This window comes from Homarus americanus, unplaced genomic scaffold (genome assembly GCF_018991925.1).
Source record: "Homarus americanus isolate GMGI-L3 unplaced genomic scaffold, GMGI_Hamer_2.0 scaffold51476, whole genome shotgun sequence".
NCBI lineage: Eukaryota > Metazoa > Arthropoda > Malacostraca > Decapoda > Nephropidae > Homarus > Homarus americanus.
The window spans coordinates 1,740,187-1,812,275 of NW_024736148.1; the positions used below are offsets into that span (position 1 = coordinate 1,740,187).

The window sequence follows — 72,089 nt, forward strand, 5'->3', positions numbered from 1 at the left end:
GCCAGGATTACGCGGCTGACGTAAGCCTGGCATATGCATTAGGCTTAGGAGTTTCAGAAGGAAGTCTTCCTTGTCTAACATTTCGGTGTCCTTGGTATTAGTGATAAAATTGCACATAAAATTAACAAAAATTAAAATTAAAAAGCCAGACACCTAAAATGAACCCTTATTTATGAATGAACTCGCTAAAGATCCTAACCCAACAGTTCAACAATATTTCTGTACATACTAACAGAATAAGCAAATGGATAAATACACACAGCTAAGAACCTTCCCTGGGACGGACACAAACAAGGAGAAAGGAGCACCCTGACCTTAGCGTGACCCTCTTTCACCAACATACTTCAATCTGTCCAGACATCTTAACTTTGTTCTGCCTCTCGTTCCCTCACCCGCCTAGATTTCGAAAGTTCGCGCTCGATCCTTCTTCCTTGGAGCAATATAATTTCTATTTTTTTCTGGTCTGTACTCTATTACTGTTTTATCCTAAAGAGCTAAATAACGCACTAAATATCACCGAATAAATACTATAACACTTGATAGAGAGAATAAAATCCCTTAAGGCCAATCAATGTTTACCATTTATCACAAAAAACATAAAAATCGGGAAATAAACAAAGACAAGGTAAAAAAAAAATACTAAAAATCAAGTCATACTGAGCAGCATGTTTCAACACACCCACACATGCATCCAAACACCCCTGGCGTCCTCTCCGTGCCTCCTCCCAACACGCGCGCTAGCCAGTCTCACGTGATTGTCTGATGCCGGAGAGAGGAACTGACATATGTAACTTTGCCTTCGATAACTGATGCCTCATCGTTTAGTAATCAATTTCTGCATCATGGATTATGACATTGATCTTACGGGTAACAATTGGATATAGATGATGTCGATCAAACCAGAACAATGCCACGACGTCAAGTGTATAAACAATGGGAACTTTCAATGAAGAAATCCGTGCGTCACTTCCAATCTTCGGTAAGTGTAACCTTGCCGCCTCACGATCACCTCACCTGTCTACAGTGTCATCCCCCTTGACATATATTTTATATAAAGTTATTGCGATAAACCGGGTGCAGATGTGACTATATGTTACACTCTAATTCATCATGTCAATATATAATTCCTACTGGATGGATATAACTCTTATACATTATATTCCTGATTGGAGGACTGGATTCCCTTCTTGCACACTGGCCCTTAAGCACTGTGCGATAAATGAGTAGGCCCACTGTGCATTATCAAGTGTACTTACTGATGGTGAAACAACCATTATGAAAAATTTTAACCGTAATTGTTCTAAAAGCCAACATAATTATTGATAGTTCAAACCCTTATCATTTTAGCTATCAACTGTCTTCCTTTTTCTATTGTCCTTCAATAATTTTCGCTTATTCCCGGTGTTACTTAAACGTATGCAATAAATGCTGTTCCGGAATAAACAGTAATTAGGTTATTTTATGGTCAACAGAATGCTTCACAATATTTCGCGATAATACCTTCAACATGAATAATGGACTGAAATCTGTTCTAGTAAATCTGGCTTCATCCTACTATAGTTTGATATACAGTAAGAGAAAGATCCAATAAAATATACACGTGTTTTGCTTGAAATTTGTTATTATCATCTACTACGTCAAGTAGGCCTATGTGCAATATTCATGTGCAAACGTAAGTACAATATCTCTATATTCAATGATGTCACTTTTCTCCTCCGAGTAGTCACATTTGAGTCAAGGTCCTGATGCTGCAGGTTGCTGGACTGCAGAAGATTACAGCATTAAAATTACTCATAAGGAAATGAAGCAACTGAGAGAGGTTGTGCAGGAGGGCGGTGTTAAGGAGCAAAGAGTAAGGTTGAGAAATGTGAAGGGTGGGGGTGAGGACCTGAGTGACAGGAACGAGCGAGGAGAGCGATAAGTCTTTGGACATGGGTGTTGAAAGATATGTGTACAGTACTTGTGGAAGGCGGGGTGTGCAGCGACATATTTTTTTTATTCTATTTTGAAGAAGTTATTGGGGAGAGAACAGAGTAGAAATGGCAGGAAGTGTGTTTGGGACAAGACAGAGAGAATGCGTTCATGTGTGTGTGTAACGATGTGTGAGACTATCAAACATCATTTTGACTGTTTATTACCGACAAAGAATGATACATAATTATTGTCTGGATGCCATTATTCGTTATTATAAGTTATCTTATGTCTCAGGAATATACCTACAAATATTCTTTCCATTTTTTCCTGGCACAAACTCTCCCACTTACGATATCCCACGCTTACACAGTCACTAAGTTAATACTGTATCAGTGTCACCATTCTAGTTTTTTTTTTTAAATAATACAATATGCTATTAGTGACAGCTGCAAAACATAAAAGTCAAAGCGAAATTCTCAAGATGCAAGTAAACTGCCGAAGTTGAAGTTAGAAGGAGCTTACGAAAGCCGTGGACTTCACAGTTCCCTCCAGACTGGTGTTACTGGTGTACTGTACAGTTCTGTGGGGTCTCTATAGATTAATTACCTTTCTTCGTCCTGTTGCATTAATGGACCTAAATATGTATTTTACTAATAAATCTATTAACCTAAGTTGTTTAATACTTGTCATAATTTCAAACAAATCTTCTAAATTACTTTGGCAAACATAAACAATCAGTAAATAGTATTTAAGAATGACCAGGAAAATTTGGATCAATAGTCTTCTTGTGCATTTTATATATTGATTCCCATTTCTTTCAAAATAAATAAGGTATTAGGAATACCCCATACATGTGACGTTTATGCCCGCGAGCTTCATACATGATTGTAAATAAAGTTTTAAACTACGTCCTGTTTGGTTTGTATTCTTCTAAGGGTTGAACGAAGAACTATCGTACGTAAGGCACAATAAAAATTAACAGCTGTTATCCATGAATATTTCTCCGTAGTCCATGCCTGTAGCCTGTCCAGGGTGCCTTGAAGCGATGAGTAGTCTGGTGCGGTGTTGTCCACTGAAACCCCCACAGTGCAGTCATCCACGTACTTCCACCTGTGAGGAGTGTCCGATAGAGCGTCGTTGATCAGGATGAGGAAGCACAGTGGTCCCATCTTGGTCCCCTGGGGAACACCGCAGGTGAGGTGTTGGAATGTAGAGACCAAGCCCTGATACCTCACTGCTTGGCGACGTCCACTCAAGAAATCAGTGAGCCATGAGACCAGGTTGGTGGGCAGCCCTAGTGCAATAGCCTTGTTGATAACAGTGCAGTGATCAACAAGGTCAAAGGCCTTCCTGAAGTCCACAAGGGCAACGGTCAGTGATGTCTTACGTTTCTGCAAGTTTTTGTGCAGAAAATGTGTGTGTGTGTGTGTATTCACTTACTATGCAATGATTTTTCTCTCAAGTAGTAGTAGCAGTTTTGGGGGATTACTGGCCACTTCGCCGTTAGGCTATGGCCGAAGCTGTTTTTTCCCCGAGTCGTTTTCTTTGGACTTCTTCCTTTTGTTCTTTTTGCTTTTTCAATTTCCTTTCTTCTTCTTGGTCTTGTTTTAGTATATTTTCGTTAAAGTCTAATAACGGTGATGATTTTAATGTTACTAAATCCTTTTCTTCGGTCTTGTTTAATTCTGGCTTCTTTTCTGTGGTCTCCTTGGGGTCTTGATTTTTCTTTTCTGTGGTCTTGTTGGGGGCTTGATTTTTCTTTTCTTTGGTCTTCACTACAGGGAGAGCTTCCTTGTAGCTCAGTTTTTTCTTGCTTCGCAGCTTTGCCACCCTACACTCCTCCCTCCACTTGGGACACTCCCGGTCGGAGGAGGAGTGAGGGCCACCACAAGCTGCGCATTTCTAGGCGGCCGCCGAGCAGTTGGTGTGCTGGTGCCCGGGTGTCCCGCAACTACAACAGACCTCCCGAGCTCGACACTTCCCTGCCAGATGGCCGTACCTCTGGCATTTGTAACACCTTGTTGGTCTTCTTTCATACGGTCTTACTGGGATGATCTCCCATCCCTGCAATACGGTGCTTGGTAGACTCTTGGGGTAGCCAACCAGTGCAGTTGCACTGGTCAGCTTCCGTACTATTGAGAGCTGGTCTCCGATCAGCTCGGCCAGTTCTTTTTTTTTCAAGGTGTTCTATCTCAGTGTGGGAGATGACTCCCAACACCAAGTGCGAGCGTCCACTAGTACCTGGATCCCGTTAATTTCTGTTATGTTGGCTATTTGCTGGACCTGTCCCTATTCCGCGAAGGTGACGATAAGGCCACCACCGCTCACTAGTCTGCGGACGACCCTTGTCACCCCCCTGATTCCTAAGGCGTCAAAAAAACTTCCTTAGGACAAGGAAGTTTAGTTGCTTGCGCGAAGGGCATGTGACTGGATACAGTAACAAAAGGGGGCGTGTTTTCTTATTCTGATAAGTAAACCTTGTACTTATAATTGGTTGAAATCCTCTAATAAAGTAACAAACGATATATCTGACTATATATTTCCAGGGCGCATCACGTAGACTCATGGCGAACATCAATTTATCGTCCACTAGGCGGGCACTTGAGGATAAACAGCGTGAGTGAGATCGACAGAAAGACAGCAGAATTTTCGTCACCATTATCTATAATCAAGTTTTCTTATGCACAGGAAAGAGTTAGGAGGAAACGGGGCTACTTTAAATGCGTGACTGATAATATTTCGGAGTCAAATATGTGCTCGTATATCTGACAAGAGTCACCATGAATTTCCAACACTTCCGCAAGGTGACTTACAAATGGCAGTGGAGCCTCCTGAAGGGCACCACCACTCTTCTCGGGGAGAGTTTCAAAGACGCCATCATCCAGCGTCTGGAGTGTCCTGAGGTGTGCATGACGCTCTTGTTGTTGGACGAGGCGAGCGTAAGAAGGGTATTGTTCTCTTGGCTTTCATCTCGGACGACCAGATTTCCATTTCCTTGTTTCTGTCAGCAGAGAAGTTTGCTTTTTTTTTGTTCCTTCAATGTCATATCCATTACTCGCTAATTATCGGGAGCATTAAATACAGATCGGAACACTGGTGTTTCAACACTGTTGGGACATTAATGAGCAAAGATGATCTTTGTTGATAATGCTGAACAACTGTTACAGTTTTGTTCTCTGCTGTTCCGAGAATCTTTTGTGATCACTTATCAATGATTAATTTAATCTTGATGTTAGTAATCATTCCTCTCACATGGTTTAGACAGGTGTCCTTGGTCACAAGGTGGACTACAGGAAGCAAATGAATCGATTTAAAAATATATATTCTCTGTTACTTACACAAGCATTTGAAATAACATTTCTTAATATATGACAACACCACAAGATTACTAATTATCATTACTTTCATAATTGAGCCTTCTAGAATGTAGTATAAATTATTATAAGTTTACTTCATTGTAAAGGAGTGGAGACACGAAACGTGGTAGTAATGGAGTCTGTATAAATATGAGTGCATATTATATATGAGACCCTTTTCAGGACAATGGAAGTTTTCGCAATGGATTTTCTCGATTCCACGACGGATAGTGTCTTTTGAGTCATATTGTGGGAATTGTATATCGTCAATTGTGCTCGATCTTCACTCCTAGACAGTGTGAGGTTTGTTAAATGATGGTACTGTAGTTTAATGTACTTATTATACAGTGGGATGGTCCTATGGGCCATCTTTCTCCCTCTAAGAAAAAGCCTGATACGATGATACCCAAATATAATTACTTGTTTATGTTCATTTAAGCATTTTGACTACTCCACGTGACATTGCACAAGAATTCTGACTGTTCTCATCTCTCAGCGTAACAGACACTAACTTGTTAAAGACCTTCGTAATGTTGAAGCGTAGTAATAACATAACAGGAAAGAGAAGTGGGGGAGAATGATTATTTCATTAAAATTTATTTTCTTCAAATTGTTTTATGGTACTTTACTTGGCACACCATTACGTAAGAACCTGTAGCAAAGGCTACAAATGAAGTGTAGTCGCTTCGGCTATAGCCTATAATTGCTTGCATTCTAATAAATAGAATACTTCTGGAATGAAGCGGATAATAACCAACGGTGGAAATAATTTAAGTGTAGGATTCTCATTGAAACGATTATCAAAACGCCCACAACCCAATTCCGGATTTGTACTGTGCATTATTAATTTTCTAACCTGGCGCTCACCATGGTAATACACAAGATTCTCAAAATGGTCCCGATTAGCATAATGCAAACAACGCAATTCAAGAGTTGGCTAGATTCCATTATCGCGCGAATATGCATTAAAATAAACATATTTGTGAAGAGAATATATTATTTACTCCCTACATAAGACAACTATGGTATCTTACCCTCACCTGCCCCGAGATAATAGGAAATTCTCTAGGGTACATAACTAAAAATATGGAATTGGAATAGTATTCGGCTTACCTCATTTGCGGAAAAATGCGGCGGCCGAGTGTTTTATTGCACTTGTCTCATCATAAAGGTTGCTGGTTCACGCCTGGGGCACCCCAAGTCCACCCATCTGTCAATGGACCCCTTAACTTTAAGGTAAGCCACACTGTAGTTTCCGCACTGCACCAATGGCCAATGGGACCCATTTTTCGCCTTGTTTACTTCGACAATCACATGACTTAACACTTTCCTTATTGCCATATCGGTAACTTGGTTGTTTTATGTTAATACTTCAACTGCAAAGATAAAACCACTGTTCTGTAGGTTTATTGTCTACAAAATATAACTTCTAAAAATTAGCGTATCTCGGGTTTGGTGATTAAATTGAGCAAGTGCTTCCCTAACCTCTAAATATTTTTAATTTCATTTATATTTCTTAGTTAAAACACCGAAAATATATATACTTGTGGTCAAAATTTCCATATAAAGATTCACTCTTAACTTGCACGAAAACAAAGAGTGAATCAAATAAAATAAAGAAAATTGAACACGACCACCACTTACCATGGGCTCCACAACGCTACTGACAGACGCTCACGAGTTACTATGAGTTGAAACGGGCGGGAAAATAATGTATTGTTCTAATTAATTTTTTGAGTACATTTTAAGATTACGTACACGATAATAACATATAAGTCTATTCTATTTTTAGATTTGTTCTCTTTATTTCTAAATATTCAATAAAATATTACAACCTGATAGTCTTTTGCTTATATATTGTACGGTATTGGGAAATGTTATGTTGACGAACTGTTCCAATAATTGTACTTTTAAAATCTAAGTTAATGAAAGTTTCGAAAGATTGTATTTAAGACCCCGCAAAGAATAAGAATGTTGGCACCTAAATTGATTCTAGTGTGCTTAACCAAACAACCAAGGAATATTTAATATTAGATTTTCCTTGTTACGCATCACAGAAAACGGCACCTCGTAGCTCGTCACGTCACGATCGTAGGCCGTAGCTCCTGCACAAGTTAACTAACAAAAAGAACAAGTAATGCCGAGTACTTGCTCTTGTTCAATTTTATATCAAATGAAAAAGAAGTGATATAACTTTCCATAGCTTTCCGAATGATAAAGAACTGAAAAGAAGATGGATTCACTTGTGCATGAAGAAAGAAAGACTTTATAATTGCTGAAAAAAGGCCAAGTATGCAGTTTGCATTTTGAGGCCAGTGCGTTTGGGGAGAATTTGAACTACCAGTGCCAAGAATACTAGTAAGGATTAAGAGTGAAGCAATACCAACATTACAAATGCCATGTTCAAAGGGTAAGCCTATATTATTTCAGTTACAACATAAAAATAGGAATCAACTGTATATCAGAAATTGGTAATTATCCGGGGAATGACCGTCCGCTGCTTTAGGTTGAAAATGGGTTTAAAAATACCCAGTTTTCACTTAATTTATCAGGGGATAACGTATTATGTTGTAGAAAAATATAAAAATGGCAGAAATCATGTGCTAACCTAACCTAACCTAACCTATATCTTAACTCGCTTATATTGGCCCAGAAATTAAATGTAAACTGAAACAATTTAGAATGGCTGTTATACATTTAAAAAAAAACAGCAAAATACTATACACAGCTTTTGAAGGAGTGTCAGTTTAACTTTCTTCATTCACAAGTTTTTAAATGACCGTTATCATTATATAAGAACACTGTAGTCAGTCAGTCATAATTCTTACGCGCTTATTTTAGCATCAATTGGTTATCAATGAGCGTGTACTGTAGGTAGCAAAACCTCTCGTTCTCTAATGTAAACTCTCACATTGTGTTTGCCGTCAAAACCCTATTGCAGACTGTAAACATTAAATTATATAATTAATTAGACTGCTAGTATTTAGGTCTATAGAGAATACATGTTTTCTCTGGATTCTTGACTTTGGCTACTACGTTATATGTAGGGTATTAAAGTATAGGATGGAATTGATCGTTTATTCGTTATTTATTTATTGATAAATTAGTTAGGTATGAGTATGAGGTTAAGAAGGGAGAAAATATTGAGCGAAAAAAAAACGTTCACTTGTTTTGCCGCGTTAGTTGTAGAAGAATACGACGTAAAGAGAAGCCCTCAGAAAGGTGAAGTAAAATATAATGAACGTTATTTAAGAACAATTAAGCGTAAGCGTTCGATAGCGACCTCATTCATCTTTTATACCCATATCTGTCTACCACTGCTGCGTAACCTAACCACGATCACCATTACGTAGGCCACTGGAGTTAGATCAACAATCACCATTCAAGTGACATGAGACAGAAAGGACTTACGGACATTTTTATTTTAAGTTTTTTTAATTTTTAGTTGTTAAGGTAAAATGGATAATGTTTCTCGGTAGGACCATAAAACAGCTTTGTCATTAACAATATGTCTGTATTAAATTCCTAAAAAAAGATGAGACCTAAATTGATATATTTTACGGACAAAAGTGCTATTTTTCCCTGTGTAAGTTGAAAAATACCCTGGGTACCTGAGTCCACACTATATATAAGCTAAACTTACGACTTCACATGATCTAAGAATACAACAAACATAATTTGAATGTCCAAAACAGCTACTCTACCCACACCTTAAAAAAGGATTAAGCACCCAAAATCTACCTGACAATAACATAGCCACTTTAACCATATAAATTCGTAGTTTAAACCTAACCAGATAACCACATCGCGTGACCTAGCCATCCCGTCAGGCTAGAGAGACTGGGGGAGCTGTGGCCGAGGTGATCAGGCCATTTGCTGAGCCAAAGTGGTACGCCATAATATAATCATAGTCTTTCCTGCTAGTACCAAGGCTGCGCCCACATCCTGGGTGGCCTGGTGGTTGCAGGTTGTTGAATCCTCTGCTGTGTGTAAGTAGATGTTCTGTAGGTAGGCGTCAGGAGGAAAATTCTGGCCAAATTGTCAAAAACCGATCTTCTGGGTTTATCCGACCAGAATGGCCTAAATGATTTCCATCAGTAAATTATGTGCAATGGTGAACAAATGTTACTTGTGATCTGGTCTAACGAATGTACACCCGTAGACTTTGATATACAATATTAAATACCTTATCAAGCAGTACCATTATGTGTACATAGTTAGGTACAGCATCTTGTATTTCTGTTCACCTCGATATTTTGATGCGTTGACAGTTAATTCCCCCCCCCCACAGAAAAAAAATAAAATGTAGGAAAATAATTGAATAAGAAGTTAATTTTATAATTAAATCAAGCTCAAATCATTGTGTACTTGACGATCAGAACAAACCGTACTAAGCCTGATGAAGTGTTTTGTCATAAGTTACGTACCAGATATTTAAAGCCGATCTGTAAGATTATGCAGAACTAGACACGTTTCCAGCGCTATGTTAGTCACCAAGGATAAGGAAGTTTTAATAATGCGCTCCACCATCCCTCGCTACCCACACCACTCCCACCTTTGTCTCCTCATTATGGTAGAATTACAGATGATTCAGTAAAATGACGATTTTAATCAACGACGATTTTCTCTCACTTAAATTAAATAGAAAGGCAAAATAAGACCGCAGAAGCTCTCTTTTGACATCATCAGTCGAGGACCGCCCAAGATCCTCCGACCTCTGAATCAATAGCTCTCTCTCTCTCTCTCAAAAATATATTACTGTATTCCATTACTCATTTATATATTAATTCCTTCCCTTTATAAATTTTTCTTAAGTCCTCTCACAGAACCCTACTGCGACTTTAGCTAAAGCTGTTTACTTGATCAGTTGTCCTGTTTTCCTGAGAGTTCTATCTTATAATTTTTAATGTTGTTGGAATATTGATTTATTAACCTATACGCACTTAAAGACCGCCATTGTCGAAGCACAGTTATAACATAACAACACCTGTCCTGCTCTCAACTCCAACCCGTTCATATTGGTCATCGGTAACTTTATTTATCTGCCCCTAGAGTTACATTAATAGACAACATCTTGGAGACACTTACACCATCCGCCCATAACTCTCAGACTCTGATACTTTCTTCACTACGCCAGTGTTTGTCATCATTAAACTCTAAACACAAAACAGACGAACATTTTTCATTATTCTTTATATCACACAAAGAAGAAACTCCCACCTAGGGCAAAATTCTCCTTCATATAACCTGGAACTCTTCACATGAACTTACAAATACCTGAAAGTGAGTCCCACAGGCATGGCGGGGCCGCTATAGGGACTATCTATACAGGTGGATACAACTCACAATCTACCAAACCTTCGGTACGGAAGGAGTCAGCGTGGTCAGCACTGTCTCGACCACCTTCACTTCCTCAGTTGGGTGGACTGGGAGTGCCCAAGAATCGAGGCAACGGCCCTGAAGGCAAGGGTGAGAGCTGTATCCACTCTGCGGCCGCCCCCTATACAAACCCCCAAACATCAACAGATTAATGTCCTTCTCTTTTGGAAAGTGCGGCCATATAAGACACGTTGCCGGTTGTGTCAAATTGTGGTACGGTTGTTGTGCATTTCCTCTTGCTGCCTGAAAAAGAAAGGGTTACACGAATGAGTAGAGTTAAGAGAATGCAAGGTGGTAGTTGCAGCCATGGCAGGAAGCTCCCAGACGCTGTATCTAGGGTGAAGACTTCGGGGTCTACTTCTGAGATTTCAGGGAAGCCTTGTTCGTTTTTCTCCGTATCAATTACCATAATTTTTTATTCAAATTCCACACGTGTGTGTTTGTGTGTGTAAATGTGAACTAGTTTGTTTGTGTGTGTATGTATGTTTATGTGTGTGTGTGTGTGTGTGTGTGTGTGTGGATGCCCTTGTGTCTGTGTTTGAAAGAGAGAGAGTAACCTGTACCAAGATAAGCACGATAATATCACCCAGACAACCCCTGTGATGTACCCAAACTAGGACCTGATCACTCTCCGTGCTGGGATCACATTCTGCATGGGTTGATGATGGCTTTGGAACTGATTCGAGGAATTCCGTAATTCAGAAATGTCTCAGCAAAATTGTTGAAGGTTACCCTCGAGCTTGTACACCCACACTCTGGGTGGGCTAGCTGAATTTCAATAGGAGTGCTGTCATACCTCGCTATAAAGATTATTTATTGAGAGTATTTGGCATAGTTCGCCATTTAATGAGACACTGTTGGCACCATGAATTGCAAAAGTGTAATAGGCTGTTAATTATGAGATGTGCTTTTGGTTACCATGGAGGTGGGTGCCGGGGGTGGTGGTGGGTGTGAGCCGCAACCCCCCTCATGGGACAGGACGAGCTAACGTCCGCTCCGACTTTGAAGGGTCAAACACCAGTATCTTGGCCGCCACAGCCCCCGCTACTGTACAGCAACCCCCACTTACAGTGTGTTAGTTGTTCACTGTACCTCTACACACCCTTACTGAGTGAGACAAAATTAACCCTCTTATTCTCTAAGAGTGTACAACATAGTATCAGAGTCGCTGGACCTCCTAGGTGTGTGTTGAGAGACGAGCAGTTGCTATGGTAGGCCTGTTACAACGGGAAGCAATATGCACCAGCCCCTTCAGCTCTTTGTTCACCCCCTTCCACTGTCTGTATGTAGGAAAAGTCAAACGTTTCAAGATAAAGAAAATATATTCACATCCCTCCTCTTTAGGTTCTCGCTGTTGCTCATAAATACTCGCTGAATATACTTAGAGCACCTGAAGCTTACGTCACTTGATGATTAAATACAATAACGTTGCTTAGGTCAGGTTAGGTTAGGTTAGGTTAGGTTGATTAAGCTTATGGTGAAACAAACTGGAGGACTGATCTTCAGGTGCTCCTCATATGACCAGCAACAACTCTTCAACATATGACACAACACATTTCTCGGGTATTCTTCCATTGATTCTTACATCTATTTCCTTTACACATCTGACTTGTTACTCCTGCCATCCAGAGTCTAACACACATCCACCTGGTAACACCCAAAGTCTGCTATATTTTATTATAATTAAAGGTATAATTTCTATCCTTCATAAGATTGCCCTTCCCTCTACGGTTTATTGAGATATATGTGAGATCTTTAGTGTTGATCTTTGCCATTGATTGATATGTGGTAAGACTTTGATCTCACATATGTACTTTTAGCTTCTCTTTCTCCAGACTGAGGGGGGGGGGGAATCCTCTGAACTAAAATGCTAAATAGACAAACTAGGAAAAGTTAGCAATATGTGACAATAGTTATAACTCTTCTTCATAGCCTTGTTATCAGTAGTATTCTTTACCCCATGTTTCTTTCTTTTCTCTCCATATTCTCGTTCTCTTCATTCGCATTTCCTTTATACGTCTTCATTCTACACATTGTTCAGGTGACTCCGCGACACTTTACCACTCCTATCTTCTCACAGAACGCTTCAGTCTTGTCTTCCATATATGCTCACTTAATTTCTCAACTTTCAAACTCTTGTTATATTTATTCCTCGTCTATAACCATCTTGAGTTTAATAGTAACTAGTGTGATTATGTTTGGGAATCGTAAGGTCAGGGAAGGTTGGTGGTGTGTGTTTCATAAAGATCCTAGTCTTATTCTTGCTGTACTATCAGGGTTTAACTGCTTCACGCCCTATATCCAAATTACTGGGTGTACCACGATGAATAAGCTGTGGTTTATATCAGTGTGTGGTACTAATGACTGTTTTGTTTGATCGCATGGCAGTAATACAGGATGTCAATAGGGAATGTTATAAACTTCATATCTTAATAACTGAAAGTGTTTAGTACGTTGAAACATGAAATCTGCCGCGTGCAAAAACAAAAAAATCCCTATTTTTTTCTAGGTTAGTAAACTTCATATTGTAAACAAATTGTAGTTTTGTGAGTATGTAAACAATATTCTGTCTCGCTCCAAATGGTAACTAAAGTAGGAATTGTGTTTCTTATTCGGTCTTTCAGGTCAGCGATGTTTGTCACCGCGGATGAATACACGTAATTTTAAACCTCCCGGCAATTATATAAGTTTTTCGGCCCGAGAAAATGCGATGGAATATTTTTTCTTCTAGCAATTAACGCTGAAAAGTCAGTGAATATTTAGACGACAGAAAATAAACTGTTAACGTCAAAGAGCGAGACAGTGAGAGAGATGGACAAATTGGTTAGGGGCAGCAAGAGCATATTGATTAACTGCAGTGACTGAGTATAGAAAAACAACAACAATGACGATAAGAGAAAGTTGCCATGAGACACAACACCTGAGGCGAATCACAACAATTCCACGAATCTCAAGACAAACTCACAACACACACTGCAGATCAAGACGACAATAACAACTCCCAACAACCACGGCGGACCACAACACGAGATAATTATTAGCTGTGGCCTCGAGCTCATCCAAACGAACGGCAACGATAATAATCCGTCCCAAAGACTTAATTATTAAATGCCGCTATAATATCGTTACTCTACAAATGACTTCACGAGACAAATACACCAGATGATTAATTATATTTCACCATCACTGATTTCGAAATTCAAAGGATTATGGAGTTGGCCCGAGAAACCCCCCCCCCCCACAAGAATCTTAAGATCACAACACTGTCATGAGTAAGTAAAGTACAACAGCATAAGCATTACAGCACCATCATGACAGCTGTTTTGTTTACCTTACAGCCACTGTGGTCATCCCTCAACACCCAACCCGGAGGTCTCAGTTGTTGGCTTTTCTCTATGTCCGGTTACCTATCCTGATCCTATAGGCCGTAGCTTAGACGCAACACCACATCAGAGGAGGAGTACTGCGTCATATCCTCACACCAGCTCCGGTACACCCAGCTATTATACCGATTTATGGTCAGGGATTTTCCATTGCGGTGAGTTGGTCTCAGGGCGGTCACAACCACAAGTCTGGGGTGGAAATAGCTGGGAAGTACCAGGATCTGCAGAGACCACCACAAGACGCGGAGTACCAGGATCTGCGTCTTCATTATCACCCCAGTAGCCACAAACACAGAAAGGACACGACACATTCTATAACGAAGATAAGTGATGGTAGGGCCAAAGATAGTTCACTTATAACCACATGCTTCGTAATTAATTAGACTTTCTATTGCGGCCTCGAAAACGTTCAGTCCGTGTACCCGTATGAAAGGGAAGCAACAGCAAATTTTAAAAATGACCTAAGGCGTAAGACAGATGGTATCTCCCAAAAGATGGGTTTACTTTACTAGATAAACCGTATTAACATAATCCACCGCACAGACATGGGAGTGGCGTACCTACATTGTTAAATTTTGTTAATATATGTTATAATACCCAAGGACCTTTTTGGAAACTAATTGGAGCTCTGTGGGACTCAAACCCGTGTCAGGACGTACGGAAATTATCTAGCAACTTACCACTGACCGGCTCTGAAACCCCATCCCCTCTTCACCCTTGTTTAACCCTCGAGAAGTATTGTGTTTTCTTCTAAATTTAGGTCTTCTTGGAGTACATTAAACACAATTTGTTTTATTTACAAAACTATTCAACACTTGGTGAAGATCATACCGCGTTACGTGTAGATTATCACTTGTGGAAAAAGTCAAGTGTCGCTCACCCATAATCAACCATTAAGTATTAAAGCCAACTGCTACCCAGTCCCTGAAGGTCAGCATACAGGGAGTCCATAAATTATCTCACCCACTTTAAAACTTAATAACCTAGAAGATAATTGTTAAAGGTTCTATCTATAATCTTTTTGAAGTTATTAAAGTTTCAAAATAGGTCAGATAGTTTGTGGATATCCTGTATAATCTGGGGATAAAATCTTAATATCATCAGCAAAAGTTCCAAAAGTCTCAAATTATAAAAAAACAAATATTTTTACCTCCATACGAGGTTATGTATGTACCAGGCGCCCTTGCAACACTCGTAGTCATGCATCCCAAATACTTATTTTTTGTCTAAAGATTAGCTACATATTATACCATGGCGTCAGAGTAGGTGTCACCTTGGTGAGATACACTGGAGACTTCGGAAAACCCCCAAAACTGGTCATTGTACTAGATAATACCTTTGATGGAAGGAGTTTTCAACGCTATTTTTAAGGTTTTCCAATAAAAACAAGGAAAAACACTTATCACGACACTTCGAGTCTTCTCAGAACAAGTCATCCCAGTGGCTACAGCAGTAACAGCAGTCACCTGGTGTTGGGGTACCCTGCCCCAGTCCACGCAGCTGTAAATGGCTGCCTATATTTACATTTGGAGAGGTAAGGGAGATCGAGTGCAATGCCAGCCACACTATCGCCTTTATAATGTACTGTATCCCCACTGTCCATAACATGGCGTCAGACCTACGGGAAATCACTTCCAATATCAGAACGCCAAAATTTTTACTTGAAGTATGTCATTTATAACTTAGTAAGATGGTAAATCATATATACATCTGTACATGGGTAAGACACAGGACATGAAAACTTATGTATTTATATCAATGATTAAGTTACGTTCAAGATACCGGATATGTGTTAGGCCAATTTGTCTCTTCCACGCAAAGGATCTAATAATAGGACTTTGTTTAAGGGTGAGTAAAAAAGTGAGGAGGGTGAAAGTGGGGTGTGAGTGAGAGCAAGTTTGTTGTGGTGGTGGTATGTGGAGCCTGGCCACAAGACTTGAGGCACACGTGTCTCCCCCAAGCACCTCCCGCGCCACCACACACGTTTTCCACCCTTCACGTGTACTATGTAACTCATATCGAGGTACCTGCGTATCTAAGAATATTATATATATATAAAAAAGACTACTTTCACTAATGGGTATCGCGACAACAAGACTCATCTTATAGAACATCATCTATATACAAAGGTCCTTGGACAACTAAATAAAAAATCTTCACTTGCCATCTCTTTTATTGATAAGAAAGGCAAAAACCAGATTCTACTATGTAGGGCTAGAAGTAATGTCACTGAGCCATGAACACATTATTTGTTTGTTGTATTCATCCAGTCGAAGATTGTCATGAGAACAAAAACGCAGAGGAACTCGTTATACTAAACTCCGATTTGTTGTTATGTAAGATAACAGGTAAAGAAGCATACAGCAGTGCAGTAAGAACAAACGGGCACACACACACATACACAGACACACAAAAACAAGTACGCTAAAGCACAAACATACACACAAACACATTGACGTAAACACACATACACAAAATTCATCTCCTTTGTGTGCCACTTTTTTGCATTTCCCTCGTACTCCAGTGACACACTTCCACACTTCAACATCTCGGTTACAACTTCGAACCATCTCACCCACCGTCTTCCTCTCTACTTCCTACAGCGTTCGCTAGAGTCTTCACGGGAATCCGTTAAGGGAGACGGAAATGAGTGCACCGTGACATATTCTAAACGTATTTTTTGTAATGAATGATAAAATCTTACCTTAATATCTTAAAGTGACCCTTCTTATGTATATGGTACGCTCAAAAAGCGAATACGCTTACTCGTCGAGAAAAACGATCACAACACGTTGTGGACTCAACAAAACCAGAAAGTGAAATTTCGCTGTTGGTTAGGTTAAAATAAATTTGTTTATGTCAGGTTAAGTTTAGTTTGGTTAAAAGAATTTCGAAATTGTTCAAAACGCGTTGTGGCTGTTGGTAAAAACCCACGTGATGTAGTAATGTCGTGGGATTAATCGGTAGAGATTCTGGATTAATTCTGGACAAAAGTAAGCCAAGTTATCCTGAGCGGCGGGAAAGGGTTGATGTTCCTGATAGAGTGAGCACAACAGGGTGTACGTCATGTACTTCTGAAGCTGATGGTTCCATTGATGAGGACACGATGCAGTGAGCGTATTTACGGTCTTAAAAGCATAAGGTCGATCGGTATATGGTCTTGTTAGTACAGAAAGTTTACAGTGGGGCCACGTTTAGAATCTTAGGAAAAATCACTCAACAAATAGATAGTCCTTTGGGAGGCAGAGAAGCACCAAACAATGAAGAGTTAAACCAGCACTTCCTCCATCTTCGGGAGAGACGTACAGTATACGTTCAAAGTTGCCATGGACAGTATTAGTGGTTATTTGGAGTCTTTATCGCGCTTCAAATTGCAGGTGTTGGCAGTGGTTTTGCGGGTTGACGGAGCTGGGAGTGGACCCTGCAGGACTCTCAGCTCTGAAAGTTTCAACTAATCACTGCGTCTCAGATTCGAACATAATTGCAACTATCAGAAATGTGCTGAGCTCATCCTCCAGAAACCTTGAAAGTGTCTAACACAAGACAGTATAATAAAGGGGGGCCATGACACGAGAAGAGGGGTGATAGGCAGCGTGGCCATGCACCTGCAGGCCTGTGTTGGTCGAGAGGCCATACAGGGGCTGGTAATAGTTACCTGTAAGTATTTTATACTCTAGGAAGGTTTTGGCATTTACGTAAGTGAATTATTGCGACTCGGCGTTCTGCCAAGGTTACCGGTGTATCACTGGCTGCCTACTGTACACTGTTATTATTGCCGTGGCTGTATCTATCTTAGCCACTGTTTACTCGGCTCTTGTTTCCCCGTTGTTCCACCGTTACCGTTTTCTTGCCTTCGTTTTTTTTCCTGGAGATTTGTAAGTGCTTCCGTGATTGCTGCTACAGTAGTTGTTTACCATTATTAGTGTTGCTATTCCAGCCATTTTTTTTATAATACTCCTGGTTCCATTGCCACTATTGTGTCTTTGTGTTTACAGTACTTTACCCTATTCGCCATCCATTGGCGTGTTTACCGCTTGGGCGGTCAGTCACGTGTCTGTTAATCACTGTTGATAAATACTGGGCTTGCTCGGGCTGCAGAATTTATCCATACCTGCGCCAGTGTTGGTCAAGTCTGGTTTTGAGTGAGCTCAAACTCGGTGCCGTCACAACACTGGCAGATTGTTCCAAGAGTTCAAAAATTTCAATCCCAAAAAGTTTGCCCTGGCAATTTTCAGAACTTGTGGCTTGGTGTTTCAACCTTGCTGTTTATTAACGATGCTGCCGATATAGCTGTTGTTGGTGTCTTCCATGTTGCTGGCTCTGCTGCTCTGCCGGACATACCATAGGGAGTGGAGTTCCCGCCCAACAAACGGGTAAAAACAGCATTTCGGCCCAAAAAGTTTAGCGCAAAAAAGTGGTCTCAAGGCCAGCCGGCAGCGCGTCTGAGGAGTGTGTGAGGATACTTTCCTGTGTGGGCAGCTGCTCCCCGCCCCCATAGCCCACAGCTGTCGCCTCTTCTACCCACATTCATCCTCGTCCTCTTTGCTTACACCCACCGTCGCTACTCACCGTCTTCTTGTAATTAAGAAAACATATCTGTTCCATCATGGGGACAGCTGGAGGGTTACTATGTACTTTAACGGGGGCACAGATGCGTCTGCAGTGGAGCGACAAAAAAATGTACTCATGATCCCATCCCGGTGTTTGCCTTCTCTCCCAGACATTCCTATCACCTCTTCCCTTGTCTCGTTTATAAATTAATCCTGGAGTATCATTACTTTTTGTTCACTCCTCGCACCTGAATAATTACACGTTTTCCTCACTATTATCTATTTTCGTATCTTAAACTTAGATTTCACTTAATTTTGACCTTTTTGCATTTCTTCATAAGTTTGTTCATCTTTATCATCCAACTTATCTTCATGCGTTTCTCTTGATGACGGGAGCGGTTAAAGTTGTGTTGGTGGTTGGTATCTTGTTTTGGTTGATAATATTGGTGGTCTCGCTGTTTAGGTTAGGTAGTGGTTGTTTAGTTTCGTTGGTATAGTTTTGTTTTTGGTTGTTAGGTCTGGCTTTGTTTTGGTAATTGTGTTGCATTAGTGTAAACATTACTACTACATAATGTTGGTCTCAGTTTAAACGAAATTGTAGACCTCATTTTGATAAGAATGTGTTAATTTGGTTTTAGTTTTGCTAGTAGTGGTTTAAGTTATACGTATATTTATGGATATTGTTTATCTATTTTGAAGGTGGTTTAAACTTTATTTTATGGGTGTTTGTGTTAACCATGAGTATGTAATGTTATGGTTATGGTTCAGACTGTGATGGATGAATGAAATTAAAGACTGGGTTCTCAGAGAAATACAGTTTCTTAAATGATTGGCAATAACAGACAGCTAACGTTTAGAGTGGAGGCCTGTGGTCGCCAACCCTCCACGAGACAGTATTCTTGGGTTACATTGGTCTTACTGTTGCAGGAGTAAGCAGGAGTAAGTCCGTGTTAGGGAGAGAGAGAGGGATTAAGAATCAGTGTTAGTTTATGAGGTATCGACAGTAAATGAGTTTGTGTGTTTGTGACAGTCTGTGAGTCAGTTTGTGTGTTAGTGACAGTCTGTGAGTTTGAGTGTTTGTGACAGTCTGTGAGTCAGTTTGTGTGTTAGTGACAGTCTGTGAGTCAGTTTGTGTGTTAGTGACAGTCTGTGAGTCAGTTTGTGTGTTAGTGACAGTCTGTGAGTCAGTTTGTGTGTTAGTGACAGTCTGTGAGTCAGTTTGTGTGTTAGTGAGAGTCTGTGAGTCAGTTTCTGTGTTAGTGACAGTCTGTGAGTCAGTTTCTGTGTTAGTGAGAGTCTGTGAGTCAGTTTGTGTGTTAGTGAGAGTCGAGGTTCAGTTGCTCCTCTTGTTGGGCTCTCCGCAGTTTATCCTGAATCAAGACCGTCAGTTCTGAAGCCTAGGTGGTTCTCGTCGTATATGTTGGTCCAGATATACTGCTTAGGATTATTTTCCAGCAGTTTATGTAGTGTAGTAACGACAAGGTTCACTCAGCTGACTGATTTACTGCACCATCCAGGTAACAACAGATCATATATGGGTAAAAATAATTCTTGGATTCACATCTGGATATCTGCCGAACAGTCCCTGCTTTATGTCGTGAAGGTCGCAAAGAGGGTAGTTTTATTCCAGCTTCCGTTCAGTCGTATACTTTTGTGCAGGGACCGACAGCGGTTTCTCCTCGGTATGGGGTAAGTGTAGATGATTTTCGTGTAATGTGGGATTTATACGGACAGGATGAGTCGATTTCCTTTTAAATTTCATTTTTTTATCAGCAAGTGATCTGTATTTAAATTTTACTATCTCAAGATTTCATATGGAATACTGTACAACATATACAGTACTTACAAAATATGACCTCTATTAACATTGTATTAGGTTAGCGCTGAGTGCAGTACTGACATTATAGTCCTACAGGATGCTTCTAATATGTGTTTCAGTTTCGATGTCCCGCCAAGGATATTGATCACTGTATTTCTGAGCTCAGTCAGTATCTCGTAAAGGTTTTTCTGATTTTATGGCTCATGTTAATGGTCTGGGTAGGGGTTGGCGGTCAAGCCTGGACCTGGCCATAACCTTGACACACAGACCTACATTCTCCCCGACCCCGCCCCCCTTTCCTGTAAGTTGCTATGCCAGCAGACAGACAACACCTCCCACCATCTACTTCGACGAACTCTTTGTTTTGAGTTTTTGTGGCGCACAAGGTGAGCTGGTTGGTAATGACCATCACATACTTACAACCTGTTACATGGTTTTCGGCGTACGGAGATAATTACCTCCCCCCTCTTGCTGTGATACACGTTACACATAAAAGTATGATGCTACAGAAACCGTAACAAGTGCAGAACCTCCCAGCTCTCAAGTCTAAGCCTCCTTCAATGTTGTTGTTTTATAAGCGACGTCAACACTGTGGATGATAATTGATATACCGTATACTCGTATGCTCTTCAGTGATGACTTTAAGAGCTTCAGTATCTGTTAACATTTCATTTAGTTCCTGATAAGCTCAAATTCAAGTATGTTTCCATATGGTGAATTTCATGTAGTTGGACAGAATTGATCATACTCTACACCTGATCACAGAGAGAGGTTTGCCTGAGGAAGCAACGTCGTGAATAAGATTGTTTTCCGAGTATCCTGAAACCTTGACCTGCGGAAGCCGGTGGGTGACGGAAACATTCAGGAGCCGAGGAATAGGGACGAGTGTACCAAATAACAGGGGAGGGAAATTAGGGAATATCCGCTCGAACAGTAAGAAAAAGTGGAAAACTGCTCAGAGAAGATGGCGGGAATTAGATCTTCATAAAGTAAACCTTTCTCTTTTGTAGTGAAAGAAAGGTTCGTAAATACTTAATAAACAGATACAACGATATATATATTTTTTTTAGAGTTGTTTATCACCAGAGGGAACACGACGTGAAAGAGTGAGGTAAAGGGTGAGAGGAAAACATGACTTCTATTGGTTCATCACGCAGCCTGGTCACTGTGGGCGGAGGGTAGTGCTTGTTGTGCCACCAGCTGACTCACTACCAACATGATGTATGCAAATAGGTTAGGTTAGGTTAGGTTAAATTTGGTTTGGTTAGGTTAGATAAGGTTAGGTTAAATATGGTTTGGTTTGGTTAGGTTAGATTAGGTTAGGTTAAATTTGGTTTGGTTTGGTTAGGTTAGATTAGGTTAGGTTAAATTTGGTTTGGTTTGGTTAGGTTATGTTATAGTGAGAAGAGTGGAAGGACCCAATGACCTAACGTTGGCTACAGAAGTGATGGATGATGTTGGACAGTTAGAGGTTAGGAGGGCAGGGAAGGGGGGGGCGGTGGTAGTGGGCCAATGAGTGGAGATTAACTCTGGCAACTGTGATACTGAGGAGGGGGCGCACACCACATGAACGGTTCTCTCGGTACTGGAGGCCAGACAGAAACCCCCACGTTCCTTGAAATCCGCGTTTTTTTTTGCCAGGAAGTATTGGTTGAATGTTTGTTTTCCACCGGTAGCGAGACACGGCGGAAGGTACCATATACTGTAGAAGCTCCGTCTATCTGTGTATATTTGTGGTATTTATTTATTTACATTCATATATACGTAACTGTGCAGATATTTCGCTCTTTACACGAAAACTTAAATTTCAGATGGATGAACAGAAGCTCCGGTTTGGCGGGAAGGAAGTCTTACTGGAAACATAATCAAGAGTTGTTGGAGGAGCTGCTGTCACCCTTATTTAATGGATGAAAGGTATAACTCTTATGAACTGTATCTGGAGACTCATCTTTTCTCTTTCCTTTTATAACTACAACTCTGATTCTTTTTTTTTAATTTTTTTTTTTATATGTAACATCCTTTCTTGCCTCTCCACAGTTTGGTTCATCTTTACAAGTGTGTCACGTTTTTGATCCGTGAGTTAAGAGTTCACAGGTCAGGGTCATTGGTCTCACACGATAACCCGATTTACCCAAACTCATCTTGAACAAAACACGAGGTGGTGGGGCTGACAAAATACCCCAGAAGAGACGGAATTTAGAAACTACCACAAATCAACTTACAGAAATAATACGACCACAAATGGAATATATATTTATTTGAGTCTCTTAAGGTTAATAAGTTTACCTTGGTCTACCAGCTTTAAGTGGTATTTGTATCCGCGTGGTATCATACCTCGGATACTCAACAGGTTTAAGCAAAATCCCGCCGAGCCTTCTATCAGTGCGGCGAGGAGGCGGAGGATATGTTGTATTTATTTATCGCTCCTGCTGCTGTTGTCAGGATCTTTATTGTATTATCTGTTTATACGCTTTATATAATGTACAAACACACACCGACCACGTGGGGATGTTGTCGACTTGATGTGGTGTCTGTATGTGTTTTGGTGAGGTCATATGTGTCTGTATGTGTTTGGTGAGGTCATGTGTGTGTCTGTATGTGTTTTGGTGAGGTCATATGTGTGTCTGTATGTGTTTTGGTGAGGTCATATGTGTCTGTATGTGTTTGGTGAGGTCATGTGTGTGTCTGTATGTGTTTTGGTGAGGTCATGTGTGTGTCTGTATGTGTTTTGGTGAGGTCATATGTGTCTGTATGTGTTTGGTGAGGTCATGTGTGTGTCTGTATGTGTTTTGGTGAGGTCATGTGTGTGTCTGTATGTGTTTTGGTGAGGTCATGTGTGTGTCTGTATGTGTTTTGGTGAGGTCATATGTGTCTGTATGTGTTTTGGTGAGGTCATGTGTGTGTCTGTATGTGTTTTGGTGAGGTCATGTGTGTGTCTGTATGTGTTTGGTGAGGTCATGTGTGTGTCTGTATGTGTTTGGTGAGGTCATATGTGTGTGTCTGTATGTGTTTTGGTGAGGTCATATGTGTGTCTGTATGTGTTTTGGTGAAGTCATATGTGTGTGTGTATGTGTTTTGGTGAGGTCATATGTGTGGGTATATGTTTTGGTGAAGTCAGGTCATATGTGTGTGTCTGTATGTGTTTTGGTGAGGTCATATGTGTGTCTGTATGTGTTTTGGTGAAGTCATATGTGTGTGTGTATGTGTTTTGGTGAGGTCATATGTGTGGGTATATGTTTTGGTGAAGTCATATGTGTGTGTGTATGTGTTTTGGTTAGGTCATATTTGTGTATATGTGCTTTTGTGAAGTCATATGTATGTGCATGCTAGTATGTGCTGTGTACATAAATAGTGTAATGTGCAGCTTTTGTCAGATTAATGACTGTAACTTCACGTCATAATATCTTAGGAGTAAGGTGTGGGGTCTACTGTGTGAGGGTCTAGTGCCTGGGGTCTATTGTGTGAGGGTCTAGTGTGTGGGGTCTACTGTGTGAGGGTCTAGTGTGTGGGGTCTACTGTGTGAGGGCCTAGTGTGTGGGGTCTACTGTGTGAGGGTCTAGTGTCTGGGGTCTACTGTGTATGGTCTAGTGTGTGGGGTCTACTGTGTGAGGGTCTAGTGTCTGGGGTCTATGTGTGAGGGTCTAGTGTGTGGGGTCTACTACTGTGTGAGGGTCTAGTGTGTGGGGTCTACTGTGTGAGGGCCTAGTGTGTGGGGTCTACTGTGTGAGGGTCTAGTGTCTGGGGTCTACTGTGTATGGTCTAGTGTGTGGGGTCTACTGTGTGAGGGTCTAGTGTCTGGGGTCTAGTGTGACGATGGCGGAGACTCCAGTGTTAAGTGAAGTTTCTGAAATTCGAGGCATCCACTGAGAGGAGGGAGGTGACCAGAAGGTGACTTTGACTTACCGTTTAGGGTGTATTTACTGTATGTATGTAAAGTCCTCAATAATAGTCAAGGAGGCGTCGGTGAGCGGGTTAGATTGATGAAAATATGTAAAATGAGGAATCTGGGTAGTTCCCACATATAAAACATGACTTGGCGAGGCATTCAATGTAGCAATTACCCGGGAAAATCCCCTCACCTTAAAGATTTGTATTTTTAGCTCCTGACGATGTTGTTTTATCACTTGTTTAAGAGTTCTCTCTCTCTCTCTCTCTCTCGTTTTTAATGAAGACATTTCCTGAGTACTTGCATTTTATAACTTTCTTTTGTGTTAGTATACAGTTTTGTTAACGTTGCTCCCCATGTATGGCGTCTTCTGTCCCCTGCCTCTCTCAGTACACCTACACCCGTACTTCACCTCCGTTCATTACACGCGATCCTGCTCTCTCTACTTTTCCTTTACCATTTCAAAGAAAAAACTGTCCTCTCAGAATAACTTGATGAAAAAGCTACACCAAAAACCGAGGCCGGGAGTTCCTGTAAGAGGAATAAGTACCGGTAACATCTGCAGGTGAGGCGATGAGATACTTGGGTGTAGTGCTGTGGCCGCGTCGTGTAAGGGGTAAAACCTTCTTCAGGAAAAAAAAATCATCATTGGTAAAGCCGTGTTCTGTTCTGACCATCCGTTTTAAAACTGCGCCTTAAGAGTATTGTTCTTCACACAGTGCACTCAACTTCCACGCTTGGTGTAATGTTCTCGGCTCTAGTTTTTGGTCAACGTTATCGTTAGCGTTACTCATCTACGGCAGCGTCAATATCCGTGTTCGCTACATTGTTAACCTAAGTTGTCAGTCTGAACAGGGGAATTTATCAACAGTGATATCATATATTTATTAAGATTAAGAACAGTGTTACATATTGTTTGTATAAAACGAGTTCTTCAATGCTTCCAACCACACAAAAGTTAGTACATTCCTAAATATAAAGTATTTCCAGTAGGTGGGATACTGTTAAGAGGGCAAAGTTTATGTCATTGACAAAACTGATAAAATTAATAGTTTGGATCATAATATTTACGAGATTAAGAAAAACGTCGGCCTTAACCTTAACCCTGAGGGGGTCACGGCGGCTTAGTATCCATTACAGTACACAGTATTTGGTAAAGGATCACACTCGTAAGTTTTAACCCAATTATAGGTCAAACTATCTTAATGCTTTGTTATAGTATACTTAAAATTAAATTTTTGACAGGAATACTTGGGATTTTAATATCCTACTTATAAACATCAATACCTCTGAATATAACGTAAATTATTTAAATCAGTAAACATATCAAAGATGAGATTAACACACACACACACACACAGTCGCTCCTCATCAGACTCACACTCTGCCCTGACGACTCTAGAGCTACTACTGTGGAAATTCCCCGGCCGGACACACACACACACACACACACACACACACACACACACACACATTCTCTTCTGTTTTACAAGGACAGAAGCAACACTCGTCGTCACCGTTTATAATAATCTGCAGAGGGATTTCGAAACGTTAATCCAGTTTACTGCGCAACCTGATATAGTGACCTGGCTGAGGGCTAAATTAAACCGGCTGCTGAGAAGAATACTTGTCATTATTTCTCAGTTATTCTTTTTTATTATTATTGTTATTTATTTGTTTATTTATCTATGTAGTTTTGTATTTATTTATTTTATGTTTTTTATTTAGTTATGTATTTATTTGTATTTATTTTATTTATTTATCTTTTATTTTTATTTATTTATTGCTGTTTAATGGACTTACAGGACAAGATATTAATTATTAGAGAAATATTGTATTTTTTTATGATCTCTTAATGTCACCTAAAACACATACTGTATTGTAGATGGTAAATATATAGCAAAATAATAATAAATATATAAATAAATAAATAAATAAATAAATAAATAATGCCAGATTAATATTTTCAGATGTGTGACCTACAAATCTGCCTAAACAAAAATTACTCTTATATGACAATTGTTATTTTCGGTGGTGATGGGTAAGTGCGTGGTAGTGTGTGGTAGTATGTGGTAAATGTGTGGTAGTACTGGACAGGTGTGTGGTAGTGTGTAGTATGTGTGTGAGCGCTGACAAAATTACTGATATGAAGAAAAAAATTAAAATTTACTTTTTCTTCGGTTCTATTTTCCCTTTCAGAAGAAAATAAAGGAATTGTATTGTTTTGAAATCCAGGTAAAGCAACAAAAAATATTTAGGAAATTAATAAGGAAAAAACGGTGGTCATACCATTACTTTCTGAAGATTATTATTACACCAGTGAAATTCATCGAACTTGGAATTAAATTAATATGATGAAAGATTCTGCCGCAGACACAAACAAAAACAATTACTGTTTCTGTATCATTATTTTCTATGTCCGTGAGAAGCTGTGTTGCTCAGGGCACACCCAAGCACTCACGCTGAGGGGTTATACTAGGGGTTCGTACTTGGCCCTTGCTGTTTGTGAAAAGTGTGTGTGTGTGTGTGTGTGTGTGTGTGTGTGTGTGTGTGTGTGTGTGTGTGTGTGTGTGTGTGTGTGTGTGTGTGTGTGTGAAGTGGCAACTACACATCTTCCCAACAAACCTGAATCCTTGTACATAGCATATAGACACACTGTACTGCATACGTTTTCTTCACACACACACACACACACACACACACACACACACACACACACACACACCGTAATCCATATTGCCCCATTACACTTCACTTTAGCTCCTCCAAAATTAAAGTTCACAATAAAAATATATAATTTCCATATACTTGTACCGTAATAATAGCGCTAGTGCAGGCAGAAGGCAAGCGAACCCTCTTCTTGTGTGGCGCAGTTCAGCCTGACTTTTGAAACAGATGAAACTTCCAGGCGTTCTTGACTGCTCTAACTGGCGTTGAGTTTATGGTACAGCCCGAGGTACCCGTCCGATCTCTCTCTCTCTCTCTCTCTCTCTCTCTCTCTCTCTCTCTCTCTCTCTCTCTGCATCAAACAGCCTATCATCCTCTACCATCTCTTTCTCCAGACAAACTTGCTCGAGTGTCTCCTTCGGATATTATCATGAACGTACTCCATGACCTCTACCTTCGGGTATTATCATGAACCGTACCCCATGACCTCTGCCTCTGGGTATTGCCATCAACATACTCCGTGACCTCTGCCTTCGGGTATTATCATGAACCGTACCCCATGACCTCTGCCTCTGGGTATTACCATCAACATACTCCGTGACCTCTACCTTCGGGTATTATCATGAACCGTACCCCATGACCTCTGCCTCTGGGTATTACCATCAACATACTCCGTGACCTCTGCCTTCGGGTACATTATTATCAGGAACGTACTCCATGACCTTGCTGCTCTCTGTTTACCTCTCGGGCAGGACGGTCCATCGTCAGTCTTGAAGCTAACCGCCTCTTGTTCTGTCTCCCACCGTACTTCGTAAATGGTCATAACTAGTCATTTTTATACGCCTCCCCTGCCACGGCTATGTGATTTTCGACTTTGTGTTTGCTTGCTTGTGTAGGTTTATGTGAGTATAATTATAATGGTTCGAGTTTCTGTTAATTTCGTTGTTTATCAAGTTTTAGCAGGATTCTCTCAACAAGGTTCCCACACTTCCAGGAAAAATAAAAGAATATAAGATACGTAAATTTGAGTTAAATTTTCTCTCCCGGTCAATAATAAATTTTGTAATTTGTAAGAATTGGGTAAAGTCGGGAAAAAAATGAAATGGTGCTTATAAGTTTCCTTGACCATTTGATCTTATGGTTGTCGACTAAAGTGAACGGTGAAAGCTCATATCCGGTACACCATCGGAATTCCACCAAGTTTATGAGTGTTCAGTACGCCTCTCACCCAAATAACAGGATTGTTTTGTATGTTAACTATCAGCTTCAGGGTATAAGCGTCAGCTCTTTGTATTCCCAACGACTAGTTTATTATTTACTTCATATTGTACTCTCTTAGGTTTGCTAAATTTAAAAGGGAGGGGGGACATCGCTGAACGCTGAATTGATCCCCAAATTAAAGTACTCACCATAAAAGGCCGTTTGATGCCGTTGATTGTCCACTAACGTATCATTTATGCCTATAACTTGCGACTGCTTATACATCAGCGTCAAGATACGAAGAAGTGGAATTTAAACGTATGTGCATTGGGCGAGCAGTACAGGCAAACATGGCTCACCCGACATTGTATAGAGCACGATACAAGGAATGTGACAAGCACTGTTTATAGTCCACGTAATTTGCACATGTGCTAGACACTAATGTGTACGTACTGTACAGTGCGTTGTAGAAGATGCCTCTAGCGCTTCGGAGACTGATGTGAAGCACCAGCCAGGACCTCACCCTCGCTTGTAAAATAATTGACCCTCTTGTACAAAGATTACACGCACCTCCCCCCGAAATCGACCCAGGGTTTGTCCCAAAATACATTTCCGACTTGCCGTAAACAAACGATGACGTAGTTACGTTTAGGCGCTATTTTAATCTTACATATTCCCTAACTTCCACTTCCCAGTTTCCACCAGCCTCACGCCCCCTGCACATATTGACCGCCACCAGCCTCACGCCCCCTGCACATATTGACCGCCACCAGCCTCACGCCCCCTGCACATATTGACCGCCACCAGCCTCACGCCCCCTGCACATATTGACCGCCACCAGCCACACCTTTGGGTCCTTCTCAGAATATGACACATGTAGTCCCTCCCTCCTCGGCCTCGTATTTTTTTCCCGGGATGAACCAGGAAGGATCTAACAACTTTTTCATTACAAACTCACGACCAGATTCAGTGAAGTGCGGCCCTCAGCCTTACGAAATAATAGAGCCAAGATAGACACTTAATGAAGAAATAGATTATCGTGAAATGTTAAGTGAGAGATGGTGTATGGTCACGGGCTTATAACAATATCATAAACTGTTTCCGAGTTAAACAGCGGACCAGAGAATGTGGTGGACGGAAGTAGCGACGGAAAGTGCCTATAAGTACACAACTTCTCCAGCCTTTTACCGCGGATAAAAAAAATCACCCCACCAAATCTCTCTATTTACAGGTTCGGTAAGTGTGCCCAGAGGCGCAGTAAAGGTCCAAATAAGAAGTTATTGTTTTCTTTTTATTATTTTAATCAAACTCTAAATGACCAAACTTACCTCTGTTTTAACACGAGAAAGATATACATCATTATTTAATTTCATACTTGAATTTGCCTTATTTATTTATTATACCTGGATTATTTTATTTGGTCATGTCCTTGTGTGACCTTAAGGGCCTCCCTCCACGTGTGTCCTGGGCAGAACGTAGCGTCCTTCACCCAGATCTTCTAATAACTAACCCACTCATAATGTTATAATTACCAGCTGCCAAACATTACCTTTTATTTACCTGTCAGCCAAACACGACTGAGACACACTTGCAGAAGCCCTGGCAAAAACTGGGTTAGCAGTCACCTTCGCTGCACCACTGCTGTGTTTGGGTCTGGAATTGCTATTAACTGTTTTGATTGGACTTACTGTTGTCGCCGGTGAAGACATTTTCTTCTTCACAACACTTGTCTGTATCAACTGGAGTTCACTGTTGACTGCTCTTAATGTAATGGATGTTGATTGAATTTATTATTATTTCTATTGGCATATTTCTGCTTCACTGCTGTTACCTAAAGACCACATTGCTGTTACATTTAACTGGTGTTGACTGCACCTGCACCTGCTACTTCGTTCCTGTCACCTATAATAATCAAAATAACGTCAGCTTTGTTTACGTCTCCATATTGTTAGCCAGCATTATTATAAAATGACCTGTACAATACATAAGCAGACTTGATGTGGGAGTTATTGAAAATTTTACTAGTCAGTGTCTCCAGAGGGGCGACAGTCACTCGCTCTGGTCAGAAAAAAAGTTAATATATATAGCGTCCTCCACTGTATTGGTGATTCCAGGAAGACATCTGAGGGCGGGGTGATGGGCTGTAGGCACATGACCACGCTTGTATCTTTTTGTTCACGTTTTTCTCCTGCATAAAGCGACACAGGGTCTAGGCAGGAAACCCCGAAACCCTCTCACAAACTCTTCACTCTGAGAAGGTAAATGGCCCAAGAAAGGCGAGATAATTATATAATTCTGTTAAAAAAAAGTTTATTTGCATTTCTATTTAGTTTTCAATTGCTTTAAGTTGTTGTAAGGTCTGTAGCTGCGCGACTAAGGCTTAAAGTTTCTACCCTAGGCAACAGTTTCCCCAAAGACAAGAAATATACGAGTAAGGCTTCTGTTTTTACTGTAAGTCATAATACTAAGGATATATAGAACCATGTACGTAATTCATTTTGAAAGATATTGAATGTAAAAAGGAATTCCAGAACCTTTGTAGTCTTGTAATGATGAACTGAGGAGCACTGTCATAGCCGTGGTACTCTGCACGGGTTGTGGTACTCAGCATCAGGACCGTGGTACTCTGCAGGCGTTGGAAAGAGTAAAATGTGCATATAGAATGGAGGGGGAAGCGCTATTTCATTCCTTTTGAAATATATATAAAGTCGAATATAATTTAATGCTGAGTCACTGTTCCTAAACTGCTTCGGGAAACAAGACCACGTAGTTTCCATCTTGCAAGTTTTTTCCAATTATGTTAGACAAGAGAACTTTATTTTTTTAACTATATTCAAGAAAATACATCAGTTCCGATAGAGTTGCCGTGTGATATCGACTCAAATATAACCCACGTCCTTGTACTGTATACCTGAAGAAGGCCAATTAATGTCAACAGTTAGGAAGAACAATTAACCTTGAGGAAGTGAGTTAGGTTAAAGTTTACTGTTCACTTATAAGAAATGGGATGTTTACGTTATGTTTTATTATACCCAAACGTAAATTAGTTTATGTATCAATAATTAACAATTGAAATTAAAAGATAAACGAGAACTAAGAATGTAGTCAAGGATACGTGGTAGGATTTACTGCACACTACCAGGAAACGTGGAAATAGGCTCACCTGGGGGCCTCGACGGGAACTGATATGGCGCCGTTAAGCAAATACAAAGCCTAGCGTAATTATCGATAATAACAGGTTATCCTCTGCTTACTCACAACCTCATTGTCTATTACTGCCACACTAACCTGACGTGGGTCCATGCGTAGTTGTGTGTGTGTGTGTGTGTGTGTGTGTGTGTGTGTGTGTGTGTGTGTGTGTTGAAATTTGTAACGCCATATCAAATATTTGCCGTGAGGTTATTCATTAGTTAAGGTCATTGGTCAGTTTAAGTCATCAACAATACCATAATCTCCTTTGTATCATCATGATGATTATATATATGATAGGTCACACATAATAATTTACGCCTAATATCCTTCTAAGCAGACTCAATAGCCACCTTATGACCCCAAGTATTTGACCAAGTGATCTGGTGAGTTACACGTGCCTTTGTCGTTCTAGGGCTAGTTTTAACATCTGACTCTCATACCCTGATTAACCTTGACCTTCAAATATTTGCCCTTTAGGCCCAAAAACTTTCAATTAACACAAGATACAGTCGTGGACAAAAAGTCACTCACTGTGATGGAACTGAGTCAGGGTAATAAGTCTTTAGTTACTTACCCTGACTGCCATATGGTGCGGGTATATTGTTTTATTTCATTTGGGTTCGATCAATACTGTTTCAGTTTGGGAGGGAGCGAACTTTTTACTTTTGTACCAATTTTCAAGTTTTTTTTCCACAGTTACGGCAAATATGCGAGTCTTCCCTCGACTATAGATACAAATCAGTATAGAGCTCCGTGGTTGTCCTCTACTGAATATTTACCAACATTTTCATTGAATTTCGATCGTTTTGATAAAGTACTCATACATCCTAAGCTCATGAAAGCGAGATTAGTATTAGTACAGTAAATAAATCATAAGAAAATGTGTGGGATGCCAGAAACGAGAGAAAACGGAAATATAGCGTAAATCAGTAGATGGCTAACTAAACAAGATCGCTTTGGCCACTATAATACGAGTACTCTGATTTTTACACATTCTATCACTTACAGTAGTCTTGAGATTATGTTAGAGTACAGTACAAGTATCAATAACATTAATAGTTAATATACCATTGAAATCCTCATGGCAAAAAGTAGATCGATTTAAGGAAGGATAGCCCAGTAATGTTAGAGACTTGCCTTAGATATATTCTGGTAATATATTTGATTTTGTAACTCGATAAGTGACCCTTTATCAGTAAAAGATACCATGTACAGTACTCAGCTTCATATAAGTTTGTTTTTATAGGAGGAATAAAGGCAACTCATTTACCTGCTATCAACTATTTTATTATACTCATATCAACAAAAATAATTATAAAAAGTACAAAATAAAAAGGTGGAAGTAAGGGCGAGGCGCTACAACACCAGCTAAGGCGACCTACCAGCGAAGTCACTAGGTTCCTGAGAGAGGTAAAGCTCCTACTGCAGCTCACTTATTGACCACGACACACCGCGGCGATCTGTATTGAGGCATTAGTTGTGATCTTTGTTCGTGTGGAAGGCTAAATGAATCTCCGTTGTGACTTGATAAGAAAAGGTGGAGATAACAACAGATAATAACACAAATTCATTACGTGCTGGGAGATGAGATATTGTGCAGTATATTACAGCACAAACTGACCTAACGTTATTTTACAGTTTAGAGAAAGAGTGATTATTACCTGGTGAATAGATAAGAATAAAATATGGTATTCAAATTCGTAGTTTACATTAGTATCATCAGAGAGTGATGATTGGTTTCTCGGCTACAATCATTAGGGCAGTACTGCTCACTGAGTGTACACTGACCTTTCTTCATGTTTTGAACTATTTCCCAAAACTTGGTAGCTATTGGATTCATCTCTAGTGTAAAGTGCAGGTCACCTTTCAACAATTTTATTTTATTTTATTTTTTACATTGAACGATTTTTAAAGGTAATTACTTTTGAATTGGTTTGTTACATCCGCAGTGAGTTTAGCGTTCATCCTGACCCTTCTTATATAAGGCACCCGAGTGTGTGGCTTATTAACGAAATGTGTGCTGTATGTTTCCTTGTTGCCCGGTGTAATGTTTTGACTTCCCAGGTTGTATTCGTTACCTGTCGTTCATCTTCACCAGTAATAACTACAGAACCGTGTTATGATGACGCACCTCCACACCTGTGTATAAGGGACCTATTTCCAATTAAAGGCAGCCATTAAAGTGGATTCATGGGAGACACGTATCCTTACACCTTTTTCTCAACATAGAATAACAGCTTCGCGGGGAGCTTGATAACCTTACACACAGGCTCCTCGGGTTGGTGCCACTGGAGAAAAAATCCTTAAATATAATGAAGTCTTCCGAGTGAGAACAAGACTAGCGACAAAGGTAACTTGAGATATGCGGTATAAAATTACTTCAACATTAACTGCGTTTTTTTGTTGCTGTTGTCGCCTGTCTACGTCTAGCCAAGAGCGTCTCATGTGATTTATGTTCCCAAATATACAATTAATATATGATACAGCTAGTTCAGTTCCACGTAGTAAGTCAAAAGAGACTGGACGAGCAAGAACACTGAAGTCAACTTGTTTTTGTTTCCTAATGTGTGCCAAGTTGAGTCTGCTTTCTTTTTGTTAAATATAAAATCGCTCGGAAAAACGTAAACACAAACAGCTGCCAAAAGAAGCGATTTAGGAGAGTTATTAAGAAAATTATTTACAATGTGTTGAAGGGTTACTTTAAAGAGGTTCAAAATGGTCACTAGTATGTTATTGGAACGGTGTGTATGTGTGTGTTGAATATGATGAATTAACACCGTGAATACAATGACCTATCCCTTTTAATACAATGTCATTATACTCAAGGGGTTTAAGTATCAGTTATCTCCGTCAGCTCACTTTAAGTACCTTACACACACACACACACAGGTTAAAAAAAATACATCGTGTTTAATTTTGAACCTAAGTAGCGCCCCCTTAAAAATATGCTAAGATTCACTGTAACTCTATAAATGCAGTGTAGAAAGTAAGCCATAACGGCAAAGTAAACTGTATAAAGTGACTAGGAGGGCGAGAGAGTGAGGTCCATTCGCCAGTACGGACCACGGCAGACTGTCCGCACGGAGGCGAAGAGAAAACTTAAAGGCGGTGGTGTATCAGAAATGTTGGTTGTGATAGACATGTTCTTAGTCATTGTCAATAGTTACTTCTGAAACAGGTAATTTTGACCTTTTTCTTATATTTTTTTTATGCCATTTCACCACCTCGGCCACGATTATCTTAACATCTTTAAAGGGATAATGACAGGCGGTGTTAACAACAGGTGTGACTCATTACTGTTATGCGTTGAAATATACTGTACGGTATATAGTTTAATACACCTTTCAGTATGTGGAGAGAATCGAGGTAAAGCATTAGTCAACGAAAGTAAACGTCACTTGGTTAAATACTAGAATACTATATACTTTATATTACTAAAATATTTATCTTTGTAAACTAAAAAATAGAATTGATAGCCAAATGACAAGTGAATGTCACTGAGTTGTACACGAGACAGAAGGCGATATATCTACAAATGGTCAAACTTTACCTCCTGGGCATTCAGCCAGAGTATTAAAAACTTACTTCCTTTGATAAACTTCTTAATCGTTCTTGAACACGCGTCAATGATGTGATCTTGTTAACAACAGTGTGGTAAAGAGAGGCATGGTTGAGGCTATTTAAGTGACGAAGGTAAGTTTTGATACTGCGGCTGATGGAGTAAACAAACTTATAATTGTTAACACCAACGAAACAGGTGTAAGAGTGTCATGGTAGCAAAGTCTTGTGAGGGGCACAAACTCAGCTTCCAGGCCTTTTGTTAGCCACCATAGATCTGGTGAAGCACATACTAGTAGACAAACTGATTCACCCAGGAGGAGGAGACAGCGGGCACGTGTCCCTCTCTCCTCTTCTTCTTGTCCATGTACAGTACCTTCTTTGTTTATTCATAAGCTTGAAGACTAGATACAGGAAATAAAAAAGAGGTGGGCAGATCTTCACCCCACAAACCATTAAATTACGGGTGTGCCCCTGGACAAGAGTACCTTCATGTAGCTATACACTACGCATTATAGTTAACTGTTTGCTGCAACGCATCTCCAAGTAACACTGATCCATCAAGTACACACAACCACCATCCTCCCTTACTGACGTTTTGGTTATCAGACTCGTAATGCTTCCATCATCTTTAAACCGTTGCAGTGAAAGTACTCACAGCCCCACATCTACCTGTAGCAGGTGTACCTCATTAACCTGTACTCCACCCACGTTATTGTGGCTCATAAAAACAAGAGTTGATTCAGGATGTGAACAATTTACATACAGTATTCCTTTTACAACATCTCTCAAGTTTCCACAGAGAATCGAAGTTAATGTTGACGTAGGACAGCTGATCCAACCTCACCCTCCTTTAACTGGAAGAGAAATGAAGCAAGTTTTAAAAGATTGTATATAAATGCCCTTTACGGGTATTGTGATAAAGATTGACATCCATGTTGACACAATGACGGATCTTGTACCAGTCTAGCCGATCGGGTAGGGATGTCTGGGGAGAAACTGGACAGCTCGTTGGCCATACTCGGTCTTGTGGCCCTTCTTGCCCTTGCCACTCTTCTTGATGCCCAGGTACCACCCCAAGTGGGCATACTTCTTGTTCAGGTAGTTGAAGAAGGCACCTGACAGCGTCTCCACCCACACTGTATTCTCCTTGAGCTCGTTGGGCTGGGGAGTAGACCAGAGCTTAGTGTTTTATTAACTGGTGAATTAAGCAATAGGTAACAACAGGGAGAAGTAATAGAAAAATATATAAATGTTCTATTTGTTTATGGACGAGTTTTTAATTTGGGATTCAGTGTGCTTATCGTCATTAGCTTTTATACCATAGGAATTCTTGCCTCTGTCTGTCTGTCCTTCCTGTCTATGTCTACCTGTTTACCTCCCTGTCCATTTGTATGCCTGACTGCCTTCCTGTCTACCTATCTATCTGCCGACATCCCCGTCCACCCGCTGTTTACCTCTCCGTAGGTTTTGCCCTTGTGGTTCATGGCGAGGAAGAGCCCAGCATCGACCCCTCTCACCTGCACCTCCCCTTTCCCCACGGCGCGGACCTCCAGGATGGCTGCCGGCAAGACACACACACACCGTTATTATCCTTGTAGTGAGAAATACAGAAGAAAATACAATGGTGATACAAAATGAAGAAGGTGGAGAAAGAATAAGAAGACAGTGTAGAAGGGAGGTAAAGGCAAAGAAGAAGAAGAAGAGTGAGATAGAGAAAAAAGCTGAGGCAGAAAAATAATAAGGCAATGAAGAAAATGAAAAAGAAAACGAAATATAGAAGACAAAGACGAAGAACAAAGCAAAGAATTGAAGAAGAAGAAGAAATCAACTAAGTCTGAACATTGGAGAAAAAAAATATTTGATAATTAGGTAAATACAATGAACGCTAAGATAACCATGACTTCACAGGGGAGAGGTTAAACTGACCGTAGATATTGTAGAACTCCCTGGTGCCCTTGACGGACATGTCTGGGTGTATGGAGAGGTTGTAGCCCGTCATGGAGAAGAGCTGCTTCCTGACGCTGAGCTGAGGCTGGCGCAGAAGTCGCTCCCTAAGTGGCGGATCCAGCAGACACTCCCTGTAGGAACGAGGTTCTTTGAGTGACGGCTTATGGGATTTAAGTGTGTGTGTGTGTGTTGACGTGGGTGTACAGGGAGTACTTGGATACCTGTACTGGGGTGTTGGCAGTCTCGTGACCAGGTGGGGCAGCAGTACCGGGTGACAGGTGATGTCGGCCCTGGCACTGAGAGGATGGTCGTACTGAATTAGAGCTATGAGGGTCGTACTGGGGCCTGGGAGAGTCGTACTGGCTGTGACTGACGGCTAGGAGAAACTCGTACTTAAAGGGTTAGGGAGAGTCGTGGTAGGAGTTAGGGAGGGTCGTGGTAGGAGCTGGGGAGGGTCGTAGTAGGAGTTTAGGAGGGTCGTGGTAGGAGTTAGGGAGAGTCATGGTAGGAGTTAGGGAGGGTCGTGGTAGGAGTTAGGGAGGTTGAAAACATGTATCCACGTCATAACTTCCCAGCTGATGAGAGGGAAGAAGGTTGTTGTTGAGTTATGTTTAGGAGGTTGTGTTGGGGTGTTGCGGCGTGTGCTTGTGTGTGTTTGTGTGTGTGTGTGTGTTAGTCAAGGAAGGATTATGGCGCGTGGTAGGTGGTGAGCTTCCGTTATGGCGCCTCGAATAAAAATAACCAAGGTTGAAAACATGTATCCACGTCATAACTTCCCAGCTGATGAGAGGGAAGAAGGTTGTTGTTGTTGTTGTTGTTGTGGCGGAGTTATGTTTAGGAGGTTGTGTTGGGGTGTTGCGGCGTGTGCTTGTGTGTGTTTGTGTGTGTGTGTGTGTTAGTCAAGGAAGGATGAGGAGCACAGGCAGCAGGCAGACGAAGAGGTACACACACACGCACACACACACACACACACACACACACACACACACACACACACGGCTCAAAAGCTCTCATCTCGTGCCAATCATATGTTTATTACCATACCAGGTCTCATAGAGTTAAATAAATGACGCCATGAAAATAAACCTACCTGTAGTGGCTTTAAACTGAATACCTGGCGCCTAAGCCTTAAAGGTGACGAAGAATTTGTCATTACCTGCGTTAATTAGAAAGACCGAGGCGGCAAAAACTTAGGTGTAAGAGAGGTGTGTTGGAGGTCGAGGTTAACGGTGGGTGTAAGAGAGGTGTGTTGGAGGTCGAGGTTAACGTGGGTGTAAGAGAGGTGTGTTGGAGGTCGAGGCTAACGTGGGTGTAAGAGAGGTGTGTTGGAGGTCGAGGCTAACGTGGGTGTAAGAGAGGTGTGTTGGAGGTCTGAGGTTGTGATTGTAGAGGTGTGTTGGAGGTCGAGGCTAACGTGGGTGTAAAGAGGTGTTATGATTGAGGTTAACGTGGGTGTAAGGGGTGTGTTGGAGGTCGAGGGTTAGCAGGTGTAGAGGTGTGTTGGAGGTCCGAGGTTAACGGGTGTAAGAGAGGTGTGTTGGAGGTCAGGGGCTGACGTGGGTGTAAGAGATTAATATTTGGGTCAGGGTTAACGTGGGTGAAAAGGTGTTGGAGGTCAGGAGGCCTAACGTGGGTGTAAGAGATGTGTTGGAGGTCGAGGCTGACGTGGGTGTAAGAGAGGTGTGTTGGAGTCCGAGGTTAACGTGGGTGTAAGAGGTGTGTTTGGAGGTCAGGGGTTAACGTGGGTGTAAGAGAGGTGTGTTGGAGGTCGAGGCTAACGTGGGTGTAAGAGAGAGGTGTGTTGGAGGTCGAGGCTAACGTGGGTGTAAAATTAGATCATCAGGTAAGAAACGGCGCACATAAATGTCATTAAAATATATACCGGAAGAGGGCAGACCTATGCTGGGTGGTGGCGAGGTGTGGCACTAAGGCTAGGGTGGCGAGGCACTTCACTAGGGTGGCGAGGCACTTTACTAGGGTGGCGAGGCCCTTAACTAGGGTGGCGAGGCACTCTACAATACCTGGAATAATGAGTCAGTAAAGCTAATTCTAAGAGAATTCACTCCATGAAATTTGACTCAGTATTTTCACTCTGGTAAATTCATTCCCCAAATAATTTATGGTAAAGAAAAAAATCACCATACAAAGTGGCTTTTATTTTAAGAGATTAATCAGCAATAAAAGTGACAGTTAGTAAAAAAAAAAGAAAAAAGTCAACATTCACGAGCCAGACAGGCGGTACACCACGACCCAGACAGCCAGACAGACAGACGGTACACCACGACCCACAGACAGACAGGCGGTACACCACGACCCAGACAGACAGACAGACGGTACACCACGACCCAGACAGACAGACAGACGGTACACCACGACCCAGACAGACAGACAGACGGTACACCACGACCCAGACAGACAGACACAGACACACGACCCAGACAGACAGACAGACGGTACACAGACAGACGGACTAGACAGACAGACAGACGGTACACCACGACTCAGACAGACAGACAGACGGTACACCACGACCCAGACAGACAGACAGACGGTACACACCACGACCCAGACAGACAGACAGACGGTACACCACGACCAGACAGACAGACAGACGGTACACCACGACTCAGACAGACAGACAGACGGTACACCACGGACCCAGACAGACAGACAGACGGTACACCACGACCCAGACAGACAGATCCGCACATTAAAGTTCACCCGCCACGCACTGTTCATAAGGACTGTGTTTATAATCGTTGAGCCACGTATAAATGTTTCCAGCGAGTGCAGTGTGTTTACCTGTAGAGTCATGGCCGTGTGAGAGAGAGAGAGAGAGAGAGAGAGAGAGGGGGATTTTGTTTAACACACTATTAACAGTTTATCTCATATCAACGGCTGATGGGAATACGGTTTTACAGAGGAACTATAATATTAATAAGTAATTCTGTAATGTCTTTCAGAATACCGTTTATAATCATTTCTTTATACCTCACTGTGGTGGTGGGTATTATTGCATATTATATTTAGACAAAATCCTACTCGTTACTAAAGCAGATGATTCTTAGGAATTTATAGATTTTGTATCATATAAATAGATGAGTAAGTAAGTAAGGGGCTGTAGTTATAGAAATTATTATACGAATACTTGAGTCGACCCTGTACCGAATATGTGCCCTGACACAACGAGACAGTTCGAACTATCTATTGTCAGGTCGAGACGGACAGGGATTAGGGAGGGGGGGGGGGGCAGTTCCAAAACAGCAGTAGGAACAAACCTTCGTTGTGGTGATTAAGTTTAATGATTTATAGTTTGTAATCAATAATTTCTCCGGTACAAAGTAATATATTGAGATTTTTACAACAGGTGAAACAAATTAATATCTTGTTTTCCCAGGAAGATTCGACACCCGACCTTGGCGGCGGGGTGACCTGACAGCCGCTATTAACGACCTATAATTATACAGTGATGATGAATGGTGGAGGCAGGTCATAAACACTGGCCAGGGTGATGGTTTATATTACTTAGTATCATCATTCTTCTCTGCCTCCATGCTGGCTATAACTCATCTACAGTAAAGACGTGGTAATGATAACTTAAGTTTTTATCCCAGTATTCTGCGTAGTGTCATTAACTAACGCCATCTTCCAGGATCTGACGACAACATGAAGAAGGGTCTAGTGTGGAAGTTAAGACGAGGCGCCACCACCCCCAGTGTCCTTGATTTACAATGGCGTCACTAGAGGGGAGGATCGTCACTCATATACAGGTGTGTGTCTTGTGAGTATCGTGGTACAGGTGTTGGGGAGGTCAGGTGTGAGTTATGGAGGTACAGCGTAGATGTTTACGCCAGTCTGGCCCAGAATACGCCTGATGAAGCAAATCTCTGTTATGCGTGACGGGAGTCGCGTAAATATACATCAATATGTGCATATACTTGTCTGTGTGTACGGACTTGGGGCGTGTGCAGGTGCACATATTTTCAGACAATGCATATTATGTTATACCCATGTATTTGTACATACACACACACACACAGTGCCAGTGCCAGATGTAGGGGTCATGTGGACTGCCCACACTGATGGGCGGTATCTATAACACTCACCTGACTCACACATATCAAGCTGAACTAAAACATAAAAATCACCGGCTTAAAAGTCTGTGTTGGTGTTGACACTCGACCAACTCATCTGGTGCCATAGAGACTGATTTATATTAAGAGTATTGTTGTGGACGCCGATAATTGTGGCAAACATCCCACCATTATGTGTACTGTGGGGCCCCTGAGGTGAGGTCAGAGTGTGCTAACACTTTTAGTGAAGGGATCATACTAATTTAAATATTTTATTTTTGCGAATACGTAATATTTACTTTATAATTACAATTAAAATATTCACTTATTAAGATTTATTAATATTAGAATTATTTCTTATGTGAATCTGAGAATTTGACGGCAGACATTGACTCGGTAAAGACGAAACTGTTCCCAGTTCCGTTCTGAATTGAAGCAGTCCAGTCACGACTCTCACGAGTCACATGTCACAAGTTTGGTTATGTAAACATCGTCTCCAACGCAATCCTCTGTTGATTTTCGATTGTCAAGCTTCTCAGTAATTCAAACTGGTAATGCTAACCACTAACCTACGGAAGACTTCAATGTGTACAGCTGAACATACAATAACATCGGTGAACGCCAAGGAACCGCTAAGAGGATTGAACACCAGAAACTGTCATCATGAGGGAGGCGGCCATTATAGGAGTAGCCTTCAACACCTCCTCCTCTACACAGATCGTTAAGTTTATCATTCGTTCTTCTGTCTTGTTAGGTACCTTAGTAGAATAGTGTGATAGGAGAGATAAAGAGGCAATTTTCACTTTAATTTTAACATACTTTATTTCTCTCGGTCCATAATCTTGTCTCATCAAAAATTTTCGGACAATAATTATTGTTTCTTTTCCACCGGTCGGAAAACTAACAGCGCCCTTTTTTAAGGCTGGCTTCTTCCTGTCCTGGGCTCCCCTAATCCATCCAGCTATGAGAGGCTACTTAGCTGTACGTCTGGGGAAGACGGCCCCGGTAGATTGCCAGGATTGCCTCACTATGTATTGAGGGGCTGAATCCGCAATGCCCTTCAGGCCGATGGCCACTGTCTCAGCGCAGTGTTATATTTTTCTTGGACGTGTTTAGAGACGTTGTGTCACTCATGTGTCATGCTCTTATCAGTATAAGGCTGTGTTTACCTTCATATCGTCAAGGGTGACCAACACTTGGTCAGTGGCTGCATTAAGCAACACGATAACACCTCTTCATAACATAATCGTTTTAACGCTTGGGAAGATTGTGGACATTGTGGTTATACTTGAGCTCGCTGCACCACCAGTCAAACATTGGCCGCCCGGAGCTGCTTGGATTCACAAAGATACTCTATGTTAAGTTTGCTCCTCGAATGGTGTTTAAGAGAACGTATCTAATTTACGAATAGAGACGCAGCCCAGTAATGATGGCATTTTCTGATTGCAATATTATCAGAGTTTCATTTTAAATCATCGCTGTAGATAATGATCAATAAATAACCCGAGTCGGGGGTGATGTATAGCGTGATATAAGTTCTACCTGTCACCTTGGCCCTTGTGTGTCAACCATGGCCGTGATTAATGTATCTATTTAGAGGACACGTGTGTGTTGGGGGGCCTGGGCAACTTACCACTATATGTACAGTAGCTTAAACAACTATCTGTGCAAACTGTGTGGGAAACAATATGAGACCATGGACGATAAACTTTAGTATATGAGGGCTGTTACTAGTCACATGTAAGATTTCGGAGCATATCGACCCCCACCACCTGCACAGATAGTTGCTTTAGCTACTGTACTACCCTTTGGTGCCAGATATACCCGCCTGAAGCTTTTCCCTGACCTACCATTACCCTACGTGCCCTATGTCCCTACACGCCCTAGCCCTTCTAGACCCTCATCAGTTCCACACTTATTCTCCCACCTACTTACCTCCCTAACCCCCCCATATACCCCCACTAATCCCCCATCAACTCTACCCCCCCACCACAATCAACTTTTTTCCCTTCCCCAATCTACATTTTTCCCCTCCCACCGGCGCTCTTCAATCACTCCTCTGCCTACTGACGTTAAGTTAGTTCACCGTCAGGTACCTCCGGGCCCTGGGGAGTGAGAGGTAGGCCGAGCTAAAGTTGGCTTGGGGAGGAGGGAGGTGAAGGGGTGAAGTACCGAGGCCTTACTGGTGGTGATGGTGATAGGTGGGTGATGACGTCAGACGGTGTAAGCGTGAGTCAGGGTAACCCGTCGTGTATAATGGCCCAGCGCGTCACCACCACCGTCGTCACCACCACCACCGTCGTCACCACCACCACCACCGTCGTCACCACCACCACTAGTGACGGAGATAGATACTACTCGATGACAGTGAAAGACTTAGAGTATCTGTCAATATTACTCATGAAATTACTATACAACTTTTGAGTATTGGTTTAGCTGAAGTAATTACGACTTGAGGGGTGACTATGGCCTTTCTTGAATGTGTCCGAAGCCATTGACATTACGTGAGAGTATAGTTAGTAGGGAAACATACCTTACTTTAGACATAACGAATCCACATCCAAGAAGCCTGCTCGTGGTTGTTAACTAAGAGAGAATGCGGTAGACACACACAGATGAAATGTTACGTGGCGCTGAGAGGCATTCTGTGTGTCTGTGAAGGTGTGTAGAGCAAGTAGTGAACGCTTCACCTTGGACTTTGATGTCTCGGGTGATTAAAAATTCTTACAACTCAGTAGTGAAGCTTCTGAATTGCACCTTGCCAATTTGAACATTCAGTAATGTTACTAAAATGTTCTCGTGGGTGTTAAATATTTTTAGTTACTCTGAATATTCAATCTTTAATTTAGATATTTTTCAACATATTTCACATTATCTAGTTGCTGTAGTGTGTGTAGTTATAAGCCAGTGTCGTTATCCGTGTAATCACCACCGAGAAGACATAAACCCTAGTTAATGGAAGACTATGAGGTGTTCCTGTAGGCTTATGATCACCATACACTCAGGACCTGCTCGTACGGTAAGTCTTCCTCAAATTGGTGATGTGAGAATTCAGCTACGACTCAAATATTGCGAAAGATAACTCGTGTAAGTAACTCATACGATCCTCGAAAAATTTCACGAATATCGTATTGAGATTCCTGCGTGACAACAAACGTCTTCCTTACCCCAGCTAGAGGCAGAAATCTAACGTATGTGGGTAAGAATCTGACACCAACAAGATGGCTGATCCTTAGTCGATTCTACCCTCGTACTCTGAGCTGTTTACAATGAACAGGCGAAACATTATCAACATTTTCTTCTTATTGCTGTGGTAAACGTGTTATATTTTACACCAGCCTCTTGACTTTGTTACTAGATGATACAATGAAAGTAAAATTATCCATTTCTTTGTGTTGAGTCATCTAGCTCTTTCTGTGTCGAGTCATCTAGCTCTTTGTGTCGAGTCTTGAAACTTTTAAAACCTCCTTCAACATTTCCTCGCACCAGACTGCTTTAAAACATTACCCAATGATGCGGAAAATTGGCCAGCATTCTAGACCATTACAAGAACGTGACAGGTGATGCCTCTTGACTCATTCATCAGGGCGTAACGAGACCACCAGGTGAATAAGACCCGACAATGTGGAGATAATCACAGAGTCCATGCATCAGAGACCGGCTGGTACACCTCTGGGGGGATTGTGGCTGTGTAAGATGAGAGTGAGGAGTGGGAGGAAGGGAAGAAAGAGGTGAGGTAGGGGGAAGGAGTGGAGAGAGTGGGAGGAGGAAGGTGAAGGACGGATAGGGAGAGAAGAGGGAGGAAGGGAGGTAAGACGAGACACAAAAGGAGAGATAGAGAAGGTAGTGAAGTAGAGGGGAGCCAGGTAACACGTTGCTGGCACTCATTGGTGCTGTTGCGGGTAATGGCCTCGTTAAACTCTCTCTGGTTTATTATGTAACGAGCGAGAGCCCAACTGGGTGTATCAATAACTATCAGGTAACAGGCGAGAAACACTAGAGACAGAATCACAACTGTTAACGAGATAGAGGGAACTTGATGCTGTTGACGAGAGTTAAGTTAAAGGCGTGGATGTATTAAGTGTAATCTGGTTAAATGGAGCCGTAGATTTAACCCAGAATTGGTGTGAGGCGTGGAAGGCAGGACAGCCGGCGACAGATGCGAGTGAGGCAAGTTGCATCACAAGAGAGAGAGAGAGAGAGAGAGAGAGAGAGAGAGAGAGAGAGAGAGAGAGAGAGATAATAAGACGGATAGCTTTTTTACATTCATTAATTCTAGCTTTTAGTTGTGCCAGTAGCTCAACTCGTCACTTTTGCTCACTTTCTTACTGGTGGAAAATAATTGAAAAGTCGCCGACGGAGAAAAGTAGATTAATACTTTTTTCCTGCTTGTTGAACTAAATTATATATTCTCTAAATTATTTCATATCAGATTATTTCCTTGAGTATTAAGTGGGTTATATATACCCTAGTAATGAGCCACGTAACGCAGATAAAGGTATTAATTTGTTCCTTTGTCAACGCTTGGCAACTACTTGAAAAGTTTACCCGAATTGTTTACTACAAGAAACGTCAAGTATAAATAAACTGTTGTGTGTTTTGGAACCATAAACTCTTCGCCTCATTTAGTGTGAAGTGAATGTGGCAGAAAATTCATTGTTTGTCACAGTTGAGCAAAGAAGACTCTCAGAAGCATCACTTGTTTGGAGGAATAATTGTCAGTAATTCTTGGTTTAATCAGTACAGTAACAGATCAAGTTAGGAGTCTGTTCAGTATCGTTCGGATGTCTGTTGGAGAGTGTTGGTATATCCACGCCGTCACGACTATGAGACACACTTACCACATATATGAACGAGGCAGTTTTAAAATGTACCTTGAATATTGTAAAACTGCTTAAGTAAACTACCTCGAGGCACTCAGCTCTGTTACACTTACCGGAACTAAAAGTGCCTCACACCATGTTCCTCTGGCCTACCTGACCCAGCTTACTTGATCGATCATAGCTCAGAAGCATAACCCACCAGACCCACCCAGTCCACCCGTCATAAAGTCATCGTGGCCCACCCAGCCGACGGCTGCTCGCCATGCCAGCAGGCTTGGCACGACGCCGCTACCAGTGCAAAGTAAATAAAAAAAAACACAATCTTGACAGGTGGGGGGAAGGGGGAGGATGTGGGAGGGGGTGGAAGGGGTGGGTAGGGAGGTGGGGTAAGTAGTGGTGTGGGTGAGGATATGGGTTGAGTTAGGGTGGGTTAGGATGGGTTAAGTTCGATTAGGTTAGGTTAGGTTATACAAGGCCCTAATCTATCCATGTATTTATTGGTCAAACGAATACATGTACCTCAAACATACACACTAAGACAGACACACACATAGGCACACTACACACACACACACACACACACACACCACACACACACCACACACACACCACACACACACACACACACACACACACACACACACACACACACACACACACACACACACACACACACACACGGTAAATATAGATTGTTATTTGTATACTAAAAAAAGCGAGCTGGAGGGAGTGCCAAGGGGGTATATGGTGGTTTTTGTCCCTGACGCTAAACACAATTATTATTTACTTGTTATTTATTTATCTCTTCCTCTCGTTCATCATCTCTCTCTCTCTCTCTCTCTCTCTCTCTCTCTCTCTCTCTCTCTCTCTCAACACCACAGACAGCTTCATAAATCACACACACACACAAATACATACATACATACATACATACATATCCCCACCTACTCCAAAACATCAATGTCGCATATTTCTGTGGCACTTTAGTGGAGATGGGTAAAAATAACCCCAGTGACCTGACTGCTTAAGGGCCAGGTTCCTTTGCCCCGGCCAGTCAAAAGGCCACCTTGACTTAAATGTACCTTTCATAGCCTCGATTTATTCAGTGTTTTGATTTTTATTGGTGTGTGTGTGTGTGTGTGTGTGTCCGACTACCACAGTAACATAGCTACACAGTGCTATACCTAACCACTTACCCTCAAAAAAATATTACCAGTCTAATTACTCTGTGTACATCTTATCGTTTCCCGTTTTCTTCATTTTTTTCCGATTCGTCATCACAATTTTTAACTACGAACGCATATTTATTCAATTATATATATTTATTTATTTATTTATTTATTTATTTATTTATTTTATTTAATAGTATTTTTATGATTCATCTATTTTTTTATTATTTACATTCTTGAGTTGATTATTACATGAATTTAATGGTTAATAAATGCAATGCGTTTTCCCAGTCGTCGGTCCTCTGGTGTCGCTAAATCCTCTACAAACACCCCAAAGTTGCCGACCCTTTTTAATAATATGAAACAAGCTTAATGAATGTATCTCAACGTGTAATTCGTATTCTGATTTTGCATTTTGTATTTTTATTTTGTATTTCGTATTCTTATTTTGTTTCTCGTATCGTTTGTTTTTCGTATTTTGATTTTGTATTTCGTATTCTAATCTTTTATTTCACTACCCATTAGAATCAGTCATATCACCAGCAGTCCTATACATTGTGTCGGTAGTTTATTTCTTCTTCACGATTCTTCCGCCGCTAGATGGCAAGCCTCCAGGAGTGACGTTGAATTCCCAGTCCAGTTGTAATTTATCTGTAGTCTCTCCCTCCACTGCGGTCAGGAACTTCACGCCACGAGTTCCGTATTAGTGGTACCTGATTCGCTGGCTGTCATTTGTTACACCTTCCCCCGTCACAGTTTTTTTAGTTATATATCTAAAGGCCTCCCATAGTTCTGACGTGTGTGTGTGTACCGTGAGGGCCAGGACACTCACCTCCTCACCTGCTGCTGCCACTCACACACAGCCCAGCCCTCACCTCACTGCCTGCCACCCACCTATACGCCTCCTAGTCAGTGTTCCTCTCAGGATGATGATTCCTGATAGATTCTTACACGCCCTGACACCTACAAATTTAAACTTATCCAATTAAAGTTGTCTCCAGAAACTAATTATTTTTGTTCTGAAACTTGGCCACTTGGGAAGGATTTCTCTCATCCTGGAGTTAAATATTACATTCTCTGCTGCTTTAGTTATTTTACCTACAGTAGTGACGCTAGGTGACGAAGGACAGGTAGTGGCGAGCGACGGGGGCGTGGTGGTGGTTGTAAGGCGTGGCTGTTTCTGTTTATCGCGGTCACACTGTCTTATACCGGGATTTGGCCTGAAGTAAGTTATATAAGGCGTGACAGGGTGAGTTAGCTTCATACAAACTTGAAAGGAAAATTTATCTATGATTTCAAGTTTATTTACTTTTTCTACATTGTGATAACTTTGCTAGTGGTGATAGATTTGATCCAGTTATTTGAATTACGTTAAGATGCTTGAACAATGCTCCGTCAGTATTGCATAGTGTTATGTGAGCTAATATCTTGCTGGGTTACTGGAGAAGGCACGCCATTCGTCAGCACCAACAAGACTTTGAGACTAACGTTGAGTGTTGTGTTAGGTAACGAGGTATAAGTACCGAGAGAACCAGCATCTAGACTCTGCTTACACAAGAACTACGACACCACGTCAGCTTCTCGTTCCTACGTGACTGGCAAGGCTACACGTCTCTCCCTCACAGTCGAAGACAAATCAACCATGTAAATAATGGTGGTTGTCGTAGACCACTTGTTCACTTGTCAACAACAGTAAGGAGTGTTGGTCGTGCTGGAGGCATTAATACTCATGTTTATCAGACGATACTCTCTTGAAACTTAATGGTACAATATATAGAAGTTTTTGTTGACAATAAGCAATATATTTTTTGTTATTTGTGTCTATTTTTATGACTCACTGTTTTTACATTTATATATTCTCGTTATTGTGACGTGATGGATGTTCACTACTTTACTTACTGATATATCATATGTTGAGTTATTATGACGTGATATATGTAACTCTCGCGGACATGACAGCGATCAAGGAAACATTACTTTCAGTATTATAGATAATCTCTTTTAAAGTGATTTATTTCTCCGTCAGAAAAAGAAAGTGACGCGTGTAGCTTGTCGCTCATAAGTGACAAAAATGAGTGTCAAAATCCATCATGTTTACGATGTGTGAAGGATGAGGTATGTCTGGCAGCGGCTAAAGTGGCGATGCCTTAGTCCACACATCAACATCTCTTACAGTAGTGAGAAGAGCAGTCAGTCATGTCCTCCTACAGGTAATGCTCCCGTAGAGGCTGTACAGGTATGGTGACTGTTGAGGTATTTTATTATGTCTTTGTCCTTGACCTTCATTGGTAACCTAGTCCTTTGACCTCATCACAAATCACATAGTTGTTGCTAAACATATGAATCACCTGCCAAGTTTGAACATAATCAGTCACCTGGTTTTGGCATAATTATCGAAGGGCAGGTGACTCATTCTAAGCTGGACGTAAGACTTTGAATTTTTACTTACTGCCTCTTAAGTTTAAACAGTACTTGACCACCGCTCGACCCAATACAAAATAAAAAAACAAATACTAATAAGCCTGTTTTCGGAATATTTTTCACAGACACACGTACACACACATACACATGACAGTTAAAACAGGAAATCGATAACCAGTTCTCTTTCCGGGAGAGGATTAATGATTCCAGCAGCGGTTATCCACACGAGTTGGTGTGTTGAGTCAGCCTTAACACTGAAAAAGGGCGTGTTACTGTTACCTGCTGGCGGAGGGGGTGTGGATGGGCACGGTTTCCTGGGCCTTGGATTCATTCTGCACGGGCAGGAGGCCAGGAGGGAGGGGCACCTCCTCCTCCAAGTCGGAGTCGTCGGAGCTCTCTTCCCGGCAACACAAACACCGGCAACACGTGGACATGGTGAGGGAGGTGTGGCCGCTGCCGGAGTCTGGCGACCCGCGGGTGCTGGGCGGAGGGGAGACGATCGCCTCACTTAAGCTGTTAAGTGATCACAGTTGAGGCTGGCGCACTGGAAGACCTCAGGGTATTGTTGCTAGTTTATATGTACAGTGGAGGAGCTGCGGCTAGTTTTGGTAGTTTATATACAAATAGTAAATATGTGTTACAGATAATGTTAATCAACAGCACAATACCACTATTATTACAGTGTGAGCTGAGACTCCTGGGTCATTGAGGATGATGGGGAAGGGGGTCTGGGAGACGATTTTAGGCCTTAATGACAACACTTCTGCTTTTCAGCTTTGGGAATGCCGGAAAATGGTTCGAGGTGTGAATGGTTGACACTAACACTGGTTGGCAGGTTGTATGGGATGACTGCTCAGATAAGATCTTTTCTCGGGTAATTTCACCTTCCCAAGTATGAGTTCAAAGCTTGGTTTGCTGTGCATATAAATTCTTGACACATCACTTTTTTTTTATTCCCAAAAATATATTAAACGAGCACGTAATGAGTCACTTCGGGGTAGAGGCAGCAGGTGTGGAGGTGGGGTCACTTCAGGTGTAGAGGGCCAACATAAGCAGCAGGTGTGGAAGCGGTAGCACTCCGGAAGTAGAGAGCCAAGAGGCAGCAGGTACCGGAGTGAGGTGCCCGTGTGGTGAGGAGCCGCTACTTGCACACCCACGTCGTCCTGAAGGGAGACACCAAACATTACATTCAGTATCATGCTGAGATAAACAATATGTCTATAATGATGAAGAGTATCCATTGCCAATACTTATAATTATGTAAATGTATTAAACCGACCATGAAAAAGCTACAGTCCACTGAAGATAATTAGAGTATGTGGCTTTGCTGTTAATGCTCACCAATGCAGAAGTGTGTGTGTGTGTGTGTGTGTGTGTGTGTGTGTGGGTGTGTGTGTGTGTGTGTGTGTGTGTGTGTGTGTGTGTGTGTGTGTGTGTGTGTGTGTGTGTGTGTGTGTGTGTGTGTGTGTGTGTGTGTGTGTGTGTGTGTGTGTGTGTGTGGGTGTGTTTTGCATAGTACCTTCTGTGAAGATCTTTAGTTAAGGTCACCAACATTTACAACTTCGGGCTATTGGTAGGACACAAGGCAGTATTTTTAGCAACATTTAGGCACCTCAGTATATTCATTACCTGACTTGACTGCTGGATGTTTTCTCCACTGTACACTTCACCGCGGACATAGATCAAGTCTTTGTCACCTTTGTTTTCAGGTTTAATGTATTGGTGCTTAATATTCTCTGTCGTAAGGAATGTGTTATCATCACTGTCCCTACTTATGTAACACCCACGGCCATCACCCCTCTCTATCCCAACCTCTCCACCCCGTGTCCTCCTAGGCCATCACCCCTTCTTCATCCTAACCTCTCCACCCCGTGTCCTCCTAGACCATCACCCCTTCTTCATCCTAACCTCTCACCCCGTGTCCTCCTAGACCATCACCCTCACTCCATCCCAACCTCTCACCCCGTGTCCTCCTAGACCATCACCCCTCTCCATCCCAACCTCTCCACCCCGTGTCCTCCTAGACCATCACCCCCTCTCCATCCCAACCTCTCCACCCCGTGTCCTCATAGACCATCACCCTCCTCCATCCCAACCTCTCCACCCCGTGTCCTCCTAGACCATCACCCCTCTCATCCCAACCTCTCCACCCCGTGTCCTCCTAGACCATCACCCCCTCTCCATCCCAGCCTCCACCCCCGTGTCCTCCTAGACCATCACCCCTCTCATCCCAACCTCTCCACCCCGTGTCCTCCTAGACCATCACCCCCTCTCCATCCCAACCTCTCCACCCCGTGTCCTCCTAGACCATCACCCCCTCTCCATCCCAACCTCTCCACCCCGTGTCCTCCTAGGCCCAGTAAGGTTCTTGTTCATCACCTACACTCCTCCCAGCGAACAGAGCTAATACTTGCAGGTGTTGGGTAAGGCCTTTATCTAGTTATATACCGCCCGCTAGCAAGTGCTTCATGACACACGGCTAAAGATCCCTGATGGGTGATGGAGTTATGGTTGTCTGTATTTCTCCCCTCCCTCCTTCCCCTCCCCCTCCCCCACCATCTTTCCTTCGTTCTTTCTCTGTCTTTCTCCCCTCCCCTCACTGTCTCTCTCTCTCCTCCGTCCTTTCCCTGTCTTTCTCTCGTTTCTCGTTTCATTTCCTCAGACGTAGCAAAAACTCAACTGTCAACTACCCGTGAGTCTTTACTTCAGGGTTATATAACTAAGAACAAGAGCCAGGGCTTCATCATACCTGTCACGCAAGCCTCCCTCACCCCATCTAACACAAGCCCCCCTCCACCCCCTCACCCCCCTGACAATCGTTGACGTACCAAGTAATCACACTCGCCTCATGACTTCTTATTATAGCATCTATCTCCCCGTGCATGACAGGGAGACATCTCTGTTAGTGCTATCTCTCCGCTGCGTCAGAGACCGAGTGTGTAAGTCTCTCATTAATTGAAGAGATTAGGGTTTGTTTACGTGTTAGTCTGGGTTTTGTAGACGTTTTTAGTTAATATTTTGATTGTTGTTGTTTTTTTTTACTGTAGGTATGTAGATGGGAATAGTTTGTTTAGGGGTTCGTAGATTATGTTTAGCTGATACCATGACTTGTGTTTTTTGTGTGTGGTTAATGGTTAGTCGATGTGTGTGATTATTTCTGTGGCGGCTGAGGAAACTGATGTCCATATTGAGGTCACAGCGAAGTGGTGGTTCTCACTACATGATACTACAGAACCTGCCGTCCATCCAGTGAACCATAGCTGAACCTGCTAGAGCCAGTGGGTGGTTCTTCATAAAGCATGAACCATAAACAGTGAACCGGAGAGCCCTTATGTTCCCCTTCCATCAACTACAGGTTCTTATAGCATGAGCCAGAGAACCTAAGAACCTCTCTTATGTCGAGTCACATGGAGGCGGTGGCTCTGAGGAGGGGAGGTGGATACATGAGGTGTAAACAAGACCAAACAGCTGATGTCATGAGACCAGCTGATGGCGTGTGTGGCAGAGATGATGATAAGTTATCCCCACTCCTCCTCCCTCTATCTCTCCTGTCTCTTACCTCCCTTAGTTATCGCTTTTGGTGTTTGTTTTTTACTGATTTCTTCTATTTCCTCTCTTGTTTTGTTATCTCAATTTTCTCCCTTTCTTTCATTTATTTTTCCTACTCTTTATAGTATTTTTTTTTGCACTTTCTCACTTTCTCCTTTTATCCTCTTACCTCTCTCTCTCTCTCTCTCTCTCTCTCTCTCTCTCTCTCTCTCTCTCTCTCTCTCTCTCTCTCTCTTCTATATATCCTCTTTAACCTCGCTTACATGACCCCATAAATCACACCTCACCTCATCGCCTCCTGTCACTTCCATTTATGGCTTTATCTATTGCTCAACTCTCCCTCCTTTATTACTCTCTATCCCTCCATCCTCCATCCTCCCTCCCACACCATCCCTCCCCCTCCATCATTCTCCTTCACACACTATCCCTCCATTAGCTAATTGGTCTTTATCTCCCGCCCATAGAGACACTAGAGAAGCGAAGACGTGTGTGTGTGTGTGTGTGTGTGTGTGGCAGGTAAAGGCCGTCTCATTAGAGTAGATTTTTACCTGTATAACTAATAATCAAGTGTAGTTAAACTGTGTACGCAAGGCACCTTTGTCATGTACGTACTTGCGTTTGCGCGTATGTGTGCACTCGTGTCTGGAGGGAGGGAGTGGCAGGGGGTCTCCACGCTAGAGTAAGACCAGCTGTCACTCGCTATTGTTGACGGCCTGGTTTTGCTTCTCTCACCTGATTCAGTCACTGCCGGGCTGCCTACACGCACGCCGCCTCTCCCTCAGTGTTTCATCTTAAATAATATAACAAACACCAACACTATTTACTAGACACTTTACGGTATATTGATATTTATTCTTTGTTTTCTTTTGTTGTCATAGAGAAATATGCTTAGGCGTGAGGTTTGATGATGTTCCTAGCAACTGGGTGTGTTGACATAGTAACTGGGTTTGTTGACATAGTAACTGGGTGTGTTGACATAGTAACTGGGTGTGTTGACATAGTAACTGGGTGTGTTGACATAGTAACTGGAATTGTTGACATAGTAACTGGGTGTGTTGACATAGTAACTGGGTGTGTTGACATAGTAACTGGGTGTGTTGACATAGTAACTGGGTGTGTTGACATAGTAACTGGGTGTGTTGACATAGTAACTGGGTGTGTTGACATAGTAACTGGGTGTGTTGACATAGTAACTGGGTGTGTTGTGTTGACATAGTAACTGGGTGTGTTGACAGTAGTAAACTGGGTGTGTTGACATAGTAACTGGGTGTGTTGACATAGTAACTGGGTGTGTTGACATAGTAACTGGGTGTGTTGACATAGTAACTGGGTGTGTTGACATAGTAACTGGGTGTGTTGACATAGTAACTGGGTGTGTTGACATAGTAACTGGGTGTGTTGACATAGTAACTGGGTGTGTTGACATAGTAACTGGGTGTGTTGACATAGTAACCCTTATCACCCCCCTGTCACCCTTTTCACCAAGTACTGATGTAAACAAAACAGACCCACATTGTTTACCTTTTCATCTGTCTTTCTATCTAGCCATTGTTATCCACCTGGCTGTTCTCCCCCCCCACCCACCATCCTCACTACACCTGTGGGTTAGTCTTTAGCAACAAATGAATTTAATTGTCCCACCTTCACAGTCACCCTGCCTTCACAGTCACCCCACCTTCATAGTCACCCCACCTTCATAGTCACCCTGCCTTCATAGTCACCCCACCTTCACAGTCACCCCACCTTCACAGTCCGCCCCACCTTCACAGTCCTTCAGTCACCCCCACCTTCACAGTCACCCCACCTTCACAGTCACCCCACCTTCACAGTCACCCCACCTTCACAGTCACCCCACCTTCACAGTCTCACAGTCTCACATTCATCACCCTGATTTAGTTACTTACATCTATCACTGTTTACGTCTTTCTCCCCACATAAAACATCTGCCGTACAGTTTCCTTTGTAGTCTTCCGCACTTCCGTACTCTCCTGCCCGCCTTTCAGATCACATCTCTTACCTTTAGTGTCCGTGTTAACTTGTGGTTTTTGCTTTTTAATGGATTGTGGAATTATCTTTGTAGTTTTACATACTGTACTGTCGCTCTAACGCCCGCCATGCTGATCACACGTCACGTCTACAATGTGCTTGTTACCACCACCCTTCCTCTCTATCTGCCTGGGTTGCCTCACCTGTCACGTCCTAGCGAGCGGCTGGCGGCGCCCTAACCTTCTCAGATTCTACATCTTGGCTTTTATGAGAACAAGTATATTTTAACGCTGTCGACTGTGTTATTCCATCTGCCACAGGTGTCATGTTTATGTAAAATTTCATCAAGAAGTACTTTTGTCGTATAAATTTGTTTTGTATGTATCTAACGTTACTTGTCGAGGTTTAACAGTTACGGCGGAGGCTGGCGAGAACTGGGAGCGTGTACCGTACTGTACCTGGCTCAGGCTGCATATATTTACCCTGTGTGAACCTAAGAAATAAACGTGAAGTGAGCACAAGTGAAGACCTCAGAAGGTACCTACCTTGGTGGTGGTGATTGAGGTTGTTGAAGTTGTGGTGGTTGTGATTGTTGATGTTGTGGTAGTTGATAGTGTAGTGGAGGTGGTAGTTGATGGGGTGGTAGTGCAGAAACAGGTACACGTAAAAACTGTGCTGTCAGGGAGACAGCTGAGACAACCCCAGCACTCGTACACCGGAGAGACAGGATTGTTGTGGAGGGGCGTGACACCCTCCTAGTGCGGCAACACTCGCCCCGTGTGTCTCGTACACCTGGCTGGCTCTCCCGTGTGTTGCGTCCGCCACTCAAAGCTTGTCACGGGGTAACTAGCCACGTGTTCAGTTCTTTACTCTTCCACGTGCTAGAACTCAGAAATGGTCGATTTTTAGCTGTAAGACTTTTTCACTGCCGCACGCAATAATGTTTTGTTCCGTCCAGCACTCACTGATGGATACTTCATACTTTAAATAAGATCTGCGACACCAATTTCACTTCAGGCGGTAATATCACTGAATTTAATTTCCTTTACTTAGTTCAGGTAAATCACCAACACCTTCACTGCGTTAACGCGTTCATTTGTTGTTGTATGACAGTCACTTACATCTGGCGCGGCTAGGGTCGACAGCTGTGTGACGGGGCGCACCTTCTGAGAAGCAGTGCCTTCGTGTTATATATACAAAAATAAAGGAATCGCACCGGAGCACCAAGACGCTGGTATCCACGTGTGGCCCTGAGAGCTGCTCCCTCACACCCACGGCTCAGGGGCGGCGGGCGTATCAAGAGTGCAGGATGTGAGGCAGTGAGGGTGTAGCTAGGGATAGTACAGGTAGTGAAGCTGTCAGGAGGAGTGCAGAGGTGAGGGTGTGGCTAATGAGGGTGTAGAAGGGGTAAGTGTGTATACAGATCAAGGGTGTAAGTATTAGTGGTGCTGCAGGAGGTATAGGGAGGATGGAGGTGGTGAGGGTGAGGGAGGCGTGGTCGGTCCTCAGCGTGTGTGGTGGTGGTGGCGGCGGCGTGGGCTGCGACGGCCCGGGCAGGGGAAGGGTTGGTCGGGCACTGCCAGCCCTGCCCTGCCCTGCCCTATACCTTTCCATGCCAGGCCTCACCACCACTCACCCTTGGCACCACGTTTCTATATCTCAACACATTTTTGGATTCGTAAGTATTGCCTATTTTGTATTCCATGGTGAATTTCTGACTGTACATACCTAGTAATATATAAATAGATTAATGAGTAATTAGTTATGAGGTGTTTGATGCTGGCGCCAACCCGGCCACCACCAGCTGCCCGGCATGTTCACGGTACACGGTTCACACACCCACGGTACACGGTTCACACACCCACGGTACACGGTTCACACACCCACGGTACACGGATCACACACCCACGGTACACGGTTACACACACCCACACACACACGGTACACGGTTCACACACCCACGGTACACGGTTCACCCACGGTACACGGTTCACACACCCACGGTACACGGTTCACACACCCACGGTACACGGTTCACACACCCACGGTACACGGTTCACACACCCACGGTACACGGTTCACACACCCACGGTTCACGCCTCTTGTTAGACCCGGTAGACACACGACCCCAGAACCGTGGAAGAGTAACAAGAAATAGCCTTAGATACTGTTTTTGTTAACCCGTCATTATAGCTTCATTATCAAGTACATAAAACAAGAACAGTTATTAAATGTGCGATAACCCCGTTCATTAATGTTCACCAGTCATGTAGCTGTTCATTCAGGCCTATATAATGAACAATATTTAGTCGGGTGAACAATAACGACGTTCATCATTCTGTTGTTTTTTTTATCATTTCTCTCATTTCTAAGTTTTCTTTTATAGTTATCTTATTTATTTATTATGGAAGAACTTATTTATTTATTTAAAAGAGTTACTTGTTTACAAATCTTTATATTTATTTTTTTCACATCTTTATTTCCCTACATATCATAAATCTTATTTATTACATATTTACTTACTAATACAAAAGACTAATACATATTTACTTAAACTGTATATTGATTGATTTACACGAAAAAGTTACAAATAAATATTGTCTTCGTTGCTCATCCTCGAAATTTTATTATGCTGTATCAATTATTCTGAGCACTTGGTATAGCACGAAGCCGCCTGTCATACGGGAGATGTCAGCGTTGTGGTGTTGTGGTTTGTTTTGTGGTGTTTTGTGGTGTTACTGTCAGTGTGAGTGTGGTGTTGTGTTGAGGTGTTGTGTTGTGACTGTCAATGTAAGAGTCATTGTGATTGGTCTTCTCTCTGATGAATGTCAATGTAAAAGTCATGGTGATTGGTCCTCTCTCTGATGAATGTCAATGTAAAAGTCATGGTGATTGGTCGTCTCTCTGGTGACTGTCAATGTAAAAGTCATGGTGATTGGTCGTCTCTCTGATGAATGTCAATGTAAAAGTCATGGTGATTGGTCGTCTCTCTGATGAATGTCAATGTAAAAGTCATGGTGATTGGTCGTCTCTCTGCCTCATCCATCACGGGCAGCGTCTTGTCATCTTGTCTATTCTTCGATTCAGGTTATTTAAGACAGCAAATTGTAGACAAAACTAACGATTAGTGAGTTAATGTTGTCACTGAGAGAGAGAGATGATGATGATGATGTCTTTTTTATATTGGTAATTATGCCTTATGGTGAGTAGGATGAGGCAGCGAGAGAGGACTATTTGTGTCTGTCTTTGTCTGTCTTTCTGTCTGGCTATATTTGTCTGTCTGTCTGTCTGTAGTAAATCACTGTGGTCCTCAATGGAATGTGTGACTGAGGCCGCCTCACATCTGGCCTCCATCAATACAGATGAGATGTCTCATTACATCCCTCCCCGGAAACTGTAAACCCATCCCTGAGACACGCCCTCACTCACCTCTGTTAGGATGAGGGGGGAGAGGCCAAGAAGTAAGAAAAAGGGAGGCACGGAGAGGAGGTATTGAATGAGAAGGGAGGTAGGGAGGGAAGGAGGTAAAAAAACAAAAAGAAAACATAAGAAAATAAGGAGTCTGCAATAAGCCGGTTGACCTGTTCATGGCAGCTCCTGTCGAGAGTTACAACCACTCTATCGTCCATTAATCTATCCAGCCTCCTTTTAAAACTTTCTAGCGTCCCAGCACTTACTACAAAGTTGCTAAGCTTGTTCCACTCGTCCACCACCCTATTTGTGAACCAGTTCCTTCCTATCTCCCTCCTAAACATAAACTTATCCAACTTAAATCCGTTGCTACGAGTCCTATCCTATCTATCATATCTCCCCGCACTCTTCGTCTTTCTAGGGAATGCAAGTTTAGTTTCTGTAATCTATCTTGATATGGAAGGTAGTTAACGAGAAGAGAGGCAGGGAGGGTAATGAACAAGGAGGAAACAGGGAGAGAAGGAGCAGATGTAAAAGGTAGTGGGAAAGAAGGAAAGGAAGTAAAAAACGAAAAATGGGGCAAGGAGGAAAGGTAATAAGAGAGAAGGGAGACAAAGAGGGGGAAGAAGAGGAGAGAATGGCCGTGTGGTCCCGTCATCTACAGTAAACAGAAGGGATCACTGTGATAATTCGGTCAGACTCAACACCATAGTTTAGACAGATATTTTTACCCCACCAACTGTACCGTCTGTCCAGCATCTGTGAACTAATACTACCAGACACCTGCCAAGCCACAATACCCAACAGTCCTTTTTTCTTGGTTTAATACAGCCTGACCTGACCTGACTGATGACTTTTTCGTGGATGAGTCAGGGTCACTTCTTGTTTATCTTTGCTTCCTGATGTTTATTATTTCTACGTCTTTCTTGGTCAGTCTTGTTTTATCCACCTTTTGAGTATTGAGTTCGTTCACTGTAACTCTTGTAATATAATGTAATAACTAAATAATTGCTGTTAGTGATATATGACCTTCGCCTAAATTTGCAAGTTGAACACACACACACACACACACACACACACACACACACACACACACACACAAACACACACACACACACACACACATATCTAGGTGGGAGGGGTTAGAGCTATTGAGATGACTATATAGATCTGTCCGGAAAGGCACTTGGTTTTCTTATGAGTGTGACGGTCGCGTGGTAGTGTGACGGTCGCGTGGTAGTGTGACGGTCATGTGGTAGTGTGACGGTCGCGTGGTAGTGTGACGGTCATGTGGTAGTGTGACGGTCGTGTGGTAGTGTGACGGTCGTGTGGTGGTGGTAGTGGTGGCGACGGACCTATGAATATGACTTCTTTTTCCAAGTACAACACAACCCTGTCCATGTCCTTTTTGTACGTGGCAGTGAGTTCCATATCAAGTGCAAACAAAAAGTGCCACGTACACCGCTAAATGTACGTGGTGCCCAATGACTTCCGTGTGAGACGAGGCACTCCCAGGAAGTGTCACGGACGCAGCTGCCACGGATATAATGTACGTGATTTGGAGGATTTATTAAGGCCGGTTAATTAGTGGAGGGAAGGTATTAGCGGTGCAGGTATGTCGTCTCGCATACCCTAGTGCCCCACCCCGTGCCAACCCCCCCACCTCCCCCTATTGCCCACTCTCTTCCCTCTCTTTCCCCTGTCATCCTCTCTTCCTGTCACTATCTCCCCCTGCCACCCTCTTCCCCCTGCCACCCTCTTCCCCCTGCCACCCTCTTCCCCCTGACACCCTCTTCCCCCTGACACCCTCTTCCCCCTGCCACCCTCTCCTCCTCTCCCATACCCTTAGATATTTATGGGGAAATATTCACCCAATAGTGTTCGAGTATCTGGAGGCAGGTATACGTTATCACAGGTGTATCGTGGTCATCATCCCTCGCTCACTTACCTCGTGGACGGTAACTGTGTCCAGGTGTGATAATTCATCCGATGTAAGGGAAATATTAGTTTTAACACACACACACACACACACACACACACATATTTATAATTCTCACCTCAGTAACTTCTTCCTTGAGACTAATGTCCTCTTTTCCTGTAGTGTTTTCTTGCTTTTAGCCAATGTTTATCTTTTTCCCTTTTTCCCCACATTATTAACACCCCAGATATTCTTGGAGCAAGATGGTGGTGATAATTGTGGAGGTGATAGTGAGGTCGTCACTCCTCCGGCCTCACCTGCCCCTGTGTGTCACCACCAGGAAATGTCAGGAGGAGGGCCACCCTGGATGACCCCTGGTGCCAGGTGACCAACCAGGTAGAGTCAGGAGGAGGGCCACCCTGGCTGACCCCGGGTGCCAGGTGACCAACCAGGTAGAGTCATCAGGAGGACCACCCTGGCTGACCCCTGGTGCCAGGTGACCAGCCAGGTAGAGTCAGGAGGAGGGCCACCCTGGCTGACCCCGGGTGCTAGGTGACCAGCCAGGTAGAGTCAGGAGGAGGGCCACCCTGGCTGACCCCGGGTGCCAGGTAACCAGCCAGGTAGAGTCAGGAGGAGGGCCACCCTGGCTGACCCCTGGTGCCAGGTAACCAGCCAGGTAGAGTCAGGAGGAGGGCCACCCTGGCTGACCCCGGGTGCCAGGTAACCAGCCAGGTAGAGTCAGGAGGAGGGCCACCCTGGCTGACCCCGGGTGCCAGGTAACCAGCCAGGTAGAGTCAGGAGGAGGGCCACCCTGGCACTCATTCAACTACCATCCTTCATAACCCAGCCACGCTGTCTCCACCACGCGCCCGCTGCTGCTCTAATGGCTGGTGTTGGTTATATATATAGTGTACGTTATGTCTGTACAGTACGACTAATTGGCCGGCGACTAATAGTCCTTGCACCGCCTGTATGTACGTATTTATTTTATATTGTTTTTCTCAACCACGGTTTTCCTCGTCACTCTCAACCGCAGTCCCGCTGGTCACTCACAATCGCATTCACAGCCAAGGTCTCTTAAGAACGGCATGTGACGATCGAAATATTACACATCTCCCTCCCTCCCTCCCTCTACATGCAAGCTAAGGGGCGTTGGAGTACACACAGTATACTCCACCTTACCGCCCCCACCTCATTCCCCTCTCTCTCTCAGCTACACCCATAACCTCGCCCCTCACCTACTTCCCTCTGTAACCAACACCCCACACCTTGCCCCCACACCTACACTCCTTATTCCCCCCACACCTACACTTCTTCTTCCCCCTTCTTACCTGCACCCCTCACCTACCCCCCTCCCACCCCTCCCCTTCCCCTCAGTCATCGCCAGCTGTCTAAAATTATCTGTCGCGGACATCACGGCGCGGCTCGCAGTTTTTGCCCCGGTCGTGTGTGAGGGCGGTGGCCGCCACCCACCACCCAGAGGACGCGCGCCACGGACTGAGAAATGGATGGCACTGGGTGGATGGCTGGCAGGGCAAGGTTGGAGGATGGCACGGACGGAATGACTGGATGGCACGGATAGGATGAGGGAGGCAGGGCGGGGTGACTGGGTGGTGTGGCAGGGCGGGAGGCAGGTGGGGGTGGTAGGGAGTGGGGATGGTAGGGCGGGATGGCAGGGTGCGTAGGTGGTAGGGCATGGTGAGGGTGATGGGTGTGGGGTGGCAGGGGCATGTCCCTGGGGTGGAGTGGGGTGGCAGGGCATGTTCCTGGGTGGTAGAGGGGTGGGAAGAGCGGGGGTGCAGGGTATGTCTCCTGGGTGGAAGAGCGGGGTGGAAGAGGGGTGGCAGGAAGGGGGTGGCAGGTCAACAAGATAGACTGGTATGTGATGAAGTTTAATGGGCTCCCTGTGCTTGTAAATACACGCAGTGCCCGCCCCGCCCCAATCTCCACCCCTGCCCCGCCCTGCCCCATCTTTTACTCTCAATTCTCACACTACTCTACCCCATCCCGCCCCGGCTTCCTTACTCCTGCGCCCGCCCTGCCCTGCCCCTGTCTCCTTTCCCAACCTTGCCCCACCCCACCCCTACCGACCCTCCCTTACCCTCCTCTCCAGCCCACCCCTCCCAAGCCCACCCCTGGTCCACCGTTCAAGCATGTCTGAGTGCTAAATATAGAAGCACACACCTCCCGCTTATTTATCCTTACAGGTGTATGTACGTTTGTAAATGGTAACTCACACACACAGACATTTATCTTTGTTTTATGTTTTTTATTTATTTTTTCCTGTTTGTTTTCACCTGAGGCTGTTAGGTGTTTTCTGACCCCAGTACCACCTGTTAACTAGCATCTAAAGATCATCTAGTTGCTAGTACTCGTCCTAGGCTTAGCAACATTATATGCCTCTGAGGTCACACTTGTTATGGTGCAGAAAAGGTGTTGTGTGTAATGGGTGGTTGTACACTATAACACCCTGGTTGGTGGCTACTGTAGAAACAAGAGAACAAGCATTAACGACTGACACCAGAAGCTCATTAATAAGGTCAACCTGAGCATCAATATGTTTATGTGACCTTTTGTATTTTTTAAGGGTTTGTGATCACTGGCAGAGCATAGCAAAGTCATGTGAGTGGCAGCATAAACAGATTAAAAGACCAAGTTATGAGATGAAGTGTTTGTGTGGCTTTGACCATCATGTACTGGCCCAGACCTTTAGTTTCTGTGTCTTGGGACTCATATTCTTGTATGGTGGGGGGGGGGGAGGTCTTCTCTTCAGACCAAACTATCTACACAGAATGTTGATCTGGGTGTTGGTCTTTAGAAAATTTAGCTGTTAGTGTATTTATACTCATTGGTCTCTTGTTTATCATCAAAGGCCACATCGTTTGGTTCGTGGACGTATGAAATGTGGTGTTCATATTAGGGTATCACACTCGTAAAGGTCCCGAGGCTATTGTGTGCTGAGAGAAATTATAAACTTGATGAGTGAGATTGTGTTGACATCCCTTCTGATCGTTTAGTTGTAAGAAAGCTCTCTGGGTTCATAACTTGGAGCCAGGACACAGGGTAGGTCATAAAAAGGGATTAAATTTGATCGGTTTATTCAAGGTCATGTGTGACGACGTTGCACCGAAGGGAACAATATGGTGATGTGAGTTGCATTTATTTGTTTTGGAGATGTGAGGAGGTGGAGGGCGAGGCGTCGTGTGTGGGTTGGCAGATGATGTGAGTGGCTGAGCGGGTGGAACAGTGGCCGGAGTCTTCGTCGTGGTAGGACATAAAGCCTTTGGTGTCAGCGAGTCATCTGGTTATTTTATGTTCCTGAAAACGGCCATGTCTCGTCAACGTGTTCGGGAGGTTAAAACACGAATTTATAGACCAGTTCCCGGGAGCTCAATGACTCTGTACGTCGACCTTTTTTCCTCGTTAAGAGAAATGAAGGAGTCTCGGTGCACTTTGGAAATCATTTTGAGCAGCATCGTCGTGTCGCAGCTAAAGTGATCTAGTTGGGTGAGTTGTCACATCATCAGCCAGGGGGAAGATTTGAAGTAGACTTAAGAAATTCACAGTTGAGGATGACAGGGAAGGTAAATTTGGACAGCAGTTTCTTTGTTGTCTTAATCGTATGGAAAATATAACCAGAGAGAGGGACACGAGCGGTTACAACACTGATACCAAAAGAGGAAAGATAACGTCAACACAGTGAGGTCATGGTAGACGAAGATGTTAAGCGAACCACTGTAGTGTTAACAATCTCAAATGGTAGACACAGAACCATAGGAGAGAGAAATAAAGGCTAAAGGAACCAAGAGATGCTAACAGGGTCAAAACCACGGTGTTGAAACTCCCAGGAACGCCGGGAAGAGTTGGCTAGGTCAGGTGACAAGAGGGAGTCAGTTGCCGCACCATAACTCAGGGGGTAGTAATGGTCCGTGCACGATAAGGCCAACCTGACAAGCTGGCAGATAAGGCTAAGGGAAATATGCTTGAGGCACGGCGACATGTTGAGCGCCCTCCAGGTATTTACATCTGAGAGACAGAGAAGTGAGAGAAAGAGAGAGAGAGAGGGGGGGAGGGAGGGAGGGAGGGAGGGAGGGAATACAGATTTCGAAGGCATTAAAACACGCCACAGCACTTAAGAGATGATGGGTCCTGCATGTATTGACAGCAGCATTAAGTGCCATTAAACATTCTTGAACCTGCGTAAGAGAGATAATGATGGTGTCAGAGAGGGTCGCCACTCAAAGCTTCATTACGTGCCACAATTACTGCCTTAAAGATGAATTTCCTTAACTCCACCACCAGGGATGACTGTATCCCATGTATTCCATCACTGTGACTGTATTAATTATGGTACAGTTTATTTAGCCCCCCAGAAAACTTACACAATAACCAACAACAACAAAACAACAACAATACTGACATGGTTGAGCCTTTAGAGTGCTGGAATTTTTCGTGATTGAATGACCCCGTCCACTACCCCACACGACATCTATAGGCTCCTGCAATGAAAAACAATAACAGTGATTTTACAATTTACTGCACTTGGGAAACCCTACCCCCTACCTCTCTACCACCCCCTACCTCTCTACTATCACCCCCTACCTCTCTACCACCCCCTACCTCTCTACTATCACCCCCTACCTCTCTACCACCCCCTACCTCTCTACCACCTACCTCTCTACCACCCCTACCTCTCTACCACCCCCTCTACCACCCCTACCTCTCTACTATCACCCCCTCTCTACCCCCCTCTCTACCACCCCTACCTCTCTACTATCACCCCTCACCCCCCTCATACTCCCAAACAATACCACCTCCCCCTCCACGACCCCCTCATCACATCAGAACCAAGAAGATTACAAAACACAGGTTGACTCAGGACACAGATTAGCGCCTCGGTGTCGGTAGCACAACACGGAGGTAAATGAAGGTCGTAGTAGCGTCTTATAGTGAGTGTTTAGGGCGTTATCCCGGGCCCAGGTCTCCACGATATCAGCGGCGGAGGGAAAAACTGTGACGGATGGTGGGAGGAGAGGAAGCGGCTTATACGTGTCACAGCAACAACTCGTCACCACTACCACCAACACTAACACCATTACCACCACCATCAACAATAACACCGCCACCACACGGGGAGTAGTGGGGCGTTTGAGTCACCAGGAGTTGAGTCACCAAGGGTTGAGTCACCAAGGGTTGAGTCACGAGAGTGGAGTTAATAGTATTTTAGTCATCGGTGATCTCAGCATCAAAGGTAGAAGATATATATCCACTTGATCTCTTCACTCGGGCGAATCTCACTAATACACCTTAACGTCTGATCACCTGAAGATTAACCCATAGATTATTTCACCTGATGATTAAACACCCCTAACACTAACCTATTCAAGCACTAACCTAATCTTAACTAATCTAACCTAACCTACCTAAGCACCAACCTAACCTAACCTTAACTTCCTCTTCATGAACTCTGGCTGCCCTTCTGGTGCCCGAGGACCCAGATTCGTCACACACACACACACACACACACACACACACACACACTCGTACAACATTCTTTACACATCCAGTTATGGTAGAATCTCAACACTATTTCTATACTATTTTGGTGGCCGTCAGATGCGTTCTCGTGTCACCAATTAAGGGTTAATATTTAGCCTGGGAACCTTGAAGACTCTTGGATATGTCCCTCAACAAGTTATGGAAAAACCTGATTGTAAAATAGTCAGATGTCAAACTGTGCCTTATGCGTCGTCCCTGAAGATGGGGGGTGGAAAAAAAAGACATTAATAAACTTCAAGGGTGTAGGATTACTTTTTAAGATATTATATACCAGTGATCCAAGCAGTGCGACACCTTGATAAAATACTGCCCGTACCTGTTGAGTGAAGGGCAGCTTGTTTGAAAACTGTCACCGTCACCAGAAGGCGGTAGTGACCCTCATGATTGACCATCCCGACATGCACCGCGAACAAAGCAACAAAACAACTGACTGACGAATCACCTCTACCAAGTAATACCTGATGATGTCTTGACGTAATGAAATAATGATAAATTAATACACTGATGAGTAAAACAAATAAATATAATAAATGAATTACTAGTTAAATGAATAGATGAAGAAATATAACTACTACACTCATAATTACATATAAAGATATGCATAAATAGATATCGGACTTGCATTAGTGCCAGCCAATCGCCCGTCTGGTAGCGCATGTTAAATAATATACATTACAGTATACAAAAAATATACCCCTGAAAAAATACTGTCTTCGTATGAGTGTATAAATGTTGATTGAAATTACCTGAAGATTAGGCACCCTAGCTTATATCACCTCATATTTAACCATCTTAACGCTAACCTAACCTAAGCATGAGGTGAAATAAGCCGAGGTGTCTTAATCTTCAGGTGATCCTTTGGCTAGGTGTATACAGGAGGTGTTAATTGTGTGTATGGCTAAACATCACGAGTGTCACTTGTACCTGAACACACACACCTGAGTTGGTAGGTCCTGACAAGCCTCCCTAGCCCAGGTAAAATTGTGTGCACTATTAAGGAGACTTTAAATGTTTACTATTGGCATAACAGGTGATATTGGCTCCCATGGACACACTATTAATTTCTACTGTATACACACACATATACACACACACACATACATACACACACACACACGCACACATACCACGTCACATCTTTATACAGCATCATGAAGCTTATCACAGACACAACCTAAACATTATACTTTACCTGAGATACTGAACTAGTGACTCAGTACCACACAGCTCATAAATATCTTCAACATCATCTTTATGGCTGAAGTACTGAAGTCAAGATATACCACCACCAAAGTTAGGTATAATATCTTCCCTATACATCTTACCCACTGCTGAAAAACTGGGACCAGAATTCTTAAGACGCCATAAATTAAATTTCCATCGTAACAGCATAAGAACGAATTTAACTAACAGAGTTGAGGAAAAGATAATAGAATCCAAAATGATATCAGAGTTATAATGGAAACTCGACCTTCACTAAACACGCATACATTTACTGACAGTCAGGAAGAAGAACTGACGGGGGGGTGTATATTGAAGGTGTGGGAAGTATCGTACCATCTCTCCTGACGCCCTGACACTACCTACACCTGGGAGATGATAACAAGCAGACGACGAGACATAAACTCCCACCATCCAGCACCTTGACTCTATCTCCCCAGGCTCGAGGGAGACGGGGAGAAAAAAAATACACGTATCAGCGTGATCTATATTTAAACACCCTGGGTCCTTCCTTCTCCCCTCCTCCCCCCCCCTCCCGACCTCTCTCTCCCCTCCCCACCTCTCCTTCATCTCCCTGCCCCTACCTCTCTTTCCCTTCTCTACCTCTCATTCTCTCCTCCTATCCCCCTTCTCTGTCTCCCCTATCCCCCTCTCTCTCCCCCTCTCGCTCTCTCTCTCCCTATCCCCTCTCTCTCTCTCCTATCCCCCTCTCTCTCTCTCTCCCCTCTCTCTCTCCCCCCTCTCTCTCTCTCCTCTCCTCTCTCTCTCTCTCTCCTCTCTCTCTCTACCTCTCTCCTCTCTCTCTCTCTCTCCCTCTCCCTCTCCCTCTCTCTCCCTCTCCTTCTACCTCCCCAGGCGGCATATACGTTCATAAATCTACGCCAGTGATATGTATGCAAACAGGCTGGTTGGTGACGTGGGTAATCCGCTTGTGAGTTATGGATCAAATTTTAACTCTTGCTTGGTCTCAACCCAATTTAGGATAAGTTAGCATCTCCCGCCATCTCTTCCTTCTATAATTCTCAAAGCTTCGGATTCATTTTAAGTTTGTGTTTTCAATGAATGGTTCGTAGTCTTAAATTTTCTAATCAATCCTTAGTGGTTCGTAGTCTCAAAGGTTCGAATTAATCCTTAGTGGTTCGCAGTTTCAAAGGTTCGAATTAATCCTTAGTGGTTCGTAGTCTCAAAGGTTCGAATTAATCCTTAGTGGTTCGTAGTCTCAAAGGTTCGAATTAATCCTTAGTGGTTCGTAGTCTCAAAAGTTCGGTTCCTTAGTGGTTCATAGTCTCAAAGTTCGAATTAATCATTAGTGGTTCGTAGTCTCAAAGGTTCAAATCAATTATTATCAGTGGTTCGAATTTACAAAAGCTTCTCATGTTCATTTTCCTTCTCATCTAACTACTTCAATCATTTCATGGCTTAAAGATGGTGGCCAAAATAAGGTATCCAAGTTATACTGAAACTCAACCATAACTAAATGCCTCATCACGTCACGTCTTGTTGGCGTTAAGTTGGTTAATCTGAAATAAGCTGGAGTTAATCTTTAGGTTAGGTTAGGGTTAGAGTGGTTAAGCTTAAGGTGAAATAAGCTGGGGTTAATCTTTAGGTTAGGTTAGGGTTAGAGTGGTTAAGCTTAAGGTGAAATAAGCTGGGGTTAATCTTTAGGTTAGATTAGGGTTAGAGTGGTTAAGCTTAAAGTTAAATAAGCTTGGGGTTAATCTTAAGGTGATCTTATTAATCGCATGAGTCTCTGTGACGTGACCAGGGCTACGAGTTCCTATTTCCGGAGCTTCTGAAGCGGCGGCGATCACTGATACACGTCTTGCTGCTGGACCTCTGGCGGGTAACTTGTTTATATTGGAGGTGTGGGAGAGGACGAAGGGAGAGGGGAGGGGGAGAGAGGGAGGAAACAGGAGAGGACGAAGAGAGGGGGAGAGATCAGGGGTGGAGAGGAAGGTAAGAGGGATAAGGAGGAAGGGGAGGAGGAGGGGGGATGATAGAGAGAAAGGCACCGAGAGGGAGAGGAAGAATGGAGGGAGGGATAAGGGAAGGAAGGAGGAGAGAAGATGAGCAGCAGGAAGAGGGAAGGAGGGAAAATGAAGAAGAGGGAGGAAGAAAGGAGAGGAAAAGAAAGAGAAAATGAAAATAGGAGAGGAGGAAGAAGGAGAAGGAAAGGGGCAGACGGACAGTTAAATTGGACAGTCTCCAGAGCTGTCATCCTCCCCCTCCGTCTCTCCATGTAATCCTCTTTATCCTCCCTCCCACTACCTCTCCTTCTCCCCCCTACCCTCAAATACCTCTCACCCCACTCTATTTCTCCTTCCATCTCCTCTCATCTCTCCTCTTCTCCCCCTTCGTTCAACAACACCTATAGCCTCCCCCAATGTCAGTTCTCTTTCTTCTCTCCCCGTTCAACCACCCCCTCATTTCACCAACCACCCTCTCTCTCACCCCTTCCTCTCCCCAGTCACCCTCTCCTCAGTCACCCTCTCCTATCTCGCCCCTTCCTCTCCCCAGTCACCCTCTCCCTCACCCCTTCCTCTCCTCTCTCACCCCTCCTCTCCCCAGTCACCCTCTCCCTCACCCCTTCCTCTCCTCTCTCACCCCTCCTCTCCCCAGTCACCCTCTCCCTCACCCCTTCCTCTCCCCATAATGTTCTCGTCACCCCAGTCGTCGTGTTTGTTTACATAAGTTTATTAGCGTTTGGGGAGCAACAATTTGGTTCTTAATCAGAAATTCTCAAGTGGAGGGAAGTAAGTTGTCATAAAAGAGATCATTACCACAACCTAACCTAACTCACAAACCTAACCTCTCTTAGCCATAAGGTAAGTTAAATTAGCATAGGTTTAATGAGGTTACATCAAGTTAGGGTAACTTTAAGTCAGATTAGGATGACCTGGGTTAGATTAGGGTTAGTTAGGTTAGATTAGGCTCAGTTTGGTTAGTTCAGTCGGTCAGTCAACCTTGAAGTGAATTAATGTGTCAAAAGAAGGTTTAGACGCCCTTATCTGTCATTAACTTTTTCCTTTAAGTAGTGTTAAGGAAACGTTTGTAGGAAAGGCATACTCTCATCTACCCGTTTACGATCTGTCCCACCGAAAGTACCATTTTGTCACAATGCCGTGAAAGTAATAAGAATAAAATTTATTCATCTCATTAAATGGAGAAAATATCCTTTCAATCGAACTCAATGGCTTAAATAAATGGCTGGGATGTTGCCAAGGATGTCTACCTAGAGCGATATTCTGATTAACACGCGGCGGATATTTTAGGCATGTTTTCCTTCATAGTACTGCCAAGATAAACATTTACTTCTCTATACCTAAACTGTGTTACCTGCTATCCTCTTTTACCTCCTCCTGCATGTTGTGATGACTGAGGTTGACGGTGTTAGTCGGCCAGACGGGAGTATATGTCGAGGAAGGTGTTGGCAACTATCGTATTATTTACATTATATTGGTTAAGAACATTGTAATAAACTTTAAACACCAAATGACGCATAAAGAATTTGAGAGAGTGATTATGGTGTGTTTTGTGTATGTTATAAATAATAAACAAGTAGTGGTACGTTCGTGTGAAATAGGGTTGCGTTGCGTACCATAATTATGGTATTTGTACCATAATTAGGTGTCTGTGTACCATGTACTATACACCGTGTACCACGTACCATAATTATGATCAGATAGGGACTCGATTGTATTTCCATACCCTTGAGGAGAGAAAGCCCGCGACAATGGGTCCTGTAGGAATGCGGTGAGGTTAGGAGAGGTGAGGGGTGACAAGGGCCGAGACCCAGGGAGGCTGGAGCCAGGGACTAACTTGGAGGTTAAGGGTGAGATGAGGTGTCATGACCGTGTATATAAGAAGCAAGTTGCAGTGATGGATGTACCAGTATCTCTCTCTCTCTCTCTCTGTTTGAGTTTAACTTATGTTACCTTTATTTATTTATGGACACAGACGTGGACGATGAGTGAACGCAGTGAGACCGACCCCCTGAGTCCGAAGAAGAGGAAGTTGTGTAACTTGTGTGGAATTGAAAAGGGAAACAAACATCGCGCTCAGCATTACAGGAAGGAGTGGGAATCTAACCCACAGTTGGCAAGGTGGATTCAGGAGGACAAGACTACCAGCTTAAAAGCCAAGTGCAGAATCTGCAATACAATATTAGTATTACAGCTGATATTGGTGTGTTTAAAAACCATGGAAAATCTACAAGTCATATCAGAAAAATGCAAGGAACTGTTGTAAACCAGCTGACAATAAAACAAAATTGTAAGACAGAGGTAAACCAGATTGGTATCGTGGGAGCACCATAAAACAACAGTTGAGAGAGTAAGCGAATGACAGCTACTCGTGGTAGTGTCTGTGTTGAGCTTGGCCTCCCTGTATTATAGTGCGAAAATGTAGATAAGGATACCTGTTAAGGTCTGATTGTGGTAATAACATCTCTGGCGGCGCAACAGCTTATAGTTGACAGGTTATATGCCTGTTTACACCATTCCCTTATAAAATCCGAAGGACGGGCCGTCCTACGTTTGTTACTAGACGGGACCCGAACCCAGGACAGATGATGATACCTGTTAACGCTGTACCAGTCCCATCAACCCTCTTGTGAGGATCCATGGGTCGGTATGTGAAAGTGCATCTTTACAGTTAAAGGGGTGTGGACAGTTTGCTATTTAGGATACATGTTTTTTTATTTTAACGGCGAGTGATTGAAAAATCTTTGATTCACGTTTAGTTGAGCATCACACGTCATTTTTAATTTATCGCTTTTATGTAAGTTGTCCCATTTTTTTTATAATAAATGATTAAATAATATATAATGTACATTAAATGATAACGTCTCACATATAGTTAGCAAATATCTATCAACTCGATATTTTATTTTTAATTTTGTCTTGTCGCGATTATGATATAAATAAATAGAAGATTTTAATTTATAATACGGACTCGTGTGTGTAGCAGCTGATACTTCCTAGTATCAATATGATTGTTGGTTCCACGGGATTGGTTGTGCAAAAAATATAATATACAATAATATAGCCGATACAGAAAAGTTAAAACCTTTTATCCATCTAATTTGTGGTTAATTTTATTATTTA

At 42.9% G+C, this 72,089-nt stretch overlaps 1 protein-coding gene across 2 annotated transcripts; it reads right to left on the minus strand.

The window, feature by feature from the left end:
- Nucleotides 1–35,641: 35,641 nt before the first annotated feature.
- Nucleotides 35,642–56,439, minus strand: LOC121872032 (fibroblast growth factor 1-like). 2 transcript variants are annotated; one of them, XM_042374676.1, is made up of 6 exons: nucleotides 55,421–56,439; nucleotides 49,620–50,503; nucleotides 36,834–36,985; nucleotides 36,362–36,465; nucleotides 35,867–36,068; nucleotides 35,642–35,761 (listed from the first exon to the last, which is right to left on the minus strand). In XM_042374676.1, exons 2-5 carry the CDS (start codon nucleotides 49,772–49,774, stop codon nucleotides 35,871–35,873), a joined length of 609 nt encoding a protein of 202 aa, XP_042230610.1. In that variant the 5' UTR covers nucleotides 49,775–50,503; nucleotides 55,421–56,439; the 3' UTR covers nucleotides 35,642–35,761; nucleotides 35,867–35,870. The 2 variants fall into 2 exon arrangements, with proteins under 2 accessions (XP_042230610.1, XP_042230609.1); XM_042374675.1 differs by having other exon boundaries at nucleotides 35,642–36,068.
- Between the last annotated feature and the right edge of the window lie 15,650 nt (nucleotides 56,440–72,089).

Excerpts from the sequence above, each read along its gene's own strand:
- LOC121872032 (XM_042374676.1), bottom strand. The coding sequence starts at position 49,774 with ATGTCCACGTGTTGCCGGTGTTTGTGTTGCCGGGAAGAGAGCTCCGAC. Across the intron at positions 36,986-49,619 it reads CACACCCCCTCCGCCAGCAG|GGAGTGTCTGCTGGATCCGC; the intron begins GTAACAGTAACA and ends TCGTTCCTACAG. Across the intron at positions 36,069-36,361 it reads AGGGCAAAACCTACGGAGAG|CCCAACGAGCTCAAGGAGAA; the intron begins GTAAACAGCGGG and ends TCTACTCCCCAG.